Raw genomic sequence first — 71,312 nt, 5'->3', positions numbered from 1 at the left:
AAAAAAATTTTTAAAAACATTTACCTTGCATTTAAAGCTAAACAGATGCCTACTTTATGAGCTGGTAATTCCACTTCTAATTTACATTAAAAAAATGCATGCATATATCCTCCAAATGACACATTCAAGAATATCTATAGCAACTTTGTATAGCCTAAATGTCTATTACAGTAAAATGACTAATAAATTGTAGTGTTTTAAAAAAATAGAATACCACATAGCAAAAAAAAAAGAATGAATCACTACTATATGCTACAGCATGGATGAGTCTCACAGACATGTTCATTGAAAGAAGCCAGAAAAAAAAAAAAAGTCACACACACACATCATTCCATTTATATGAAGAGCATGGGGTAGGTATTGACTAAGAAGAATTATTGAAAGAGAATTTAGGGAATTGCACATATTTAATACGTTAATCTGTTACTGGTTATATACTTGCATATATATATTGAAAATTCAGCTAGCTGTACACTTAAGCTTTATTCACTTGATGTATATATGCTGTACTTCAATTTAAAAGTTTTAAGAAAACATATCCTCTGACTTAGCAATTATGTTTTCATCCTAAAGGAGAAAATCAGAGGCTGACAAAAAAATTTTACATCCAAGAACCATCACCACAGATTATTTATAGCAACCAAAAATCTGGAAATAATTCAATTCAATCATCAGGAAGTGGTTTAAATAATTAGACCTTCAAATAGTAGAAAGCTGTGCAGGCATGAAATAAGATGAATAGAAGAATAATTTAAAACATAGGGAGTTATTCCTAATCATTGTATAAAAGGCAGGTTAACCAAATGGTATTTAACGTTTAACACTCTATGTGTCATTAAATTATTAGCCATGACTTGACTCTTAAGACACTGGCTAAGGCTCTTAAGTTACCAGACTAACTTAGCTGTTCTCCTTGGGCATCTGCTGACCTGTTAGCCCTGTTCTTTAAGGGGTAACAGAACACTGCTGAGATGGGGTGGCAGACTTATCAGTCATCTGAAAGGCCATGGGGACAACCCTGTCTGATTGGGACTTTTGTTCTGAGCCAGGTCCCAGGATTCTTTTGCAGATGCATCAAATTCCTGCTGAAAGCGAGAGCCCCAAGCACATCCTGAGTGTCCCTGGGGGAAGCAGGGCCCAGGCTGCCCAGCACTCCCAGACCAGAAAGCACAGTGGGAAGTTAGGGAAGGGCTGAGTGGCTTTCTCAGGCAGGTTTTCTTCCCCCCACCCCCCTTCCCACATCCCCTCATCCCCACCCTGTGGAGGTGGAGGTGCCAGCACAGAGGCTGTGGTTTCATTGTCATTGTGCTTCCTCTTTCCCTTCTTCCTGCTCTCCTGGCTTTCCGTTTGTCTTCCCACTCTTTTTCTAAAATGTCCATTTCCAGGCTGCTTCTGTGCTTCCCTCTCCCTGCGCCAACCCGCCCCACCTCTCCTCCTTCCCTCCCCTTCGCTCTCTTCCTCTGCGTCTCTCTTGAGACAGGTCTAGTGGCCTGGTTGCCATCTGCTGCCTTTTTTTTTTATGAGGTTGAGATCAGATGGCATCTAATCGATCGTCATGGTCTCCATGGTTACCAGGGTGACAGGGCACTTGGGAGAGACACATTCTCCAGCGTGGGGCTGTCAAAGCATCCTGAGAGGGAGCGAAAACAAAACCTCTTCCATTGTAGACACACATGTACATCTTTTTCAGATGCAGAAACACACACTCTGTTTATGTCTCACACAGCTACCTGGTGGCTTGAGGCCAGGGATGCAGACATTTTTCTATCCAGAAAAAGGACAAAAGTAGAGATTTTATAAACCTGAGCATCTCTTTCCCTACTCCCAGCCCCATACACTCAGACCATCATCTTTTTTTCTTCCCCCTGTGGGCATCCGTTATCCTCCCAATAAACCACAGAGCAGTTCTGAAGCTGAGAACGGGCACCTATGTGCTTCAGGAAAGAAATGGCACCTCATGGAGCTAGCAGCTTCGCCCTTCCGTCAGGACCCGTGCTAACGTCAGTCGTGACTTGATTCTTTGGCCAAGAATACTTAGTGGTACAGGATCATTTTTCCCCGGAACAATAGTCCGATATGATGAAATGTAAACAAAGCCTCCGTGATGCAAACAAGTGCCGGACAGGACCGGTCTGTCATGCCTTAGCGCCCCAGGCTGGCCAGTCCAGGCCTGATTGTAGCAGAACGGATGGCAGTAACAGCCCGGGTCTGGCTGAAAGAGACACAAGAAAGGCCTTGGTAATGAGGATATATAACGAAGGGAGCAAAGGCTAGATTTCTGGAGAAACTCCGAGAAAAGGAAACAACCAATCAGAGTATCGTTGAATAACGTGAGAACTGCAAATGGAGTACCGTCCTTGATTTATTCACACACTTTTAGAGGCAGGGACAGGTGACTTGGAGCTACGGGGCTGTTCTCCCTCTTCACCTGGCAGTACTTTATGCTTCTTGACGCTTGCTAGAATTCTGTTCTTTTTACCTTTGTCAGAGAATACCAAACCTAGAATGATGGCACGGGGACAAGGCCTGGGGCTAATTAGTTTTCACTTCAAGATGTGTCACCCCACCCGGGGGGCATCGCTTCCCCTCCTCCTTCCTTCTCGAGTCCAGAGGGCCCTAGACCTCCCTCTCCTGTGCCTGGCTTAGTGAGACGCCGATGTATTCATCGGCAGTGCCTTTGGCTGTTAAGCAAATAGCACGGTGATATTTGAAAAAGAAATGATGCCGTCAATTGGAGGAGAGACTTTCATGTACAGGGAAAATAATTCCTCGTGCACAGGAGCCCTCTTATCACCTCTGACCTCTGCATGTGTGCTGATGCCTGCCTCTCCCTCCCCCTCTGCACGTCTCGTCCCCTCAACTCTGCTCCTAACTGGTGACCTCCATAAAATGGCCTGGGGAAGGGTTTTACTAAGTCCCACCTCTTCAGAGAACCCCCCCCCACCACCACCACCACCAGGCCCCATCGCCACAGACCTGAACTCCTAAGATCCTATTGGTCTACCCTTCCCGGTCAGGACTCGGTCTCACACTGCCTTACACCCCTGCTGATCTATTCACTACCAATCTCTGCTGCCTCTCCTTTCCATATTATGTTTCAGAGGGGAGACCCCGTCCCCTACTTTGGCTCGTCCCTTACTTTCCAGGCAGCCTGGAGACTGGCTGAAGAGGCTACAGGCCTGTTGTGCCTGCCATCAGTGGCTTTCCTTTGTAAGGCCTTGTTCTTAGTGGTCCTCGGCCTGCGTGGTTTTACTCTGCGTGGCCCAGGAAACTTCCCTTCCCTCCTGGTCTCTCCGCTCGCGTGTGCAAGTCTCAGAGAAGGTGGGTCCCCCCCCTGGAATGAAATGAGTCGTTTGCTCCCATCAGGACAACTGCCACAGCAGGTGTCAGCTCACGCCCGCCTCCGGTAAATTGAGTTTGTCAGTGCTCAGCCACACAGCCGAGTGAAGCCTTGTGTGAGGCGGGCTGTCTCTGGGGAGAGAGAAACTGGCATAAACCACATCCTAATGGGATCCAGAAACAAAGAAGCGTGAATGAAGTGTTAATTGCATTCATAAAGACATTAACAAAGGAATTAAAATGGCAGAAGCTTCCGTCCCCCGTCCCCCACTGAAGAGTCACAGAAAAAAATGTTACCCCCAAGAATGTTTTCACAATAATCATCAAAGTTTATTACATGCCCACTCTCAATAAATATTAACTTTTCGAAGTACAAACATTATTGTCCATTATCTCGCGTATGTGAACTGGCAGGCCGTTCAGCCTCTCCCTTCGCTGCCTCTGCTCGATGCAAGTTTCTGGAGTATCAAGAGGCATTTTCAATGCTGCTTCATTAACCACAAGGATGTCTGTTAACGGTCTGAACCTAATCAATCCCACAGTTCTTATTAGAGCAGAATACTCATTATCTGGACATTATTTTACTTTTTGAAGTAAAATTACAAGCCCGGGGATGGTTCGTTTTCCAGTCCTTCTTGAAGATTTCTGAGGTGATCTGAAACGTGGGCAACCCGGGGGCGCCCTCCAGAGCCGGCTCAAGGTCAGAGGCTGCACTTGACTGGCTAAAGGTCAGAGGGATCACATGGATGAAAGTTGCACCTGCTTAATGAAGGCAAGGCCTCGGATTTGGGGCCTTTTATGGTTCTTCTCCATTCACTCAATTTCACCTTCACTGACCACGCCACTAATCCAGCCAATGATTTTGCATATCCATGCAACTGGTGACTGGGAGACAAGATAAAAGTAAATGAGCCTCATTAGAAAACAGTGACAGGAAATCGCTGTCATAATGACATCGGAAGTAGAAAGTGTGTTCACTTAGAATGTCTCCTGATGCCCGCAGCAACTCCTTGAGCTCTGTGGAGCAGATATTCCTACCTTCATTCTGCAGGTAAGAAAACAGAAACTCATAGGAGTTAAAGTCCCAGGATTAGAATTCAGGTATTTCTTACCATCGCAGGAGCCTAACCCTCTGGGGATCTCATTTGATTCTCACACGAACCCCACCCCGGGAAGTAAGGCAGGCTGTGTAAACAAGCGGGTCTATTTGCTGGGAGCCATATTCATGGGACTGGAGGAGCAGGTGTCTTCCAGCCCACACCTAGTATATGGCTGAACTCCCTGTTTACCTAAACAACTGCCCTTTTCAGTCTCATCTACATCAACCATATCCGTGAAGGTGGCATCAACCCAATGGGTGGCATATTTCAACGTGACCCAGTGCTCGTTTGTTGTATGTGTCCGACTGATCCAGGGGTCGGTCAGAGGAAGGAGCTCAGAAGTGCCGCCTGTGCCTCGGGGAGCTCACTTTCCAGCCATTAGAAATAGACCCGTTGACTCTCTGGTCACTTCTAATGCTCTCACAGGTATTGGGGATATTTCCTCCCAAACATGACCTGTGCACTACCTTTTAGAATATCACTAGGTCTAAAATCAAAATGGGGGGATTACACATGGCTTTGCATTATTGTGCTCAGTCTCCTATATACACAGGGTGGGACAAAAGCAGACTTACAGCTGTTCGTGTGGAAAATAAGACATTAATTATTAATAATATAAAAGTAAACTGTGTTTTGTAAGCCTACCTTTTCCCCACCCTGTATATCACCACCCACACAAGAGCTGATTGTCTCTTTTTCTCATTAGAATACACCATCAACAGTATTTGACTCCTTAACATTTTCAAGTGATAGTAAACTTAGCTCCGTTCGAGGCTGGTCACCGACTTATTCAGGAGTCTGATCCAAACAGCACTTTGTATTACCTAGAGTTTATTAGTATTATTATTTGTATTATTATTTGCATTGCTTTATATTTATATAAATTTTTGTTATAGTTAGTGGGTCCCATTATACCTTATTTTGCTCCTAAGATGGAAGCCTAGTGCATTGCAACCTTACTTGTCTATGGTTAGCAGTGGGATGCAAAAATGTACAAGAAATAGGAGGAAGGAAACAGAGTGAGTGGTTGGTTAGTTACACTCTCAGTCTAGACTAGGGGTGTCGAACTCAATCACAGAAGGGGCCAAAATCTAAAATCCAGCCTAAATCACGGGCCGAATGGTTTACTGAACAGTCATAAACTGTCATTGTGATGGAAACGCAGCGGAGTGCAGTGATGACAGCGCGGTGCGGGCCACATTGCAAGGCCTGGCGGGACGGATTTGGCCCGCGGGCCTTGTGTTTGACACATGTGGTCTAGACAATTGAGGTTAAAGCCTTTTTCATTAATAGCAAAAGGGCTGAATATTTTTCCTTGGAATTTCCCTGGTCAAAATGCATCACTTTCAATTGGTTATAAATGTTGACTGACAACGTGGAGAAATCTTGAGCACCTAGTTAATGATCTAGTTTTTTAAAATGATTTTTTCAAATCTATTTGGGTATTGAGAACACACGGACAAAAATGCCACTTGGAAACTGGGGAAGGCAGGGATCGTTTCAGACATTTATGCTTCCTCTTTATGCCAAAATTAAGAGAATTAGTTCATGCTCCTAAGTCAAAATTGTGTCATTATCACAGAATGGTCATTTATTGGTTTCCATTCATGGAAATCCAAATGGACAACATAATTTTACAGGGTAGCACGCTCCATTATGGGAGCTATTAGCCAAATGTGGCTATTTAAATACAAAATAATTAACATTTAAAATTCAGTTCCACATTCTAAGTGCTCAATAGCTACCTGGGGTTAGTGGCTACTTTACTGGACAGTGCAGGTTCCTAGGACATTTTTGTCACCACAGAACGTTCTAGTGGACAGAGCTGTTCCAGAGCCAAAGGTTGATGTTCCAGAGGCCACAGAAATGCACGCTATATCCAGTCGCATAATTATTTGTCACACACTCCATGCAGTTTCAGTGACAGTGACTTGTGGGACCAGGCTGCTGGGCCTGGGCATCTAGGAGGGGTGGCCTGCAGCCTTCCTTCTCAGACTGTGAGCTGGCCCCACCGTCTCTGTGTGCCACGGGAGAGGATGAGCAAAGTCTCTGGAGAAAGGGCAGGTGCGAATGAGCCATTTCCATTTTCCACTCCTGCAGCTCCCCAAACCTCAAGTCAGACCTGCCGCCAAGCTGCGCTCACACAGAAGCCCAAATCAGAGCGCATTTTGGATTCGTTTTCTGGCCGGTATTTTTTTTCTTTTCTTTTCCAAAATCTACCTTGTGCCTGTGATTAAAGACTTCCTTTTTGCCATGAATTTAAATGCATTTGAACCTACCAGTGTTTTCCACCAGCCATGGTATTTGGCATAAGCACCGACCGAAAGAAATAAGGCTTCAGACAAGTAAAGATGATAACAGAAGACTGAACAATACAGGCCACAGCTCCTAGACTGGGCATCTTTAAGTGAGTGCCATTCATTGGCTCATCATCATTGCGGTCAGCAAGTAACCGTATCCACAGACTCGTGAAAGGTCTTCTAGGATGAAAAAGGCGGGGACAGTCTTCAGTGTTGGCAGCATCAGCCACTTCAAACTTATAAAAACATAAAAACAGCCCAGCCAGAGTGCCTCAGTGGTTGAGCCTTGACCTATGAGCTGGGAGGTCACAGTTTGATTCCCAGTCAGAGCGCATGCCCAGTTGTAAGCTCAATCCCCAGTGGGCAGCCAATCAATGATTCTCATCATTAATGTTTCTCTCTCTCTCTTTCTCTCTCCCTTCCTCTCTGAAATAATAAAAATTTCTTAAAAGCATCCTGTTTCTTAAAAAACACGTAAAAATATGCCGAAACCGGTTTCAGCCTGAAGGGTCCTGGGTTTGATTCCGGTCAAGGGCATGTACCTTGGTTGCGGGCACATCCCCAATAGGGGGTGTGCAAGAGGCAACTGATTGATGATTCTCTCTCATCAGTGTTTCTGACTCTCTATCCCTCTCTCTTCCTCTCTGTGAAAAATCAATAAAATATATATTTAAAAAAAAAACGTAAAAATAATAAATCACCAATCATATCCTTTTCATCTCTGTATCTCACTAGGACTGTCTCTGCTATTTTAGGAAAGAGATTGAGGCAGAATGTTTGCGCAAGATTGTTTAGTCACTTACAGCATGTTTTATTTTCTTAAGAGACTGTGAGTCCCTTGAAACTGCTGATAATACACATTTGCATTCCACAAGTATTTGGATACAGTAGGGAGTGCTCAGCACCTTGGTTCAGCCCCATCAATAAATATTTATCAAGCAGATGAATGAATGAATGAATGAATGAATGAATGAGGAGATCACCAGTAATGTTACAGTTGCCAGGATTCTTGGGTTCCTCAAAATAGAAATTGGGAGAAAACCCCAGGGAAATTTCCAGACTGATTTTATTAAGCTTATGCTCGAGCACATGGGAGTTGGCACAGAGGAAAGAAAAGCAGTGGCTCTCCCTGGCTGCTTTGACAAACGGGGGACAAAGCTGCCTAGCAGCTGAAAGGCGGACTTTTTTAAAAAGGTAGGCTTGCAGAATTTCCCAGTTCAGAATCATGATATTTCTTTTCCAGCTTCATTGCCTGGTAACTATGTTCATGCCTGTATCGGGGGGCAAGATGGCAGGTCCCTCATTAGTGCCACCCTACCAAGGTCATAGAGTGGTCAAATCTTAATCAACTGCACATGCTGGTCAGTAGTTTCAAGGAAGCAGACAGAAGGGAGACAAAATGGGTGGTCTCTGTGATTTTTGAGTAGGGAGTGGAAAGGTGGCGACATTCTTTTGGTCCGTTTATCTGGCAGTCCTTCCGGTCACCTGGTCTTAAGTTGCCTTCCTGGTCACTTGGTATTTTTCCATTCTAGGCCCAAGTCTCAGTGAGAAAGGATAGTAGGAAACCAGGAAAATTCCTTAGCTAGTGGAATGGGGAAACGGAGACAAATAGCCCATTCAAACTGACCTCATCCAGCACCCTGACTCACCTGCATCCCCCTCCTTGCACATCCAGTCCCTTAAGCATTAAGCTCTCAGGACAATGAGGTTCTGATCAGCATGAAATAATCTGATGAATAAAGCCTCAGATCTGTTGACCACAGAGACAGGATTTTGGTCAAACTAGAGACAACATCTCAGTTGTATTTCAGCTCCAGGCCCGGAAAAGCAGCAAAACCAGACAGAGCACCACCATGGCTGACATCAGGACCTGTTGCAATGACCAATGACTCCCTACCCTAGCACTATCCAATCATTAGAGACCACATCACTGACCCTATATGCTCATTTGGTGAATCAGCATATTAAAAGGACACACCTGGAAAGTTGGTGAATATTCTATTGAGATCCTTCCTGAGAGCTCCACTGAAAGTCCTGCCTTTAGAAAACAGATAAAAACCCTTAAGACAAAAGACCCAGCACATTCTCATTCTCTTTCTCTCCCCTCCCTTTCCTCTCCCCTCCCCTTTCTCTCTCTCCTTCTCCCTTCTGACACACACACACACCTTCTTTCTTCAGGCAAGTATCATTGCTTTCTCCTAAGCTCTAAGGGTCACCATGAGACCTGCAACCAGGGGAGCAGTGGGCAGTGTCAGCTTGTCCTGGACTAACTCCCTGAACCTGACTCTGAGGGCCCTTCTTTTGCCTCTGTAACTTGTTTCCTGAGTCCATGCAGCCCAGCTGGTTCATTTCTTCTGCCTCTGACTTTCTAAAAAGGCAAAGACAGCTCTCTGAGCAGCCACTCAGATCTTCTCTTCGAGCATATTTTCACTTTGTGTGCTAAACAAACTTCCTCTTGCACTAGAATTCTTGGCTCTGAATTCTTTGCTGAATTCAAGAACCGAGAGCCAACATCACTACTGATATCTACACTGTCCCAGTAGCTAATCTGTCTAGCTTGGTAACTTTGAGCGGATAGCTATAAAAGGGGGAGGGGGGGGGCGCATTGGGGGGGGGGGTGGCGAGCATTAGAGGTGCAGAAATTTGAGAAGAAACACAGATTGTGAGCGGATAGAAATTATGTCACTTCAAAGCTTTCTTTGAATTACCATAGGGATGTGATCGGAGAGAAAATAGTTTTTAAAGGGCAAGTGTGTGTCGATTGGAGGAGAGGTTCAGAGACATGCATCCACTCTATTGTCTCCTTTACAGAATGTCCTTTCTGACATTCTTCTTGGAAGTAGGGAACCTAAAGGTATTGTGCTATTTTGTATTGCATTGTTTAGTATTTTTGGCTGAATGGCATAATAATAAAGTTAGCTGACACTGAAAATGATTTCTGCAATTGAACCCAAGCTCCTATACACTTCTTTTTTTAAAAAAAAATCCTTATTATTGAAAGTATTACATATGTCTCCTTCCTCCTCCCTCTCCCCCATACACTTCATTGCAAACAAAATGGACCTCCATACTTCTAATCATCTCTGACAAGTCAGGTCCAACCCAGTCATCAGCATGCCCAACACACAAGTATGATAAAGGCCATAAAAATGGTTTTTTAAATGTGGGTAACCTCTTGGTGGTTTAACAATGCCAATGGCCCACTGAGATGTTGTGACGCAGCTTTCTCGCCCATGCGCCTTTAAACCATCATGGCTCCTGTCTGTCTCTGTTCCCGCTGTTTTCCGGGGCCTCTCTCGCTGAAAAGATTTCAATCAGAGCCTGGAAGGGCTTGCCTCAGGACTCTGGCGCAGCGCTTGCCAACGTGGGAATTGGTTTTAAACACTGCTGTTTTTCATCCAAAAAAAAGGCCCCCCTCCCTGCCCTTGCATTAGAAGAGATTATTCTCAGACAGGCATTTAGCTGATTTTTAATGTCAAAGAAACTTAATTTGCAAACTCGTTAGAAACTCTTTAGTAAAAGCTGCCTAGTAAAACAGATGATTAATATTGGTAAGCTCCTCATTTGCATGTTAATTAGTCTCTATACTCAACTAATTAAAACTGCACTGCCGGTTTTAGGACTTCCTTCTAGGCTGCTGGTCTTGTTTCTATGAACAGTGATACCCTACTTAACGACCTAGGCTGCTGGTCTTGTTTCTATGAACAGTGATACCCTACTTAACGACCGGTGTATGTTCTGAGAAATGCAGACAGAAGCCATTTCACCATTGTGCGAACGTCCCAGAGTGCCCTTATACACCCAGGGGGTACCGCCTCCTACACACCCGGGCTCTGTGGTCTCGCCTGTTGCTCCAGGCTACAAACCTGTGCAGCATGTTACTGTACCGAATACTGTAGGCAACTGTGACACAGTGGTATTTGTGTATCTAAACATATCTAACCACAGAAAAGGGACATCAAAATACAGTACCAAAAGCTAAACAATGGTGCATCTGTGTAGGGCATGTCCTTTAGCTCTTTCAGGACTTCCGAAGGACTAAGTAAGTTCCCTTTGTGTTTCAAGTAGCCAGAGCAGTTACTGTTTCCTGCACCAAACCCTGATGGATAGATTTCCTTCCAGGGTAATTATGTAGTTTATCCGGGACACTTTGTGTAAAAGTGACTGACACTTAGAGTGAGTACTTAGTAAATCCTAATTTTCCTCCCCTTACAATGTGTATATACAAAATCACCCAAATGTTTTGAAAAATTCTGATAACTTCTCTCACAGTTTTTAGTTGACATGTAAACACCATCTGGTTTTTTTTTTTAAAAAATATTTTCAATTGATTTTTAAAGAGAGAGGAAGAGATATTAATGTGAGAGCAGCATCGATTGGCTGCCTCCTGCATGCCCCCTACCAGGGATGGAGCCCACAACCCAGGCGTGTGCCCTGACTGGGAATCAAACTGGCAACCTTTCAGTGCTCAGGACAACACTCAACCAACCGAGCCACACGGGTCAGGGCTGTAAAAGCAGTCTTTAATCAAAACCTAGACTCACACCAATACATTACCATAGAAATAAATAACAAAATGCAAAATACAACCACTTCTTATTCATTTTTTAAACAAAGACTTATTGACCATGTATTAAGATTAAGCCCCTGATCCTACCTTTGGGTAAATCATTTTATCTTCCTGAGTCTCAGTTTCCTCATTTTAAAGATGAAAGAGTTGGATGACATAATTCCTAAAGTTTTTTCCTTCCTTGCTTCAAAGTTGTGTGCCCTTTATATCATCAAGCAATGCAATCACAAATTTGATTTATGCTGTGGACGAAAGGGGCCACATGCTAACCTGACAAGTGCAGGGAAGGCCTGCATGGCCCCTCTGCTGCCATTGGTCACTGCCACCCCCCATCCCTCCCTCTGCCTGCTGGCACACGCCAGCCAGCCCTGCCTCCCACCACTGTTTGTTCAGCCGTTTGGTCGATTTGCATATTACACTTTTATTACATAGGATTTTATAGATGCAGAACTGAAAGTTTATTAATCTTGAGTGTCTTAGCTTCAGCTTGTCATTGGTGAAGCCTGGCTGTGAGCTTAGGCTAGAACCTGGTGTGGTCGATAGCTTCCCACTTCCTAGGCCGATGGTACTGAGGGGGGACCTTGACTCTGCCTTAGTTTGTGGGGAAAGTCAATTGTTTGCCCACTTACAGCCATGTAAGTACTAACAACTACAGTTAGTGTTCCCCACAACCGATTCTGCCCATACATGCCCCGTGCCGCAATGACTGGCAACCACTGACATGGAGACCTGTGGGGCAAATAGAGGGATGAATGAAGTGGCCTGTGCGTCTAGAACAGTTGTGGTGTGGGACACACCCTTTCCGACCCTTTTTATCCTCCTCCCAGAGCTAAGGAGCTTCTGACCCCGTTTTATCAGGGTGGTGGGATGGGGAACCACTCCGTATTTCTGTGTGAAACGCAATTGTTAATGTTATGTAGATATGCGTTTAAAATGTATGTTTTCGGGGGGTAGAGTATGGCCATTTAAGAAATCGGAATCATTCTTACAAGTGAGCTGGATGCCTGCTGAATTAATGAGGAGAAAAATTGTGAATCTAAGCAATTAATTATTAAACACCTAACAGCCAAATATAGTACCTGTGGGCAGAAGGGGACCTCTCCTTTGAGGAGGTAAAAATTAATTGCAAAAACAGAGCTGCTGGGAAGTCACACTGGGAAGCATGGGGTGTGCGAAGCGGTGGTCCTTTCTGTTTGCTGCGCCACGTTAGAAGAAAGGTGGAGATCGAAGGGAAAAGGTATTTAAAAACTCTTGGGAAATTTGTTCAGTAAGTTCACATGAAAAAGAATAGGAGATCATGGGAGCCAGGGAGAAAGTAGGTAAGGGGGTGTTGGCACTGGGTTGCAGGGAGCTCTGAGTCCTGAAAGAGCACAGGTGTGTCACACAGTGGATGTTCCAAAATAATGAGGATAATCATCCAGGCCCTGGCCGAGTAGCTCAGTTGGTTAGAGGATTATTCCAATTTGCCAAGGTAGCTAGCAGGTTTGATCCCATCAGGGCAGATACAAGAATCAATGAATGCATAAATGTGTGGAACAACAAATTGAGGTTTCTCTCTCTCTCTCTCTCTCAAATCAATAAATCAAAATTGTTTTAAAAAGAAAATAACTACCTAATCAAAGAGTAGATGCATGATTTTTTCCCTCCAAGTTTGAGAAAAAAATAAAGTGTTATATTCATAAATATTACTGAAAATAGTACCTGTTACAGACTGAATGCTTATGTCCCTCCAAATTTGTATGTTGAAGCCCCAACCCCTGAGTGTGATGGGATTTGGAGAATGGCCTTTGGGAGGTCATTATGGCTAGATGAGGTTATGAGGGTGGGGCCCTGGTCTGATGGGATTAGTGCCTTATAAAAAGAGACACCAGAGAATGTACAGCACCAAGAGTGAACCCTACTCTCAACTCTGGCCTTTGGGGCATAATGATGCGCCAGTGTAGGCTCATCAGTTGTAACAAATGTACCTGCCATTCTGTGGGGGATGTTGATATTGGGGAGGCTATGCATTTGTGAGGGCAGCACGTAATCGGAGAATCTCTTTATCTTCTCAATTTTTCTGTAAATCTAAAACCACTCAAAAACATAAAAATAAAGTCTTTAAAAAGGAGAAGCAGGGGCAGTGGAGAATGGATTTTTGCAACAGCCCCAGCGGTTCCCAGGCCAGCAATGCTGGGAGTAGGACGGCCCGGACACCACTACTCACAGCGCAGCTAGCAAACGTGTGTTGAGGCATGAAGTTAGCACATGCCTTTAGCAAACACATCCAGTTAGCAAAGATGGTTCCTCGTAGACAGTTCCAGGGGTGCAATCGATCGTGGTGGTGGCTCTCACTCCCTCACCCTGGCCATTTGTTTGCTCCTGGTCATTTCTGGCTGGTTCTCCAGCTCTCCCAGGGAGTCAGCAAGCAGCCCAACATCTGTTCTGCATCATTTTCCTGCCTGTATCCGCAAGAACTGAGTGTTGTTGTTCGTACCTAAGCCGTCTGACCAAAACCTGGTTGTTAAATTGATTCATTGAGAATGAGTTTTTCTCTTTTTCCGTTGTTCTTGTTGGGGTTGAGGGCATCAAAAGATGGCCAGAGAGTAAATAGTAGAATGCAGAGCATTCTTCCCCAGTCTCCATTTTAATGGCCTCCTCTCTGTATAATACGCCCTGAAGGATATCCTGGGGAAAGGGGTCTAGCTGCTCACACATCCCATTGGTGGAGTGCTTAACATGAGCCAGGTGCCACGAGAAGTGCTCCAGTGCAGATCTAGCTCTCACGTCTTCCCCTGTGTGATGTGTGTCTCTGGATGAGGAAGCTGGTCTGAAGACCGGTCACACCTGGGGAAATGGCCTTTACCTATTCCATCAGAAATCAAAGTGGCAGGTTTTCCCCTACAAAATCTCCATCAGCCTGCTCAGCCGTGGTTGAAGCTAAGATTAAAGCATCTATCTTGGAGGCCATCCAAAGGATGTTGTTCTGGATGGACCATAGGACATTGATTACTTTTTAATGTGGAGTAAGGTCAGTGACACAAACTCGGAGGTTGCACTTACAGTGTGGCTCCAGGCAATGAGCTTCCCCGCCTGGCCCTGGGCTTGGTTGTGGAGTTGTCCACCCACATGCCGCCGCCTTCTTCTTCTTCTTCTTCTTCTTCTTCTTCTTCTTCTTCTTCTTCTTCTTCTTCTTCTTCTTCTTCCTTCTTCTTCTTCTTCTTCTTCTTCTTCTTCTTCTTCCTTTTTTTTAAAATATATTTTATTGATTTTTACAGAGAGAAGGGAGAGGGAATAGAGAGTTAGAAACATCAATGAGAGAAACATCAATCAATTGCCTCCTGCACATTCTCTTCTGGGGATATTCGTGCAACCAAGGTACATGCCCTTCACCGGAATCCAACCTGGGACCGTTGAGTCTGAAGGCCAAGGCTCTATCCATTGAGCCAAACTGATTAGGGCCACCCCCAAGCTTTCTAAGAGAAAGTCCCGCTTCAACCCAGTCCCTGTAGCTGAGCACACAGTTTCTATACTGACTGGACAGCTGATGAGTGACGGACAGCTTGCCCAAAGGCCACCAGTGTATAGACAGCCTGTGGCGTGTGTTGTAAAGGTGGGCCGTTCGGGTAGATCTTCGCGGAAGTAGGAATTGGGAACCTGAGAGTGTGAGCGGGATAGCAGTGCAGCTGAAGGTAGGGGAGGCTCTGATGTCAACCTGATTCGAAATCACACAAAAGCTAATGCTCCGAGGAGGTCAAGTTTATGCTCCATGAGACAGAGGACAAGGAAGAGCGAAGAGGTGCAGTGAGACACACACACACACACACACACACACACACACACACACACAGAAAGAGAGAGAGAGGGAGAGAGAGAGAGAGAGAGAGAGAGAGGAGAGAGAGAGAGAGAGGAGAGAGAGAGAGAGAGGAGAGAGAGAGAGAGAGAGAGAGAGAGAGAGAGAGAGAGAGAGAGAGAGAGAGAGAGAGAGAGAGAGAGAGAATGGAAGGGGAGAGCTGAGGAGAGAGAGGAGGGCAGCAAAGATGCCAAAAGAGAGACCCAGCCCTGGAATTTTGGGGGTTTTCCAGGAAACTGGTGGATTTCTGTTCCCTACAACCATGTGATCCTGTCTGAAACTTTCTTTCTCATCAACCTTTGAAAAGAAAACGTGTGAACTAACCTGTCACCATCTCTTTGGTTTTACCCCATTCTTCCTCTTGCGAACTAACTAATCCTAAGGCCGGAAGCAAGAGAACGTGGAAACGGAGGGGAGAGCTGGAGTGGACTGCTGAGCCTGGGGCCTTTGTAACCCTCTGCTCCCCTCTGTGGACAAAAGCAGAATTGAGGGTATTTTTCATGCTCTGAACTAAACACAGAAGCAAGATGCATTTCTTTTTTTCTCTCTTTCCATTTCATAACTACAAACGAGACACATCAATCCACTTCCTTATGAAATAATTTCCCCCCGGTTTAACAACCTGCTCCAGTTAGCTGTAAGGTGCTCTAAGCACACACGGCTGGATGCTCTCTGCTGCCGGAGAAGGGTCTCAGGCCCTCCCTGTTCCTATCCCCTCTTCTGTGCTCTGGTTTTGCTTTGCTCAGCACAGCACAGAGCACGAGTTAGCAAAGAAGGAACTGTGGTGTGGTCCTTATACCCCGGGACTTGACACACGCTTCTAGGCCTCAAATCTTGCTTGTGCCTCTTACAAATCTCAGTCACCTCGTCTGTAAGATGTAGGTAACATAATCAGTTTTTACTGAGGGACCAAGGAGGATATTATTTGTAAAGGGTCCAGTAAGTGTCTGCTAAATCAGCAGCTCCTCCTCCCTGAACAGCACTGCCAGCCTGGTGGAAATTTGTTTGAAACGAACTGAATTGTAATTGTTCGTTATAAAGTGTTTTGTTTTTTTTCCTGGCAAAACAATTCCATTTGCTAATTAATCTCTACCAGGCCACTGAATAGGCTAAGGTCAGAAAGAATTTCCCATGGTAAGTAACTTGTCTTTAGAAAAAAAGAAAATCAAGTACCATTTAAGCAGAGGTTAATTAACTGGCAATTTAGAGCCTGCAATTCAGCAACAACAAAAGGGATGGAGGGCTTGGCGGGAGTTTGCCAAAAGGCCCGGGCTTGATCCCAGCTCTGTGTCCTTTTAATTGTTTGACCTTTGGCAAGGCCCTCACTGGCCCCGAGCTGTGTTTGCAGAATGGGGACACTTTGCCCACGTGGACGCGCAGGGTGGTCCTGGGGATGAGGTAAGAAGCGCAGCACAGTGCAGGCCAGTGTGGCACTTCATGCCTAAACACATGTTTGAATTTAAATGTGAACATAGCTTTCACAGTGCTGACCTCTTCAGGCACAGTGGGTTCTACCAAGACCGACCATCGGATCTGGGGCAGGCAGTTGAGAGCTGTGCAAAGGGGGCAGGTGCTGAGAAACAAACCTGAAAGAGACAAGAGATATACAGGATGTCCCTCTAGAAATGTGTGCACACTTTAACAGCTGCATGTGATGTGTTTTAATAAACACTGCCTTTAGAATTATTCAATGTGTGTGTATACATTTTTTGGGGGACACCCTATATAAATTAGGAGAAGATAGAAACTTTTATGAAAATAAGGAAAACAACTCTAGAGTTTAGTTGTTTGGGATCTCAGTGCAGGTCAAACCTGAGTGAGTCCTCAGCCCAGAGCAATGACAGACACTCACGTGCTCAAAAGCCAGCTGGCAGTCAGACATGCACCACGCGTGTCTCTGACGGGTCCTGTCAGGACTGGATGCCTGCACGGCAGGGGGAAGGTACCCACAGGAGGGACCCACCAGACTGTCTCGCGTTATTTGAAAACGAACCTCAAGAGACTAGAGAAGAGGCTGCTTGAGGCCCCAGGTCCTCGCAGCAGGACCTTGAAGGCTTGAGTGGCCGGGCGGACACCCTCTCACTGACTATAGGGAAAGAATCATTCAGAGCCCAGGTAACGTGTGTTTCCATCCATTAGACAAGAAGCTGTCTCCCTGGAAGAGGAAAAGAAGGGGGCAATGGTCAGACCAAGGGCAGGTCTCAGGAAGAGATGGTACAGAAGGCAGGCAGCCCCGTGCCCCGGGAGACAGCTTCTGCTGCAGCCAGATGCCTGGGTTCAAGTCCATCCCTGCCCCGTTGGTGTCTGCACAAGCTCTCCTTCATCTGAATCTCTTCTGCATAAGATAAATACCATGTAGCATTGCCGTGAGGGTAACTGTGTGAATACACACCAGGTACTTAGAAGACATCCTGGCACACTGCAATCATTTGACCAAGGTTGGCATCCCTCACATAAATTTTACTGGCCTGTAGCTCCAGTAATGGATGATTGTGTTGCCCCACCTCCACTTACCAAAAACAGTGCTGTGCCCTGACTGGTGTGGCTCCATTGGTTGAGTGTTGTTCTGTGCACTATAAGGTCACCAGTTCAATTCCCGGTCAGGACACATGCTCAGGTTGTGGGTTCAATCCCTGGTCAGGATGCATGTGGGAAGCAACCCTGGATGTTTTTTCTCTCTCCCTCTCCCTTCCTCTCTCTCTCTGGAATCAATGGGGGGAAAAATGTTCTCTGGTGAGGAAAAAAAAAAAAGAAAGCATGTAAAATCTCTCAATAATTATTTATTTACTCGTTTTGAAATGATATTTTGGATATATGAGATTAAATAAGCTTTATCACTAAAATGAATTTCACTGTTCTTACTGCTGTTTTTAATGTGGCTACTAAAAAATTATGTGCCTTCAGGGAGTGGTCATGGAAATTCTTAAGCATAAGTACTTTGGTGGGGGTGTGGGAGAGAACAGGTAACTTAACTGGTTTTCAGGTAGAGAAAGGCCTAAAGGCAAATTCCATCTACAATAAGTTGATCATCTAGCACCAGTTCTGTTGAGTCAAAGCAGAAACACCCTCCAGTGAATTTCTTCTGGATCTGTTTAGATCAGAAACATTAAAATTTGTCGCTGAGCACTCTGCCAAACAGAAATATCTTCACGTTTTGTTTTCGACATCTCTAGAAAAACTTGAATCAGATAAATATTTCAGTTTAGTTTCACAGGAGGGGCTCTCAAAAGAGAGGCCAGATGTGAAACAAAACTAAAGTTGTTTTACAGCATACTTTCTTTGTCTTGTACAAACAAAGTTTGGGTCTGTGAAACATGAGAGACACTACAGAGTTGAGGTTTGGTTAGCACTGGAGATTGTGAGAGCTCTTAAGAAAAAAAGAGAAAAAAAACCCTTATTTTAGGGTGCCAAAAATAAACCAAACCAAAACCAAATAAACTTTTTTTTTTTTTTTTTTTTTATTTTTATTTTTTTTTTTTGAGGCAGTATGGTAGACATTCAAATTTGAAATGGACCCAGGATAGGCTAAGTAATGGCCCTCAGGGAAATCCACATCCTACTCCCTGGAGCCCCTAAATGCGACCTTCTATCAAGGAAGGGACTTTGCAGATGCAATTGAGTTAAGGATCCTAATCAGAAAGATTAGCCTCCATGCAGGCAGATTATCCTGTGTTAACCATGCAGGCCCTAAATACAATCCTAGTGTCTTTCAAAGAAGGAAGAAGGGGAGACCTGACTACAGAAGCAGAAAAGGCAATGGAGAGATGGGACACAAGCCAAGGGATGCCAGCAGCCACCAGAAGAGGCAGGGAACTGCGACTCCTTTCAGACTCGTGCCCTCTAGAGCTGTAACGGAGCAAACATCTCTGTGAAGTTGTTTCAGCCACTGCATCTGTGACAGTTTATTGTGGCAGCAAAAGAAAACCAAGACAGGATCCCAATGACATGCCAAATTTAACCAGAGGCAGTATTTCCCCCTTCAATCACATTAGTTTTTACAGGTTTAAGCATGGAAAATAGCAATCTCTAAGACAAAGGGCTTGAGAACACAAGCCAAAGGGTTACGTGCTGTAAATGGCATTTGCTCCCTCACCTTTCCTCTCCTTACCTTTTACCTCACTCTCTAGCCTTGGACTCTCCACCCCCTTGTCCTTCCGAGACCTTCCAATATCCCTCCACCTCTAGTTTAGCAACCCATCCAGATGTGACTTCAGATTTACCTCTATGTCTGACTTACCAAGCCTCCATAATGTTAACCAAAGCATTCCAATTTCCCTTGTCAAGCTATGTATGATATGATAGTTAAGAACTATAATGAGCAGCTCATGGCCTATTATAAACATTAATTCATTTACTCAGCAAATATTTGTTGAGTACCAACAATGCCCTAGGCACTGTTCTAGATCTGGCAAAATGCAATGAACAAGACAGCTGCCTTCATTTATAGATTTTTAGTAAAGGAGATAAACTAAAGCCAGTAAATAAATTACCATGTGTGATTAAATGTTATGAGAAGACAGAGCGTGCAGTGACAGGGAATAGCAGAGCTGGCCTCTCTTGGAAAGTGGCATTTGTGTTGCAAAAGAGCTCACCTTGTAAAGAGCAAGGTGGAGGTGAAGGGAGCATCCCACAGAGAAGGACAGCACTCAAAGGACCCAGGTGGGCAAGAGCTCGGTGTGCTCCAAGGATGGAAATGAAACCCATCCGGTTGAGCACAGTAGGAGGGGAGGGAGAGATGACACAGGATGAATTCAGAGAGACAGGCAGGGGGCAGATGGCCTAGGGATTCAAGGGTAAGGGCAGACTTCTCTATTCCCGTTTCTCCAGGTGGACAGCCTGAGGGGTCAGGAGTTGGAAAGCTGCTGGCTAAGAATATGCCTGTCATTGGAGCTTTACCAGGACAGTGCACTCCTTTAGGTTTGGTATCTGTATCTGGCTATCCTCCATCCTCCAGGGAGCACTTTACACCTAGGGAATGAGTTTTCTGGACTCCTTTCCTTCACCCAACATTTACTGCATGCCCTCTCTATGCCAGACAGTCCCATTGGGGGGTGGGGGAGGGAGGCTAGGAGAGACCCTGGCCATGCCCTTGTAGAGCACAGTGGTGGTGAAGTGCAATGACCTGGGGCAAATGAGAGTGGCTCCCAAGAGGACTCCGACTGAAATGGACAAGGGAAGGTGATTTCGAAGAGGAAGTGGCAATTGAGCAAGAACTGAAGGATGAGTAGGAGTTGGTCAGGTTGGTGTGTGCGTGGAGAGGGACTGAAGAGTGTAATCCAGGCAGAAGGCGTCCTGTGGAATTAGCTGGAGGTGAGAGAAGTCCAGGGCATAGAGAGCAAAATGAGAATGAAGAGGAGAGGCTGGAGGGGAACTAGCCAGATCGCACAGGGCCTTGGCGGGCCTGGTAAATGAATTTGGACTCTACGGGCAAAGACAAGCTGTTAATGGATTATAAACAGAGGAGTGATAGGACAAAATTTGCATTTCAAAAAGATCACTCATTTTTGGTGTGGAGTGGTTATTGGAGATAAATGTGAGAACATTTAGGGGTGATTCAGGCAACACATGATTGTGGCTTGGGGGAGGTGGTGGCAATAGAGATTCCCTTATTACAGAACCTACTTAATCTTTTCATTTGCCCTTTTTTCACAATTTAGGTTAAATATCATCTTTATCAATGATGTAGTTCATATACTGGGTATGATTTTTTTATTCCTCTACAAAGAAACAGAATATGCTCATATATATATGTGAATTTCAGTTTCAAGCCTCCATTCGTCTGGAAGTTAGAAAAGGATTTCAGTCACTTCAGGGGGGTCTCTCCCAAAAGTCTATGCTGAGATCTTGTACAAGGTAATATAGTGTGAGTAATCTGGACTTGATCTACCCCGGAATCTACTGATGCATTCTTGGTCCGTCTGACCTATTGTATGATTAGAGAGAGGTTCATCCAGGTTCCTGCTGCACCCTGTGTCCTACCTTAACACCCCCCAGGTTCCCTGATTCCTACCTAAACTGTTCTCCAAGGATACAGAAAATGTTCTGCATCTTCACAGCATCCTGGCTGCGGGCCACACTCTGTAGCATGTCCCGGGCCTCCCTTCCTCTCTAGAACCATGCTTGGAGTGCAGGACCAACCGAGATCTTGGAGACATTGAGAAGGAAAAATAATTGTGTGGGATGATTTAGATTCATCGGGAGTGAGGCTTCAAGAATGACTCCTAGATTTTTTTACATGAGAAACTGGATTGTGCCTGTCAATGAGACAGGAACCTTGGCAGAGGAGCAGGTGGGGGGCAGTGGGCTAGATTCATAAGGTCTCTTTAAATCTGATGTGTTCAAAGTATCCAAGCAGAGACATTTAGGAAGTGGCTGGTAATGGAGGAGTCTGAGCTTGGAAGAGCTCTGGGATTGAGTGGTACATGCACACACGTGGTATCTTTAGTGTAAATAGATGGTAGTGGGAGCAATGGGACAGCGTGAGATGCCCTAGAGTAGTAACTCATTAGTTAACAGAGCTGCAAAACCGTGACTTGTGAGCCGCATGTGGCTCTCGAGCCTCAGTTTGCTGACCACTGCCCTAGAGAAAGAGAGACTATTATAGAGTAAAATTAGAAGATGGCTGGGGAAAAAAGCTCAAGGAATATTCAAAGGGTGGAAGGAGAACCAGCAAAACAGCCATGAAAGTAAGAGGGAAATAAGGAGAATATCAACAGAAAGATATCGAAGAGAGTGTTTAAGAAGGTGGGGTGGTTAACAATGTTAAATGCCACCAACAGATCAAGGAAGATGAAAACAGAAAAGTCCCTTTGGACGGATAAGTCAATGGTGATTTCAGAAAGCAATCCCAGGATATAGAAGAGGCAAATGTGATGAGTCTACTGTGAACACCAGGAGCAGACTCAGGCTCTCGGAGCCATGCCTGGGCAGAAGACTCAATTAGTCCTCATTAAAGACTACGCCAAACCAACCTCAACAAAGGTTAAGAACAAGCTTCGAAGGTCAAAGTGGATGCACAAATAAATTAACCGCCTGAAAAAACAAAGCCCAACACTCTCCCATTAAGACAACAAAATCTGGTGCTCAATAATGAAAACTCGCCATTTCTAGCATTCGATAATAAATTATTGTATACTAGAGGCCCAAAGCATGAAATTCATGCAAGAATAGGCCTTCCTTCCCCCAGCTTCCCTCCAGCATCCAGGACCCGGGCTTCCCTCACAGCCCAGGTTTCCTCCCTTCCTCCAGAAGGTTATCTGGTCTAATTAGCATATTATGTTTTTATTATTATAGATGAGAAGCAGGAAGTTGGTACCTATAACCAAGAAAAAAAAAAATCATTCAACAGAAATAACCCAGAAATGAAGAGATACCAGAATTATCAGATTAGCAGACAAGGACTTCAAAAGTTATTATAAATATGCTCATGCATTTAAAGGAAAAAATGAATACAATGAGAAGTGGAAGATGTGAAAAAAGAAATGATAAGCAATCACAGTGTAAGTTCTCTCCCCCCGCCCCCCCGCCTAATCCCCAAAAAGCTATGTCCTGCAACCTCTTTTCTGTAAAAGATTGTTTCATGCAACTTTGTACATTTGTTTCCCTGAATGGAAGTATTTTAGAATTGTCTGGAGAACATTATACATTATGTATATATATAATCCTAATGTGACCTTGACAGGTGCTGTGGGTAGCAGGAGGAAGGCATGACTATGACAGAATTCCAGATGCCACATTGTTGGTAGAAATGTCTGCGGACAGAGCAGCAGGCTAAGGCTGAGGGATGACCAGGTTGAGAATGGGTTGGAATGTCATGTTCACTGCCTGTTGGCCCATCTGACTCTAAGGTCTAACAGTCTGAGCCTTATTGTGGCAGATCTCTCTTATTTGCTGGCCATGTTATCTTTCCCCCCTCTCCTTTTAATCATCCTTTAAGGGTTCTTTTTAAGGAACCCTTAAAACTATAAAAGCAATGTTAATTAAAAGAAAAGCATTAAAGTTCAGGCACGCATATGAAATATTTGTGAGTCTCTATCATAGCTATGTTGAGTCTCAGTCAAAGCAAGCAATGTAGGGTCTAGGAGAAGGCTTGGGTCTTCTCACCTAGCTCCGCATTCCCCTAGGGAAGTATAGGTCTCCCTTATGTTCAACCTACTTACACTGACTGGTCTCAAGACTGAATTTTCAAATTTGAAATCTCCCATATAATTAGCTTTTTAAGTTTGTTCATATGGTAAAGAACTTATGGGGCCCAGAGAATTTTAGTCCATACATTACCTTAGTTCCTAAAACACTACTACCAACTTTAAATGTTAACATTATAGATGATTGGACCTATTTTTATTTGGAATCGTTAACTGAAGACTCATTTATTCCTGCTCTGCCCCATGCCAGTAAGAGAATTGGACATCATCTTTTTAGCTATTCCCTGGATGAAGGAAAATAGAAATGTGGGTCTCAGTTGAGTGCCCCAAGCTGTCATGCTTGTATTTGGTGCCAGCTGGTCACCTGTTGGCAGGGACAGTAGAGAGCTCCATCCAGCTCCAAACAGAACATCGGGTCAGAACATCTACTCCCCGGGCAAGCCATTTACCAAATAGAAAACTTCTCTGCTTAAGAGATGTCTAGTTACCAGCTGTATTTTAATACCCAACAAATTAAAAACTAAATTAATGAAAAATCTTCCCATTATATGTTGTTTCAAGAGACACCCATCTCCTTGCAAGAGAACACATTTTTATCTCACAAAACCACACAGAGTTGGAAATAAACATGTTTTAAAAATAAAAACAAACACAGGACTCAAATATCTTTATTCTCATGTGTACAAATGCATTTTATGCCGTAGACATTTTGCTCTGAAAAATCTCTTCTCTCACTTGCCTTAGTGCTTCATTTTGTCCTCCATAAACATGTCTCCCGTGGGAGGGAGAGGGAAGAAAAGGAAAGCTGGTCATCAGGACATGGTGATGACAATGACAATCTGGAACACGGTCATTGAACAGACCAGGCTGAACATCCATTAGCAGCCCACACAGATCTTCCTCTCCATCATCATCTGAAATTAAAAGGGACCTCAAAAAAAAAAAAAAAAAACACCCACAAAAAAACAACAAAAAGGAACAAAACCACATAACCATTTACTGCTCTGTCTGCAAAAAGTGCTAGAACAGTAAACCAAAGAGACAAAACAGCCTTTAGTGGATCCTTAGAGCACTTCAGAAGGTGTAAATTGTAATTAGCCATATGCTACCCTCTTACAGACCAACAAGAAATGCGCCTGATGGGGCAGGCGCTCTGTGGCTGTTTTTCAGGTCAAAAGCAGAATGGCTGTTGAGTAAGGAACAATCCACAAAGGAAAGCTACACTAGTCCATTCTTCGGCCTCAAACACAACAGATGAGAACTCTTTCTTCATGGGTCTGTGCTTGTAGCTACTTGCTGAGTTATTACTTATCCAACTGGAGCCCTGGCTTGGGAAGCAGGGAGGAAGTGCCTCTTCAGCGAAAGCCCCACCCTAGAACTGACCTATTTATTCTGTTTACAAAGGAATCAGAGCACAAATGTGTTACAAAGAGAATGTTGTTTTATATTAGTATTTCCAGATTTAAAAAAAAAAAGGTTCAGAGGCAGGGCCTATACCTGAGAGTGGTTTCAGATTATAAGACCGACCAACCAACCAACCAATCAACTAAACAAAAAGCCCACACACTTCTGAGAACTTGGTTTTATGTGTTGTTCTGCCAACTGTGTGACTTTCAGTAAACATATCATTTCACCTCCTGTAGCCTTAATCTGTCATTTTTATAATGTGGGAGTTGGACTCAACGATTTTAAAAAAATGACATTAAGAATGTCTATGGGTAGAGGGCACCCTCTCCAGCACTCTCATTTTCCCTGAGATAAACCATTACCTATTATAGCTTTCATTAGATTGGCAAAAGGTCCTGTGATTAACAAAGGTTAAAGAAAGAATCTCAGCCGGGTGGGAGAGGACAATGGAACAGAATATCACAATCTTGTGCTGGAACAGAAAACTGACAGGAAGATTTGATTTGCTCCTTTGGCTGAGAATAAGACACTTTTCTCATGTAAATGAAGACTGAAGAAGACGAGTTTATATGGTTTAAAATGTAATATTTTTGGCTCAAATAGCTGTGTGCCAGTACCTTAGGGATTCATTTGGTTCTGAAAATCATGCACATTCTCTTTGTGAATTTCGTGCATTCATGTAACTTTCTACTAAGTGGTTTTCACTTTTGGGAGACAAGATTTGGCTACATTCTTCTTACAGCCGTTAAACACTGCCACTAGAGCCCTTAGGAGACTTAATGGATGATAAAGACTCCTTTATAATCTAATCTACTTGGTTCATGCTGTTCTGTGTTGACTTGGGGCTGATTTCATGATCAGATAACAGAGCAGCAAGCATGTAATTTCCATAGTCAACAACTCCTCTTCCTCCTAGGTCTCATATCACCTAACCCACCCAGTATTTTGGCCAAGCAGAAAGTTTTCTCTGGAATGCAAGCACCACCAGGGACTGGGAGAGGCCTTGCCTGTTTAATGCTGTTAAAACAATGCCCAGTAGAGCTAGCTGCTCAGCAAGCCTTCCTTGAATAAATTTTAATACTTAGGAGTTTTAGAATGGTTAAGGATCGGCGACTTCTCTTTCTGAGACTGAGTAGGTCAAGTGTAGCAAACTTGATTCTCTGAAATCGACTTTGGCTTCCTATTTTCTGAAAGCAACATGGATTGCTGGTTTAATTTATATAGCCTTTTGGAGCTAAGACTCTTGATATTCAGGTTACCATCATCTTTGTGAAATACTTAACCAACTAAAGAGGTTCAGGCAGTTCCAAAAGCATCCAGATTTTAATTATAGGGAGCATTGAGGCATTTCTCCTTCTACAGAGCACATTTTCATCCACCCCATCAAATCACAGCCTCAATGTATTGATCCCTGAGTATAGTAAATTCACCATATTGGCCTATATTATATAGTTGTACAGCTCTCCCATGTAAGAAACATCAGCAATAACAGCAACAACACTGACATTTTCATTCAAGTTGGCATTCAGGAATGAATTTGTTGAATTATATGAATGTCCTGTTATCTAAGCTCAGTGCCTCTTGGGACAACGTGTACATTTGGACTCTGAGCAAACAAAACACTCTACCATCTAAATTCAAACATACTTAATTTCCCCGATATTTCATATCTCCCCACTGTAAGTCCTGAATTTTAGACCTACTACAAAATTCTTTGATTTTATTGCTAAGGTTTGAGACATAGAAATGGCCTATTTCTCCTCTTTAAACTATATATATGATGAAATATTATATATATAATATATATATTTTAATATATATATTATATATATAATATTTCATCAACTTAAGGATGGTTTTTGAATGATGGGTGTTGGTTTGAGGGGCAAGATCACGGAGACATGTTCATCTCACTGCTAAGTCCATTTTCTTTTTGCTTCTCCTCCCTTTGTCTTCTTGCTCCTTCCTCCCAGAAATCTACCCTCAGAATCTGGCTTCCTGGTGATCTGATCATTCCCTTTGTGTTTGCTGTGTTTATATCAACTTAATGTTGGCAGTTATCTGCACTCTGACTCTCTTCGTTAAGGCATCTTGCTGTGACATACTAACGATATAGGGTCATCTCAGCATGAAGGTTCCTGCAGAAGGGGCAACATTCTTCAGATTCCTTAAAAGGACAGTAACTCCAGGTACATTTAGGCTGGTGTACAACACTCATTCCCATAGGATCTGATACAACGCTTAACATACACGAAGTCTATTATCTCTCACAGCAAGTTTCAGTAGACTTCTGGGACACCACATTACCTGTGAAGCAGAAGACAGGACCCAGTGGGTAGGTGTGCAGGTTTTATGATAAAACTATAATGATTGAGTGTGACTACTTCAGAGCTTCATGTAATTCACCAAGGTAAGCTAACCTTTTTTCCTCTCATAGCCCCCAAACTGTGTATTGGATAGACACCCTATTCTAAACATTGTGTTGTAATTTTTTACTATTTAAAACCCCCCAGATGTTTATTACTCTTGAGTTATAAAAGAGACCGGTGCTATAAAATTACGGTAGCAAAGACTTAAAAAAGAGAAAAAATGAGATAAGAATGGATAGATGAGGAAATATGCTCTCAAAATGGAGCTTTTTGCTGAGAGCCACAGATGCAATACCGTGAGCCCCAAGAGAGTGTTGGTTAGTCCAGCTCTTCCTTCAGCGCAAGCTCAGTAGCTCTGGCCATGACAGTAAATTGGCGCACGGAAATCCAGCTGGGCCTGGGTGCACTAAGAGGGAAGGGCATGATCTTAAAGGGATAGTGACCATTTAAAAAAGTGACACTTCGCCTAGACTCTAGAGAGGATCAGCCTGCAGACCGAAGGGTTCTATTCTGGTCAAGGGTACATGCCTGGGTTGTGGGCGTGCAGGAGGCAGCTGATAGGTGATTCTCCCTCATCATTGATGTTCCTATCTCTCTCCCTCTCCCTTCCTCTCTGAAATCAATAAAAATATATTTAAACAATAAAAATAAAACAACACCTCAAAAATTTTTTTAAAAAAAATTAAAGAGGAACACTCAGTCCCATTATTCCAGTCATAGGCCCTCTGATCTATACCACCAACGTATTCCACTTTCTGTGTCACCTATCAGTACTTCCATTTTCCCAGGCATTGAAGCCAGAAACCTAGGAGTCATTCTGCATTACTCTTTTGCCTCTGCAAAGTGCAGTCACTATCAATTTTTACCTTAAATTTGACTTTTATTTCTCTATCCCTGGTGTCACTGTTCTGGTTTAAGCCCTCATGCCCTCACTGGGTCTGAGGCCTGCCTGGGCCATTACAACAGTGTTGCAACTGATGCTGTCCGTATTTCCCACTGTGGTCAAATCATCTTTAAAAATCACACTCCTCCCGTTTATGGCATGTCACCTGTAGGAAACAGTTCAAACTCCTTAGCAACGCATACCTAGCCTCTAGCAACTATCAGACCTCATCCTGACGTGCTCCGGGCTGTACTTTCTTTTCTCCCAACAACCACCTCCTTTCTACTCGGGCCCACTTAAAATATATACTCTTCCAGGGAGTAAGATGAAATAATCCAATTTGTACTTAATACTTTATTTATCTGTAGATCATATATTAATTTATAATTTTTTCCCACTCCTACACATCACGATGTCAAAGAAAGTTTCCAAAGTTAAAAATGTGACTCTTACCAATATAGAATGAACCCACGTTTAGTTTTATTTTAATTAATGAAAGAATTAGTAGGATCATAAAGCTGATGATTCTAAGAGCATTTGAGGAACTGGTTATTTCAAGGAAAACAAAAAAACAAAAACCCAGAATGTTAAAATAAAATTGCTAGGTCAGATACAAAACGAGTTAATGTTTTATAGGGTGATGAAATAATAGAATGTCTTTTCTATTGAGCATAATCATTTATATCTCTACCAAACAAAAATCTACAAATTCACACACAACTGCACAGTGCCTGGACTCTAACTCATAGTAAAGAGCAAAGTCAAGCACAGGGAAATCCCCTACTGCATTGAAGGACATACAGGCCTCTTCCAAGTGCCCGATAATTTTTCTTAACAATAGACGTTTTATATTAAAACACTTCACACAAATAGTTTCCGTCGGTGTTTTCACACTACAACAGTCACTTCTTGAGCCACCTATCAAAGTTTTCCAGAATCCAGCATTTTCATGTCCCCTGAGTTTTATCAGATAAAGCACTCCTGGGGTCTTGTGTAAGCTCTTACGAGTGTGAAAAGAGGATATGTGAAATTACTGTGAACATTGTGTAACAATGCATAGTTATGTGGATGTTAAAAATGCAGGAGTGATGCTCTGGCTGGGTTGCTCAGTGGTTGGAGTGTCGTCTCGGTACACCATGACTTCAGGTTCAGTTCCAGGTCAGGGCACATACCTAGGTTGTGGGTTTGATCCGTTGTCAGGGCTAGTGTGGGAGGCAACTGATCAATGTTCCTCTTTCTCTCCTGCTCCCTTCTTCTCTCTAAAAGGAAAAAACCAAAACAAAACCACACACAAAAAAACTAAAGGCAATGAAAGTACTACATGATAAAACTGAGGAACAGCCGAAACCGGTTTGGCTCAGTGGATAGAGTGTAGGCCTACGGACTGAAAGGTCCCGGGTTCGATTCCGGTCAAGGGCATATACCTTGGTTGCGGGCACATCACCAGCGGGGGGTGTGCAGGAGGTAGCTGCTCGATGTTTCTCTCTCAGTGATGTCTCTAACTCTCTACCTCTCTCAATTCCTCTCTGTGTAAAATCAATAAAATATATTAAATAAAAACACAAGACTCTTCTTAAAAAATGGTATCTTCATACATTAAAAAAACCAAAAACAACTGAAACACAGCAAAGGAGCTAGAACGCCCCCTCCCCCTTCTCACATTAAACCGCTTTGTATTAACACAAAAGGCCGAGTGACGCTGAGCCGCCACCGGGTCGCCCAGCCTTTCTGGCCCCTCCGCGCCCCTGTGCGGGTGTGTGTGCGGGTGTGGGGGGCCTGGGGGAGCCCAGGCTGCGGCCCCCGTTTCTCCATCAGAAAGGATGCCGCTCGGGGAGCCACTTCCTCTTCCTCTCCGAGGCAGGCGGCACCAGCGGTTGCAGTTTCTGTCTCGGACACACACGCTCCGTAACAGGAAGCGCCGCGGGGACCGGCCCGGCTCTCCGCCGCCCGCCCCGCGCCCCCGCCCCGCGCTCCCCGGCGGCGCCGCGAGCTCCAGCCGGTGCCACCGGTGCGGTGCCAGGGGCGAGGGCGAGGGCCGCCATGGAGGTGGAGGAGGCCTTCCAGGTGGTGGGGGAGATGGGCATCTACCAGATGTACTTGTGCTTCCTGCTGGCCGTGCTGCTGCAGGTGAGTGCCCCTGTCCCCAGCCCCCGCCTCCGCCTCCGGGGGCCCCCTCTCCCCGCCCCACCTCCCCAACGCCGCCCGACTCAGAGGCTCTGCGGACCCCCCTCCCCAGCGTCACCCCGCCCTGGGTCCCCCAGCTGGCCAAGGTTGCCGCCGGCCTGACGCCCCAGACCCTGCGACGTTGGCGGTTCCCCAGGCCCATCCAGCCCTCAGAGAGAGAGAGACAGAGAGAGAGACAGAGAGAGAGAGAGAGAGAGAGAGAGAAGCGATCGGGGGTGGGGGTGGGGGTAGTTGGGAGGTAGGGGTGGGGCTACTACAGCAGACCAGCCTGTTACTAGGGATGAAAATGCTGTTGTTGCCTGTGACCCACTGTGAAGGCGAAAGCGAATTGTTGCTCTAACCTGTGGGCTGTCACCTTGGAGTGGAGACAGCCGAGCGCCCTGCCCTGGCCACCCACCCGGTCGGGGCAGGTCCTCCTCCTGCTCTGGGCGCCTGCCTGCTGCCTCGAACAGGATTCGAGCGGCTTCCTGTTCCCGAGGTTGTCAGTGCATATAGGTTTATTTTTCTTAAGTTCTTCTGGGTCATTCTACCCGGAGGCCAGTGCCGGTTGAGACTGAATCAGTCGTATAGTGTCATCTCCGTGTGTGATTATAAAATGGGACCACTTCTTCACTGTACAGAATTCCCAGAGAACACTTGCACACCCCAACCTCAAGCCTGGCTTCCCCACACTCAAGGTCGCTGCAAAGTTCATTTTTGCAGGCAAGAGTTACTGCGTTGCCTGCTTAAAGGGTCCGTTTGACATCCATTACCTCTTCCCATATTCTTAAAGACATCTTATTCACAAATTCTTGTATTATTAATAGTATTTACTACGAGTCAACCATTTTACCTACTCCTTCATTCAACACCTACCGTATTTTCCGGCGTATAAGATAACTTTTGAAACGAAAAAAAGTCAACCGAAAATCGGAGGTCATTCATTAAAAATTAATTAAAAAAGAACTGGTGTTGCCTCAGAAGTGGGGGGTAGTCTTACACAGCGAATATAGGCCTAAACCTATGTTTTAACTGTAAAAATTAGGGGGTCGTCTTATATGCCGGAAAATATGGTATCTGAGTGCCCACTGTGTGCTTGGCAGGGGCTACAATGGTGGACAAATCAAAGCCCCTGGCCTATGAAGCTTGTATTTAGTGGGGTGGGGTGAGGCAGGCAAACAGGTAAATAATTACAGTTAATATGTAATGCTAGAGATTCTGAGGGAAGTACAGTTCATCAGTTGCTTAAACCTTGCATAAGGCGACTGCTCAATCGGAAGAGGGGGTGGGGAGAGGTGAGGGTGGACTTATCGATTCTGTTTTCCATTCAAATGTTTGAAGGTTCAGTTGATTTCATCACCAGCTGGGAGGACTGTCCACATGGACTGGTAGATGACGTCAGTGCTCTCTCTAGCCAAGCCAGTTCTCAGTTGATAAATATGCAGTGTTTTGTTACGTTTGTTTTAGCTTTATGTGAACTTTTCCTACGAGGAAAACATATTTGTGCCGAATTAACAAAAGTGTGTTTAAAACATAGAGAATAGAATAGTCACCAGGATGCCTGATTTCATTTGTAATACTTTCCCCTTGAGAAAATTGTTTTCCTATTCTAACCAAGAACCCCAGGAACATGATCCCTCACTGAGAAATCCCGGCTCCCCGCTTCCCCATCCCTACACCCCACCTTCGGTGCCGTTAGCTTCTCACCTGCCGAGCCAGGTAGCCGGCAACCTGGAATCAGTTTGTGTTGCGTGGAGCGTGGCACCAAAAAGGCCACTGCTCGGGGTTCGGGACCGTTAAGTTACCCTCATTTTTCTTTAATGGTTGACTCAGTTGGTACCAAAGAGCTCTAAGCCCATGACCATGACTGTTCATTGGTCTCTAGGCCTGCCATGTGGTCAGTATTTGCCATAGAGAAACTAGGCCTTGGGTGTTGGGAATGAAGTGACCGAGTGTTTATTTTGTAGGTGTGGGCTGGGGAGGTGCCTGTCGCTGGGCCAGTGTCAACAGAGGAGAGGCCCCCGTGCAGGCAAAAGGGAACTCCTTCTTCACAGCCGTCACACGTGTGCGAGGACCCAACCGCCCCTTTAAGACAGGATCGCCCAAGTGTTCCCGGATGTGGGTGTGGAGGGCCACGAAGACCTCTGTCATGTCTGTTGTTGGAGAGGGTTGGGCTGCGGAGGGCCCGTCTGGGGGTGCCACACACAGTGGTGGTAGCACGATGCCATCATCATTCGGAGGGGGTTGCTTCCTCCAACAGAGGGAAAAGTCAGGAACCCTTTTCCGTTTACAAGGAGGAGGTTGATGTCTGCTTTCAAACCAAAGCACTTGTCGACCGTTGCCCAAGGAAGGTACTGAGCAAGGACTATCATTACTGCGGGGGTGGGAGAAGGTGGGGGAGGGGCTGCCCGGGAGCCCTGCCCATGGTGGATGGGCCACGGCAGAGGGAGGGGGCTCTGCACCTGAGATTTGGTGACGACCAGCCACAGCTGAGAAACACAAAACCGGGGACAGAGACCGCACAGATCCTGTTTCTGCCTTCCTTCCTAAATGGTTTGAACTCCCTTTACCTCAAACACATGCAAGTTCAAATGAGAGGACGGAACCACATTACAGAGCCAGCTCTAAAGGCCTTTAGGTGAACTGTCTTCTTGGATTACTGATATGTCACATGGCTCCTCAAGCAGGGAGCTCAGTACTCAGCTACCTTTCTCTGCTAGGAGACTGTCCCGCACACTCCTGCAAGCATGGGCTGTGGCATCTTCATAGTGGTCGACTTCAGACACATGAAGACTATCTGTAGATTTTATAGATTTCCCCTGCGTGTGATGAGATGCAAATGCCCTGTGATAGTGGTATGTTTTTTAAAGTCTTAAAAAAAATTTTTTTTAGAGAGAGAAACATTGATGTGAGAGAGAAACATCAATTGGCTGCCTCCTGCACACCCCCTACTGGGTATCGAACCCACGGCCCAGGCATGACGGGTGAGGGTGTGGCTCAATGGGTGAGTAAATTCCACCCCAGGCACCAAAATGTTTTGGTTCATTTGTCTTAAGAACAAGCAGTAGGGTTTACCGTTTTACAGTTAGGAAAGTTCTTACCCCCCAAATATACATGCCCTCCCTGGGGTTATTTGTGGCATTTAAATGTGAATAATCCTGTTGATTACTGTTCTGTTTCTGATGGTGATTCAGAGCTGATGTCATCATCACTGTGTGTGTGTGTGTGTGTGTGTGTGTGTGTGTTGGCCAGGCTGTCTGGAGGGGGTAGGCTGGAGCAGAGGTCTTTGTTCTCTGATCTCTTTAGACGGAAGTGGAAAGGACACTATTTCTTTGTTTTAAGCCAGAGACTCCAGCGCCCTTTCCCTCATGATCATTAATTGTAGGTTGTAGTATAATTTGCACAGGATTTAAAACATCCCTTAGCCATCGGGAACATGTAACCTGTAACAAGCATTCGTCTCACCGGCACAATTGTGATGCGAACCTCAGCTCGAGGCCTGGTACTCGTGTTCCCGAATTCATTATTCTCATGTCAGCCGTTAATAACCCCCCACTCGCAGCGCATGCACACCCTCCACGCCGTAAGTACCTTCTCATGGTGTTTTAGAAAGTGGGAGGACGGAACAGGCATTTCGCAGAAGATAAAACTGTAACAGTCACGTAAAGATGTTTATTTTACATTCAGTGGCCATATGGGGCAGGCATGTTAAAATGACTATGAAATACCATTTCACACTTATTAGATTAGCAAACATTAAATAGGCTCACGGTACAAGTGTGATGCAAACGAGCAGTAGAAACTACTGCCGTTTAGAGAACGATTTGGTCCCGTCTAATAAAATCAAAACCCAGCGCGGGACTCCTAGGTACACGCCCTGTACTGTCTCTGGAACGTGTGCATAAGGACACAGGTGGAGGATGTTGACTGCAGCATGGCTTGCAGCAATAAAAGATAGAAGCCCCCCGAATGGATCTCAAAAAGGATCTGGATAGTTAAAGCGTGGTATAAATTTGTTAGAACCTAACAATGAAAATGAATGAACCAGATCTGTATATAAAGCTACATGGATGGGTCTCTAAAACACAAAGTTAAATGGAAAAAAAACAAAAAAAACCCACAGCAAAATATATAAAGGTGACACATACTCATAGATGTTAAAAACATGTGGAACAATACTGTATTTGGTGAGTGAATGTGCATGAGCAACATGGAAATATGACCGTAAGAAGGAGCCACGCCCAGTTCATGAGATTGGCTGCCTCTTAGGAAGGGAGGGAGGGTTAGGGTTAGAGTAGGGGTGTCGAACTCAATCAGAGAAGGGGCCAAAATCTAAAATCCAGCCTAAATCGCGGGCCGAATGGTTTACTGAACAGTCATAAACTGTCATTGTGATGGAAACGCAGCGGAGTGCAGTGATGACAGCGCGGTGCGGGCCACATTGCAAGGCCTGGCGGGACGGATTTGGCCCGCGGGCCTTGTGTTTGACACATGTGGGTTAGAGTTAGGGTTCGGGTTAGGAGAGGAGAGGAGGGGAGGGAACCCGTGCAAGGAGATTTCCTCTTTATCCGTAATATTATGTTTTAAAAACCCCGAAGCAAGTGTGATACAATGTTAATGGTGGCGCTAGTTTCATGATTCGTAATTTCATTTTGCTTTTGTGTTACTTTTTAAAAAATGAACAGATGGTAAGGCGAAGGCCTGCATCCCTAGGAGAGAATGCTGCAGCTCTCTGTATGAGAAGGGTCCCTCTTTCATTGATGTCCCTTTAGCCAGTGACGGCAGCAAATGGTGGTCATTTCACACTTGGGAGGATGAGGCGAAGTGAGTTCCGCTCGGGCGCTAGAGAATGCTGTCACTTCTAACGTCGCCCACCTGCTTGCATGCGTCGCCATGTCCCACTCTCCCCAGAAGTTCACAGGCAGACTGCCTTTTGCCGAGGCGGCACGGAGGTGGGTAGCTGATGGATCCAACCTGGCCACCGTGAGCAGGTGATGAAGTCCGTGCCGTACACATAAGCGAAGGCCTTTGTGTATTGCAGTCATGGAGACCAGCTCTCATGCCCCGGGGGGTTCTCACCACCACCGGGGGCTCAGCCATGAGAAGCTTCAGTAAGTTTCGCTCCAGTGTGACCGTCTACCAGGGCCCTCTGCTAGTCTGAGCAAGTTTTATGCGGCTGCTACACTCTGCTTTAGTTCCCTCTGCCCTTAGGCAGTGGCTCGGAGCTTGGACTATAATCTGGGGATGTTTGCTGGGCGTGCCTTCTGCTAGTTTAGGTGAGCGGGGCACCATAGGTCAAAGAAGACACCTCCCTGCCCTTGCTCTTAGGATGTCCTCAGGAAGCTATTGTTGTCTGTAGACAGACACTGCCCCCTGGCGTAAAGCGGGTAAAGCTGCAAATCTCTGAGACACTGGGATTTCCGTGGGAGGGGGGTGGATGGAGGTACAGCCAGAGCTAAATTCTTTTAAATTCAAAAACTATGTAGTATTAGTAACTCACCCTAAAAATATTTATGGCATACTCACTTTGTGCTGGGTAAGGGACATGTGGTTTTGCCCTAGTGATAAGTTCCACTCATATAACGCTTTTGGTTGAGTCGCTTAGATAACTGAGGATCAAGTGCCTGGAAGACTAACAATAGTGACAAGAATAAAATCACCTTTGATTTTTTTCAGTTTCTTTTATTCTCTGAAAAAAGCTCTGGCCCCAAAGTTAGGCGGCTCCCAGGCCCATCCTGGCTTTGCTGTTAGTGTTGTCAATGACCTTGAATGATTCACTAATTGCTGTGCAGCTCATTGTTCCGCAACATAAACATCCTACCTTCCATGACTTCATTGACGAGATATTGTAATGAGATCATCATGGGAGACGTTTTTGGTTTCCTGAGTGTTAGGAAAGCTTGGAATGCCATTAAGTATAAAATTACTTTGAAAACCTTCACTTTTTGAAACTTTTAAAACTTCAGCCCCCTAGTGCGTTTTAGTCACTCTTCCCGGAATAATTAGACAGGGAGAGGGAAGAAGCCCAGCCATCTGTGGCTCCTGCTCGCCTTCCCTGGAGGTAGCACTTGAGAAGATAATGATTTATTTGAGGTGTTGTTAGTCCCACTCCGAAGGAGAATGGATGGCGGTTTCTCCTTGTGCCTAAGGCCCATCTGCTGATGGGTGCGACTCATTAGACAGGAACACGTGGGCATGCGTGTGCCTGGGAGTCACAGAGCAGAGTAAGGGAAGAGTTATACTGTGTGGTGGTGGTAGTGGTGGTGGTGGGGTGAACTCTGTGACACTGTCACAGTGGAGGAAGGGGAAAGCCATCTGCATTCCGTGTGTGGGTGGAACATCCCGTGACTAGATGAGTGCTGCCCGTTTGACTTCAGATGACCGCAGGACCCGTGCAGGTGCTCTGGGGCAGAGAACCCAACAGTGGTCTTTCTGCAGTTCATGCACCACCTGTTCCTCACGGGGCCCCTCCCATGGTGTTTAGCACAGTGTCAGAGGGAGAGTGAAGTATCGCCATGAGAGGGAAACATCCGTTGGTTGCCTCCCATGTTCACCTGCAACCCGGTGATATGCCCTGACTGGGAATCAATGGCATTTCACCAACTGAGCCACACCGGCCAGGGCTAATTTTTTAAAAGAATATATATATATATATTATTGATTTCTTACAGAGAGGAAGGAAGAGGGATAGAAAACTAGAAACATCAATGAGAGAAAAACATCGACCAGCTGCCTCCTGCACACCCCGCCCCACCAGGGATGTCCCCGCAACCAACGTACATGCCCTTGACCAGAATCGTACCTGGGACCCTTTAGTCTGCAGGCCGACGCTCTATCCACTGAGTCAAACCAGTTTCGGCAGGGCTAATTTTTTTAAAATTAAAAAAACCGTGTATTATTAGTAAGTCGCCCCCCAGATATTTATGGAATGCTCACTTAGTGCTGGAAGGGGGCATGTGATCTTGCCTACGTGATATGGTCTCACATCCTCCTGGTGGCATGAAGCCATGGCCCTGTGTGCTCAGTTGGGGTGTGTGTGCACACACGTGTGCATGGAGTGGGCAGCGGAATCCTTGTGAAGGGTGGTGGAGGGTAGACACCTATGTGCAGGTTAAACAATGGTTAAGACCAAAGGTTATATAAGGGTTTATCTATCCCTGGAATTTTGAATTTCTTTAAATTGTATTATTAGTTTTTATATTATATTTTAAAATACAACCTAGTCAGGTACATATTCTGCTTACCTGCTTTAACAAAGCACTCTGGCTTGTGTGTGGTGTGTGTGTGTGTGTACACTGTTTTTGGAGACATGGAACTGTGCCACAAAAAGTCTTCATGTTTAGATCGTGAATTCAAGGCCACGACCCTCCTGGCCACTGGTGACTGCTATCTGGGCCGAGGCTCCAGTGCGGAGGAGGAGAGCGGGCATGCTAGTCCTTAGACCAGCAGGCGCTGTTTTCCCTGCTCCCCTGGGTGACCACGGGGTGCAGCTGCTCAGCACGTAGGAGGGAATCCTTGGAAAAGCGGCAGGTGCCTGACCAGCGTGGCAGCTGATGGCTTCGTCAGTAGTCCATCACGAAGCTCCCTCTTAGCACTTTCCTCCTTTGTTCCTCCGATGTCTGGCTTCTGTGGCTCGTAAACACACAAAAGCGAGAAGCAGATGTCCCGGCTCTGAGCTCGTGGATTGCGTTGCCCGCGTAGCTGGTCTTGTGTGTTTGCTCCCCCAGCTCTACGTGGCCACGGAGGCCATCCTCATCGCGCTCGTGGGGGCCACGCCCTCCTACCGCTGGGACCTGGCCGAGCTCCTGCCCAACCAGAGCCACAGCGGCCAGCGGGCCGGGGAGGACCGGGCGCTGGGGGACTGGCTCCTGAGGGCCAACGGCAGCGAGCTGCGCAAGCACGTGCACTTCAGCGGCAGCTTCACCTCCATCGCCTCCGAGGTAAGCCCGGGAGCGGGCGCAGGGGCACAGACACCGGCCCTGGTGATCACCAAGTCCAAACGGAACCACTTCTTTGTCTGGTTGGTTTAAATTTCAGCCACATCTTCAGATAACTTGCTAGTACGTTTGAGAGTTAAAGGAGGCTATTCTATGAAAGCATATTCTTTTTCCTTCCTTCTCCCAGTGGGAGATGCTTAGTAAGATACAAACTCCAGAAGAGCTGCACTTTGATGATAGTGTCCTTTGTGAAGTAAGACTCCCATGTTCCTTTATCATTGACACAGAAATTAACGAAGTAGCGAGAAACGGAATGACCCACCGTCGACGCCGGCGGTTCATGTTGAAGTCCAGTCCCATGTGCAGGCCACGTGGGGCACCTTGACCGTACAGCCTCAAGTACAAACGGGCCACCTCGGTGGACAGGAAGCCTTATGCTCAGGGGTGCTTTGCTAGCCAAGGAGGTTCTTACAAGGACAGCCTCTTCGGAGCCAGCGGAGGGAATCAAGCTGAGCTGGCAGCTGGGTGGAGAGAAACCCTGGGATCAGAGGGCAGGGCCCTGCTCAGCTGGAAAGCACCCGTACTGGCTGTTAAAATGCTAAAATACCGTGTCCTGTGCCTGCTCCCCACAGCTCTCCATTTGCTCACCGCCATGGAAGTTCCCCTTCCCCCTCCCATTCTAAAAAAAAAAAAAATATATATATATATATATATATTAGTTTTTATCATGGTTGTGTATTGAATTTTGTCCCATACATCAATTTAGATTTGTGATGTGATGATCATGTGATTTTTCTTCCTTAGCTTCTAACATGGTGGATTATAGTAATTGATTTTCAAATATAGAACCAGCCTTGAATCTCTGGGTAACATATTTTTATATATTGCTGAATTCTATTTGCTATTATTTTGCTAAGGATTTTGGCTTCTATATTCATGATGGATATTGGACTGTAGTTTTCTTTTCTTGTACTACCTTTGTCTGGTTTTTGTATCAGGGTAATACTAATTTCATAAGAAGCGTTTCTATTTTCTGGAAGAGACTGTGTAGAATTGGTGTCAGTGTTTTAAGCAGTTGGTAGAACTCTCCAGTGAGATCATTTTGACCTATAGGTTTCTTCTTGTAGAGTTTTAAAATTATGAATTCAGTTTTTTTTAATAATTAGAGGGCTACATATTTAAATGCTCTGTTTTGTATTGTGAGTTGTGGCAGTTGGGCTTGTCAAGGAATTGGTTCATTTCATCTAAATTGTCAAATTTCTATGTGTAGAGTTGTTCACACACACACACACACATGCACACAAAGGAGTATTGCTTAGCCATAAAAATAATGAAATCTTGCCATTTGTGGCAACATAGATGGACCTAAAGAGTATTGTGCTAAGTGAAATAAGTCAGGCAAAGACAGAGACCGTATGATTCCACTTATATTTGCAATGTAAAGCACAAAACAAATGAACAAATAAAACAGAAACAGACTCCTAGGTACAGAGAACAGACTGGTGGTTACCAGAGAGGAGGGGGCTGGGAGGATGGGTCAAAAGGGGAAGGGACACAGAGGGACCAGCTTCCAGTTATGAAGTAAATAAGTCATGGGGAGACCATGTGCGGCCTGGGGAATACAGTCAATCATTCCACAGTAACTGCAGAGAGAGGCGCTCACGAGACTTACGGTGATGATCACATCATAAGGCATAGAGATGTCGAATCACTGTACTGTCCACCTGGACTAACATAATATTTTGTGCCAACTCTACTGTAATAAAAGAAAAATAATAGTAAAAGTACAACTTAGAAAAAATCTTGTCAAGCCCAAATAAATGTACAGGTTTCCTGAAATAGCAAAAGAATAGCCAAGGAGAAGAGAATAAAATGAACGCTGACTCTGTGCTGCTCAGGGGCCGCTGGGTGTTCAGCTCCCAGCAGCTGCTGCCCACGTGCTAACAGCACTGCCCCGTCCCCACAGACCCTAGGAGAGGCGCGTCTGCCTTACGTGTCAGCGCAGAATCCCACGTCCCGCAGTCATTTTACTTTATTCCAACGTCCAGGTGAGGTGCCCGCCCTCCGTGCGCCATCCTCACCCACGTGAGTGAGTGGCGCATGTGTCCACACACCCTATCTCTGCCTTGCACGCCGGAGCACTGATTGGGTGGCATTGCAAGTCCTGGTGTGGTTCCAAGAGGCGCGGTGGGTGGCTCCCTAGTGTCCTGCCACCGCCCCTAAATATGCCGGAGCTGGCGGAGAAACCACTGCAGAGGGAGGAGTAACGAGAACATGATCTGCGGGCAGCCCCAGTCACCTTCGCTGCAGTGCAGTCGCACACCCAGCCCTCCCTCCGCCCACTCTCTTAGCCTTCATTCCGCTCTGATGCCCTCTCTGGTGTTCTAGTGGCTCCTCAAAACCCCCAAGGTGGCAATGTTAAAGCCGGGACCCCAACTTGTCATTAAGTTGGTAAATATCCTTAATGTACAATCTGTGGTATATAGATAATATATTCTGCTTCCTGAACTTAATTTGGCATAAAATTGGAGTTAAAAAAGCAAGCATAAAGTCTTGTGGAAACTTTTAAACATAATTATCCAGATAGAGCCTGCAGAACTCTGTAGTTGGAGATGGTGCTAAGAATACTCATTTTATATTTATTTACTTATTATTTATTTATTTTATTTGTTATTGTTGACACTATTATGGATATTCTTCATCCTCCCCATCCCCGCTTTGCCCATGTCCACCCAGCCCCCACCCTCCACCCTCCCCTGGCCCTCACCACACGGCCGTCTGTGGCCATGGGCTGTGCATATATGTTCTGTGGCTGCTCTCTTCACCCTCTTTCATCCAGTCCCCCACCCCCCTCCCCTCTGACATCTGTCAGTCTGTTCCCTGGATCCCTGCCTCTGGTTCTGTTTTGTTTGTCAACTTATTGAAAACTCTCACCTGCCTCTTATTACATTCAAGTCAGGCCTTGCAGAAGTTATTTGTGGAGGGTTAGGGGAAGGGTGAATTATACAATAATAGGTTATGTAGATATGATTAACTTGGTATTAATGCAAAAAACAAACAAAAACAAAAACAAAAAAAACCAACACCCTCTCATTTTAAAATGAGCTAATAGCCATGGGGGTGAATTGATGTAGCAAATTGCTGTCTGCCATATTCACATTATTCCCCGAGCTCTGACTCATTGAGAAAGGACCAAATATCACGGAGACATGCAATTATCATGCTTAATTAATGTTTGCAACCAAAAAGAGTAAGGCTGGAATCTTCAATATCATTGTAGATGTAACAACTGAAATTGATTGATTATTATCTCGAGATTAATATATTTTCCCAAGTCATACCCTGAGGTCAAAAGACAGAATAGCAAAACTATTGAAAAATGGACTGCAATAATTGCTTTAGGGGCTAATTTTTTTAATGTCTTGCTTTCTTACGCCTGTGCTTCTGTCTGTTCTAGACCTCACACTTCACCCATTAAGTGGTAATTCCGAGTGACAACTGTATTGCGTGAAGCAAGTTAGCTAATCACCATGAAATTGTTCCTGAAACACTCTGTCCCAGTTCTTCTTAATCACAGAAGACCTCGGAGCCCCTGATTTTCTCCTGAAGTGAGATTTTTCCTGCCCCAAACTGGAAATATTTGGGGCACTAACACAGGACAGTAGGGGAGTGGAGTGGAGTTAGAATTATTATCAAGATACTTCCAAATATTTCCCAGAACAGCCCCCAGCTCCCCAGCGGTACCGGGCGCCTGGTCCTGCAGCTCGGCGTGGGGAAGCTGCCGTGTGTTCCAGCCCCACAGCCTCGATATGCTGACAAGCTGGGAGTGCGGTGGCACTCATAAAATGACCTGCCTCCCATCTTGTCATCCAAGAGGCCTTAGATGACAAGACACTTCATCTTTAAGCACTTTATAGCCTTGTTTGCCCACCTGGCATCTGGCTCTTAACCATCCTGGACCAGTTCCGGGGCTAAGACTCATAATTCTCTAGAATGCACTTTTAACTATAAGAACTTTTCACTTTTCTTTCTTCTTTGGGCCACTTCTGGACTTTGGCCTTGCCGTGTGAATACCTTTTTACTGCTTATTTCTAGCAAAGCCACCAGACTCTTTCTGAGTATGTTCTCCAGTCTTCTTATTTTACTTAGCATGATGTCCTCCAGGGTCATGCATGTAGTAGCTTGCCAGAATTTTATTCCTTTTTAAGGCTGTATCATACTCCACCGTGTGAACTCACCACCTTCTGTTTAACTGTCCAGAGCCCTTTAGGTCGGTTCCACTTTTGCCCACTGTGAATAGTGCTGCTACAGACATTAGCGTACAAAGTCTGTGTGAATCCCTGCTTTCAGTTCTTTAGCGTATATACTGGAGAAATGGAATTAGTGGATCATACGGCAATTCTGTGTTTAACTGTTTGAGAAAAGAATTCAAGAGATTTTAAATCCATGAATCTGTTAGAGGAAAGGGATGTTTAGCTGTTGCCTCTTACATGTCATGTAGTGTGTTAGTTGTCAGAGAAATGCAGGGCTTAGCATGAAGGACATGGTCAGCACTAGCTCCCCCACTCCATGTGGTGGGTGTGGATGAGCACTGTGGGAGCACATCGGAATAGTAATGACTTCCAGCATTTCTCCAGACAAGATCTCCTTGCATGTGGGCCAAGATGGATGCTCCCCTGAGTTCTGGCTCGCCGTGGCTAGGTTCGAGTGGACAAGTTTTGTTGTCCGTTTGTTTTTTTAGTAGCTAACTGAGTCCACCCATCTTTTCGGCGACCTACATGTCTCTGTTCTTCCTTTCTCCAGTGGTTTCTGATCGCCGACAGATCGTACAAAGTCAGCGCGGCCAGCTCCTTCTTCTTCAGCGGCGTGTTTGTGGGTGTGATCTCCTTCGGGCAGCTCTCCGACCGCTTCGGGAGGAAAAAGGTCTACCTCATAGGTAAGCCACCGGAGTGTTCCTGAACTGAATGAGGACACATTTCCCGGAGGTTCCGGGGAATTCCATGTGGACGCGGAACTGCCTTTTTATTGCACTGGCAAGAGGCCGAACAGCAGCCAGCGTGGATTCTGGCCAAGGTTTTCAGGTGGCCAGCTTAGGTGGCAAAGGCCAGGTATTGGCACTGAAAGCTTTTCAGAGATGATGGTGCTGTCACCCCCAAATTCTAATTTATGCCATGTTCCTAAAAGAGAGCAAAGATTGAGGCAGTCTCCTAGGTCCATTTCCTTCTATCTTGTGTTGTTGATTCATTTTGAATGGGCTCCACAGAACGCAGCGTAGCTCTCTTGACAAGCTGAGTATGAGCTAGGGCAGTGGTCGGCAAACTCATTAGTCAACAGAACCAAATAGCAACAGTACGACGATTGAAATTCCTTTTGAGAGCTGAAAACCAACTTCTGCGCATGAGCCACGAAGTTTTAGTTGCATTGTACATGCACGCCCACACGTGGTATTTTGTGGAAGAGCCACACTCAAGGGGCCAAAGAGCTGCATGTGGTTCGCGCGAGCTGCAGTTTGCCAACTACTGAGCTAGGGTATATATTTGAGAGAGGAAGGAAGAGGGAAGAGAGATAGAAACATCAAATATGAGAGAGAATCATTGATTAGCTACCTTCTGCATGCCCCACACTGGGGATTGAGCCTGCAACCTGGGCATATGCCCTTGATTGGAATCAAACCTGGAACCCTTCTGTCCACAGGCCAGCGCTCTATCCACTGAGCCAAACCGACTAGGGCTGAAATAGAATTTTTAAAAAATTACTAGCATTTTTGATAGACAGAAATCGACCTGTGACAAAGAAAGAAAATCTCAGTTTTTGTTTATGGTTTGTAAGAGAAACCTTTTTTAAAACAAACCGTCAGAAAAGCATCGGTTTACTTACGTTTGCAAACTAAGGAATGGAATTGTTTGCTTCCACCAGGTGCTGTTTCCTGTGCGTCACTGAATGCTGTTTCTCTCTTTCTAGGTCTGGCGCTGGACATCTTATTTGCTATTGCCAATGGGTTTTCGCCCTCCTACACATTCTTCGTGATCACCCGCTTCCTGGTGGGCGTGATGAATGGCGGGATGTCACTGGTGGCCTTTGTCCTGCTGAACGAATGTGTGGGCGCCGCCTACTGGGCACTCGCAGGTACTGCTGGGGCCTACAGGGGATGTGGAGGTGGTGAGCTGCTTCGGGAACCAGTTTAACCCTAGAGTCTAAGGATGCACTTGGACTTGAAATGCTCTGTCCAACCGCTAGATTTGCATTCCTGAGTTTGTGCTGTCTGGTCGTGAATGAGTCACTTGAATTGCACTGTAGAAAGTCTGCCTCTCAGACGGCAGGCGGCGAGCTTGTCCCCGCCCTCACAGAGTGCCTCCAGATGATTGGGAGAGAGGGATGTCCCTGAAGGGCATTCACTGCCCTCACACTGCCAGATCATTCGGATTCTTCCTTTCCCGTTTCATGGTAGAATTAGAACGAGCATGAGAGAGCTCCCTGAAAGCCCGTCCACTGACCCGCACCCAGGACCGCAGGATTCTGACAGCACCGGGAGCTCTTGAGATCCGGGCCGTCCCCAGGGTTCTGTCCTTGGTCCTCAGGTCCCAGCTGGTTTCTCTCCAGCAGCCGGGCACGCCACTGGGGCTGCCGATAGGCTGCTGACCGGCCAGAGGGTGGGGAAAACCTGAATGCTCAGCAATAGGGGATTGATTAGAGGTGGCCTAATGGTTCACAGTAAAAATATAACTTGAAAAATTACGCTTGATTATAAAATAATGTTTGCAGTATGTCTAAAATGCTAAGTAAAGTATTTACAAGAAAGTTTAAGAATAAACCTAAAACATCCTTTTTGCCTCTGAGATGTTTTTCCATTGATTTTTAGAGAGAGAGTGGAAGGAAGGGGAGAGACAGAGAGAAACATTGTTGTGAGAGAGATACATTGATTATTTGCCTCCCGCATGGCCGCGACCAGGGCCGGGGGTTGAGTCTGCAACCGAGTTCGTGCTCTTGACTGGAATTGAACCTGGGACTCTTCGGTCCCCAGGCTGATACTCTATCCACTGAGCTAAACCAGCCAGGGCTGGAGCTTATGTTTTCATAAGGAGAGGCAGAATAGATTGGAGGTCATTTCAGAAAATCGTAAGTCCGGTGAGGAAAGGGTCTCATCCTATGGCCTCCTCTTCCTGCCTACACTGTCGTCAGTGGATGCTGGCCCTCGGAACCGATCCGAGTGGCAGAGGCCTCATTTGTGGGAACCAGGTGCTCTCGGATGCGCCGTAATGAGCCTGTAATAGCTATTGATTATCTTGGTTTCCAGGGAAATCACACTTGCCCATGCCCCTGCCTATCAGGCCACATGTTCCAAACACTGAGCCTCGGCTCTCCCTTTGGTTCCCCTTTGCCTCACCAGGCTCCGTATACTTGTCGTTATTTTTAGTTACAGCTTGATAATCTACGAACAGAATAAGGCGTTTGTGTTACAGGATTTTTGTAGAGATTTTTGTAACAGACTCAACAAAACCCATTGCTTTGGAATGCCCACAGAAGCCCACCTTTCCTTAGGAGGGCGATAGGAGAGAGGAACGTAGGCAATGCAGTCTCCCCAGTCAGACTGACCGGGTTCAGGTCCCGGCCCTGCCACCCGGGCCTGCCACCCGCAGCACCCAACCGTCCAGCTCTGTCCTCACTCCATAGATGGCTAATTATGGTCTATGCGGTCTAGGACAACATATGCAAAAGGCTTACTGCTCATTAAACCCTAGCTGTTATATAAACAGTAGCTACTTCTGGTATGTTAGCGATAACAGGTATAGAAAGTATGACAGAGGAATAGACTTTGCAAGTATATTGTACAAGCCGGTGGGATTAATACCCACCTCAGCATTTATTTTAAAAAATACGGTTCCTTAACAATACTGTGGTTGGTTTTTTCCCTATTAGTGTGCTGACAATAATCCAGGCTTCATGGCGCTTATATTCTACTTGGGAGCGATAGACAAGAAAATAAATATGAAGTGTCATATATGATGGTGATGAATTAAGTTGGGGTGGGCAAGAGGGAGGACTGACAGGTAGGTTGTGATTTTAGATAAGGATTCCAGGGGCAGCATCTGTGACGAAATGAAGTCCCGGTATTGCATGACCTAAACACCTCCTGGTCATATAGCAAACAATGTTTCCAATCCTCGGCCGCGGGTCAGGTACGTGTCAGTCCAACAGGCACAGCCTTCAAATCCGTCTTGACCGCGTGGGGTGTGTATTTTTCATCCATCCTTCCCCCTTTTTCACCCGGGTGCTGGCCTCCCTTCCGGTTTATCGTCTGAGGCTCGATGTTTGTGCGGGTTTCTCTTTCCCGCTGACATCTCAGGAGGAAGGGACTGGCTCTGGTTCGGGTTGGGAATGGTCTGCAGGCGGGGCCTCTCCAGTCACAGGTCTCTCTCTTCCCCGAACCAGGGTCCCTCGGCGGCCTCTTCTTCGCAGTCGGCATCGCCCAGTGCGCCCTGCTGGGCTACCTCATCCGCTCCTGGAGGAGCCTGGCGGTGCTGGTGAACCTGCAGGGAACGGCGCTCTTTCTCTTATCTTTGTAAGTAGTTCTCGCGCGAGGAGCTTAAGCAGAAGGAATGCCTTCCGAGGGCCAGTGAGCAGGAATTTGCCTGAACTGACTCAGGTGAAGAACTCAATTCTGCAAGCGCTCCCATGCGTGGCAGCTTCTGGGAAGAGAGGTGCTTAAATTAATTCAGAATGCAGGTATCCCTGTTTAAAGTAACCTCTCCGAAAACTGCATTTTAGCCTTCAGATGATGACAGCGGGTCCAATTTCTTTTTAACCTGATGCCTCATCAGGTTAAAACTTATAAAGATCTTCCGGCTGGATCACAGCGTGGGCTGGGTGTGCGACAGAGGAGGATTTTTAAAAAATCTATTTTTTATATAAAAGACCTATTCATAATAACATATAATGTCAACGATTCACCTTACAGATGAGTGTCATTTCGGCACCTTTGTGTGGGGATGCGGGAAAATTCTCAGCTGTACGAGGAACCCTCAGCTACGGTGCATGGGCTGAGCAGAGTAAAAGGACGTATCCTGGTCAGGGCAGGGTTTACGAATGACTCACCCACAGTGCTGGCTTGGTGCTCTCTACCTCAGCTGCTTCCCCAGAAGGGTTCCGGGCCTTCTGAAAGGGCTTCTCTAGAGGTGTCAGACTCTCACTATAATCATCAAGATCTTGGGGATAAATGCAATGTTCAGGCCATGGAACCAGCTTGCTTCTGTGGGACAGTGAGGGATAGCGGTGGTAGAATTCTCACCCAGCTAGATCTTTAACTTAGCAGCTCTTTATTCAGGTTCAAAAGCAAGTACGGAAAGGAATAGAGTAGAAATAGTTGACCTCTATTTCAAGCTGCACATTTACTAAAGTCTTAGGCAGGCAGCGTACACAGCACCCCACTGCGCCCAGGGTCAGGTGATCTGACGGATGATCGGCACACCTGACGTCCTACAGAACAATGTTTCACTTGATCATTTACTTGTGTGTAAGCAGTAAGAATCGCATGGTGATGAGGACGGAGGTGGAGGGCTTTTTCAGGATGTTGTAGAAGCCCCAGGCCCTGCTTTTGTTGACAGTTCAGCGTTGTACACGAATATTCCCTCCCGAGTGGCAGAGCTCCTGGGAAAGACCCTGCCTTTTTGTTTCCATGGTCTTTCCTCCCTGCACCTGCTACCCTGCCAAAGACACAGGGGAGACCGAGCGGGCGACTTCACAGCTGCCCAGGCTAAGGGGAGACCTGATCTATTAATGGAAACGTAGATTGGTGATTTATACAGGTTTCATTTTAGGCCAATCAGGTCCAATTAGATCCAAAGGTACTTGATGTTGTGTGCAGTAAACAAGGCTTTGTGCTCTGGCCATAGTTTTGTCTTTGAAAAGTCCTCTATGGGTGCATGCAGAGCTGGGAGGAGGAGACGTATGTGCCTGGCTGGTGTGGCTCAGTCGTTGAGATTCGACTTATGATCGGGTCATGGTTCGATTCCCGGTCAGGACACATGCTGAGGTTGCGGGTCCCAGTGTGGGGCGTGCCTGGGGGCAGCCAATCAGTGATTCTCTCTCAGCATTGATGTATCATCTCTCTCTCCTTTTCTCTCTAAAATTATATATATATATTTTTATATATATGTAATGTCTGGGTCTTGGAAGATATCAGTGGCGGTATAAATGTCCAGTACGTTGTGCTGTAGTAGAAAGGAACTGCTGTTGTGTAACTGGAAGTTAATCAGGAAGTCACTTTTGTTTTATAAGATCTTGGGGGATTCAGGAAATATTCTCAGCTGCTTTGAATACTTTGAAGCAGTAAATGCTCCAAAGTAACTGCACAGTGATAAAGCCTGTTTAATTTTTATGTGTGACCGTCACATAATGTCCGCCTTCATGATCACGTATCACTACCTTTAAGACACTTTGTCCGAATTTATTTTTTTCTGATGAGATAATAAAGATTTTTATCTTCTTTATGGGGCTTTTCGAGAACTCAAAACGCCTGCTATCTCCACAGTGTTATTCTGACAACACCTGGCTGTGATTGAGGCCCACCGCTCTGACCCTTGCTTCATGAAGCATTGGTATATTTAGTGCTATGGTCTGACCTCGCCATTCACATTAAATTGTCTTAAAGGTAACTGCATGCCGTTTACCGGTCTCACTGCTATTTTGGAAGCGTGGTCTCCATTTCCATTCATAGATCAGATCGCCTCTTAGCCTGGGCAGCTGTGAAGTCGCCTGCTCGGTCTTCCCTGTGTCTGTGGCAGTGACAGCTTTAGGCCTGCAGTGGAATCCGTGGTGGTGAGGGAACCGAGCACAGCCTAGGGGGATTGCCTCGGCCTGTGCACTTGTGCCGGTACGAATATACAGCCTTTAATGACGTCTCTTTCAGATTCATTCCTGAATCACCTCGTTGGTTATACTCCCAGGGTCGACTGAGCGAGGCAGAAGAGGCTCTGTACCTCATCGCCAAGAGGAACCGCAAGCTCAAGTGCACGTTCTCACTCACTCATCCGGCCAACAGGAGCTGCAGGGGGTCGGGGAGTTTCCTGGACCTGTTCCGGCACCGGGTCCTCCTGGGGCACACTCTGACCCTGATGTTCATCTGGTAACTATAGCCAAGTGGGGTGGGGGGTGAGGGTGTGGGGGTGAGGGAGTGTGGGATGTGGACATCCAGCTCCCGTTGAGAAAGAAGGTCGGTTGGTAATTTGGTCGTTCAGGGTGACATTTATTTTTCCTCTTTTGTCAGCACGAAGCTGTTTTCACAAAACGAGGCCCCTCCCTGAATGCCTGGCATTGGCTTCTGTTTCACACCCTCCCACTCAAGGAGGAAAGGATGGTGCCTGAAAGCAGGTTTACCGGACTTGATGGCAGAAACACATTTTTGCTCCTGAGATATTTTATGCAAATAATTGTCACCCGGCCAGAAAACAAACAAAACAAAACACCGGACTCTGCTCAGTGTGGCTGCATCGGTTGGAGCTTCACCGAAAGAAAGGAGGCGGTTTGATTTCCGGTCAGGGCACGTACCTTGGTTGCAGGTCCGATCCCCAGTCAGGGCAGTTGCAGGAGGCAGCCAACCAATGTTTCTGTCTCTCTTCTCTCCCCCTCTCTGAAATCAAATTTTTAAAGAAGGAAAGCAAGCACATGTAGCAGAAACGGAAGTATGTCTATATAGGCTTTGGTGTTGGCACCGAGCGGTGGGATGGCACATTGTGCTTGGGCTGCACCCTGTGTGGCATCGCCACTTGGCACTGGTGGCCCATCACTGTTTCCTGGGCCAGGGGGAGCCTGGGAGTGTGGCGTGCGGGACTCACACCCCCGTGCAGATCAGTGAATGAGTGGGTCGCCTCTCTGAAGCTGATATTCCAGTTGGGTTGATTCCAGCCCGCCGCTCAGTGTGCTCTCAGCATCAGCGTGCATTTCAGTGAGGGGCCCAGGGCAGCTCCGTTGAAAGAAGCTGCAGTGGGTAGTGCGTGTGGTTTGTGGGTGTTTGATGGTGCCCATTCTGCTGGTGCCATAGATGTTGTCTGGTCCAGCACTGGGTTTCAGCACCAGGTTTCCTGGCCCAGAGGACTGTGTGCTGCGGTTTGTACGTGTTCACCACGAAGGCTTCCGTGGACACCCACATCGTCCTGTGGGGATAAAGGAGAATCATTTTATAGGAACGCGATCTAGTGTCCAAAGCGAAGAGGAATGGGAGGACTGGGAATAAGAAGCTGTGGCGATATTTTTTTATCCCAGGATTCTCTTTACTGACCTAGCGCTGGCCGCCGCCTGTGTGTGGTCAGGGCTGGGTCACACCGATCCCCCCTCCCTCCTCCGGGTGCCCATGGCCTGGCACAGGTGCTTGGCACGTTGCACAAAGGACAGGAGCATGGAGGCGTGGAGATGAAGGGGACCATCAACAGCATAGCAGACCACGCAGCTGCTGTCTGAGGTCCTCCCTGTTGTAACTGCTCACAGAGCAGGGCAGATGCCGTGAGCTTCACACGCTCTCCCTGTGTGGGTCCCACACACAGACCCGCCCTCGGCCTCGAAGGAGCCCCTGCTTCTTGGGGAGTGCTTACGTCTGTCTTCAATGTTTTATTTTTTTCAAGACATAGTAACTTTGAGCTAGAACATAAATAGGTGAAAAAACACACAGACTGGACTCAGAGCCAGGGGACCACGTCCCTACTTATATCATGTCTCACACAACCGGAGGGACTGCTCGCAAGTGAGATTCTCTCCCCTGGGCGCAGAATTGTAAAATCCACAATAACAGAGACCTGTCCTTGCACACACCGGTTCTCTCGGAAGGTGCTAGAAAGCTCTGGACCCTTTCGGTGGTCCCCGCCATTAAAGATAGCCTCCTGTGATGACTCCCTGTGTTAGCATCTGTTTCTGGGCTTATCTCCCTCCGTGGTGCCTTTTTAAACGGTCGTTGGGCGCCCTGGATATACTGTTGGCCTGAGCGTTCTAGATTTTGTTTGGGGCCCGTCACGAGGATTGCAGTGATTTTAATCACTGTCCGCCCTCAGCCCAGTGACCGGCTCTGCAGTCTAGGAAACAAGCAAGCGAGCCCGCCTTGGGGCTGAGGCCTCCTCTCCACTCTGTCACCCCCAGCTGGTTATTCAGTTCCTCCGGTGCCCGGAGCTGGCTTTGCTCACTCACGCCCTGGCTGCTACCATCGCCGTTCGGTTTAAATGGACGTGTGCTTCCCTGGCTGGGAGTCCTTCCGGGCACGTCTGCTTTCTATGCAGCGAGACACACACGGGCACCTGCAGCCCATTAGGAGTAGCATCCTGGAAGGGCAGGGCCTCCACGGCAGGGAGGAAGGATTTTAAAATATTTCGGCAAACTGCACAGGCGGGTGCAGGTAGGACCTCAGGTGAGCAGCTCCCGTGCTGTGTGCTCAGGCTGGCTTTGAAAGGTTCCCTGCATGCCCACGTCTTCCAGCTCCCGTGCTTTGTCCGGGCGGGGTGCTAGGGGACAAGGGAAACGGACAGCTCGGCGGCACCTGCATCCTTACCTGTGATGTTCTGGCTGCCACACTGCTCGTGGCCATTAGTACATGCGTGACAGCTCTGCCCAGTAAGAAGCCCAGGAGGTAGCTGCTACTCGGGCTCCCTGGTCAGAGAGGCATGTCCTGCTGCAGGTCCCTTCTCCCTCCTCCCTCCTCCCTCCTCTCTCCTCTCTCCCTCACCCCTCCCTCCTTCCCCCTCCTCCTTCCTTCTCCTCGTTACTGTCGCCCAGGGCTCTCGGGCCACTCGGCGTGTTGGCAGGGATGGACAGGAAGCTTTCCCTTTCTCTGTGATCTCATATGAGCTTCAGCTCATTAGACTTTGTCTAGGGAAGGCCAGGGGGAGCCCGTGGGAACTTCTCCGTCATCGGCACTTGTCAGAGCGCATTGCGACACCATAACACCTGGCGGCCTTGCACGGCCCAGCGTTTCGCTGTGGCGGAGGCGTGGGCGGTACACAGAGCGTGTGCACGTGTCCTGCAGCCTCGTTTCAGGGGGTATTCTCTTTGTCCTGCTCTATTTTGCTTTAAAAATGCAGTTTCCTAGACACAGACGTTGCCATGATTCCCTTCCCTGTGGCTGAGGAAGCCCTGGCCCGCTGCTTCAGGATGGAGCCTTGGCTTAGCGCCTGGCTCTGGTTCCTGGGAAGGGGACAGCGCCTGCTGCCTCGGAGGTGTTTCAGCAATAACACCGAGGAGGTATTTCAGAGAGAGAGGGAGAGGAGAAGAGAGAGGTAGAAACATCAGTGATGAGAGAGGATCATTGATCGGCTGCTTCCTGCACGCCCCACATGGGCATTTGCCCTTGTCCCAGATCGAACCTGGGGCCCTTCAGTCCAAAGGCGGACACTTTATCCACTGAGCCAAACCGGCCAGGGCAGCAAGACACCTTTGCAAAGGGCCGTTCCCCAGTGGGTCATCTGCGTCCACCATCCCTGGTCGTTTCTCTCCTGTTCTGCATCTGCAGCACGTGCCCCTGCTGAGTGCCGGGAGGGGCGAGGGCCTGGCAGGGGTTGGGTGCCAGTCATTTCTGGACCTCAAGTGACACTGGCGATCCAGTCACTTCTCAGCCCACGTCCTCAACACCACTCTCTGTCAGCTTTCTCCTGGGACTTCTTTTCTAGACATTTTGATAACCTCACAGCAATTGCCCAAGGCAAGAATTCTCTAACTTGTATTAGATAAAGCAAGACTGCAGTCCCTGTCTGCCATTCGGTGCAGAAATGCTGGTGAAAAGCCATGCCTTTGCTTCGACCCGCATCTGCACAAGTGGTTTCCAAGGCCCTTTATTCTGCGTCTTTTCCAGCTCGGAAACGTAGATGAGGACGGAAATGTGAGTGGGAGAGTCAGACCCACCGCTTGCGGCAGATCGCAGCACCCTGAGCCGCGCTGGGATCCGCGGCAGGTTCCCATGAGCGCTCCCTCTGTCCCCTCTCTCCTCCTGCAGGTTCGTGTGCAGCCTGGTGTACTACGGCCTGACACTGAGTGCGGGCGACCTGGGCGGGAACCTCTACGCCAACCTGGCCCTGTCTGGCCTCATAGAGATCCCCTCCTACCCGCTCTGCATCTACCTGATTAACCACAGATGGTGAGTGTGCGATTGAAGTGTACCCCCCCCCCCCCACACACACACTCATATGTGTAAATCCCTAAATATAACTACCTCTGCCAACATATAATAGCTGTTAATTTTACCACAGTGATTAGAATTCTCTTCTGACTGAACAGTCAGGATTCATGTTTTGTACAGGATCTCTAGTCCTTCATGTTTACGAGTGCTTATGGGGGCTTGCCATCCAGGGTTAAAAAGGCGTCATATCCCGACGGCTTTGGAGTCGTCTCTGTGTGACTTGGTTGTCCCAGCAGTGGGGTTGGTGGCTCCCTGTAGATGGAAACGGAACCCCACCGGCCCCATCGCTGATGTTTAATTTAGTTCCGGACAAGGAACTGGAGGAACGGAAAGGTGTTCCCCACCTCGTAAGGCCCGCGTGACTCGGTCGAGGGGAAGAAAAGATGAGCGTGTACTGTGAGACAGGGTGTTGAGCAGGAAGGCTGGGGAAGAGGCAGATGAGGGGTCATGGCCTCAGGAGAAACGGGCATTGCTCTCTGTCATCCAGGTTTGGTCGGAGGCGGACGTTGGCGGCGTTTCTGTGCCTGGGAGGACTGGCTTGTCTCATCGTAATGCTTCTTCCAGAAAAGAAAGGTAGGCTTTCCGGGTTCCTGCTGACGGGCTCTGAGCAGCACGTTTACTACAATGAATCTCCATCTAGCCGGGAGAGTACCATATGCCAGGCTTCATTCCTGTGATTGCATGTTACCGAGCAATTGTGTGGGGTATAATGGGCCAGACTCTTCCCTCGCCTGAACTGCTCTCTGGATGAATGATGTGCTTCGAGGTGCACTACTAATTCTTTCAGGCGATTAAGCTACCATCTGGGGTGTCTGGGCCACAGCACCATGCTGTTCGGGCTGCAGATTTGAGGAGGAGGGGGACCTCTTAGTTCTATACGGAAAGGAGCTCCGTCCAGGGCCTCATGTCACAGCCATTCCAGCCCATCAGGAGCGGGGCCTCAGAGTCACCGGGGCAGGTCAGAGGTGGCATTGGCACCTCTCTGTATCACCACAATACACCCAATCATAAGAATAGCAGCAAAAAGCAGAACACGCACTGTTGGTGACGCTGGGCATTGCCTGAGTCTCATATGAAGTCTGCGTAAAGCATTTTTGGGAAACAGGTACTTTATATTCTGAGAGCTTTGCTATGCAAACAGCTTCAGAAAGGTCCCTCCAGGCATCTTTATCTCCCTTACCGGGGCCCGTGTAGGAATTGTGTAGCCAGTGCTGTTCTCACCTGGGTTCTCAACTGGCACACCTGAGCCATGCTCCCTAAGTCCAGGAAAAAGCAAGGATGTCCATTTTACCACTTGTATGGAGTGTGGTACTGAAGTTACCAGCAAATACAGAAAGGGGGTACAGAGAAATGAGGAGGGATCCAAATTGGAAAGAAAGAAGTAAAATTCTTCATTCACAATTGTCTCCCTTGAAAATCTTAAGACTACACCCCCCCTCCCCCCAAATCTAGAATTAATAAGTGAATATAGCAAAGTCATGTGACACACAGTGGTATTTCTAGATATTAGCGACAATCAATTTAAAATTGAAACAAAACAATGCCATTTATAATAAAATAAAATACACAATATTTAGGAATACATTTTATAAAATATGTGTAAGACTTATAGCAAACTATAAAATGTAAAACATTGAAAAGATATAAAGACTAAATAATTGAACTGGTGGTAATAATAAAATAAATGAAGAGATTACTATGATCAAGAATCAGAAAATATTGTTTAACATACCCATTCTTTCCTGGCCAGCGTGGCTAGTGGTTGAGTGTCAACCTATGAACCAGGAGGTCACAGTTCAATTCTGGCCAGGGCACAAGCCCAGGTTGCAGGCTCGATCCCTGATGCAGGAGGCAACCAATCAATGATTCTCTCATCTGTCTGTCTCTTCCTTCCTCTCTGAAATCAATAACAATATATTTTTTAAAATATCCATTTTCCCCAAATCAATCCATTTTCATCACAATTCCAATAAAATTCCAGCAGGCTTCGTTTCGTTGATTGATAATGACAAGTTGACACCTAAAATTTTATGGAAATCCAAAGGAGCTAGAATCCCCAAAGTAAAGTTAGAGGACTTACCCTACCTGATTAAAAAAATTACAACTAGTTACATTAATCAAAGACTGTATGATACTGGCATGGGATTGGTTGTATAAATAACAGAACAGCATTGAGTATGAAATAGATCCTCATATATGGCCAGTTGATTTTTATTTATTTATTTATTTATTTATTTATTTTTTGAGAATGAGGTTGAGATTTTATTCACCTTTAGAAAATATCTAGTTATACATAGAGAAAATACACATGGTTAGTTGATTTTTAACAAAGATAAGTCAATTCATTGAAGAAAAGGTAATCTTTCAGCACGTGGTGGCAGGCCGATGGGAGTGCTCTGTGGGCAGGTGGCTGAGCGAGGCTGCCCAGATGCGCCACAGCTGGAAGTGTCCAGAGCCTCAGGGGGAGGGGCACTTCGTCCAGCCTTGGATCTCGTGAATGTTTAGATGATAAGCTGTCTGCGACGTCCATTTTCAGTATGGCAGCCCCCGGCCTGTGGTGAAAGGGCAGTGTGTCTCCACACAGGATGCCCTCTGGTGTGTGGGTTGAAAACAGACCTGGAACCATTGGCAATCAGGCACCTGTGTACATTCCTGTTTGCTTCCGTGCCACCCAATACCTTTTCCTGACTCGCTCCATTTTCTGGAAAATAATTGAAGATTTAATCCGCCCGCTCTATTGGTTTCATTGAAGTTGGCAGCTAACAAGAGTCCAGATACAGAACTTGGGGTAGATGGGCAGAGGAAGGAATCTTTTTCCAGAAGCACCGCGAGGCTTATCATAATAGAGCCGGTACTTCATGGCAGACATCTTCTTCCAGAGAGCCTGGCAGGCGGAGCAGCCCAGATGGCCGGGCTGGCAGTGCTGGGCCGCGGTGTGCAGGCGCCATCTTTAAAGCAAATGAAGATTTATTTCCTTGTCAAGCAGCCGAGGTGAAACATATTGTAGAATGGAGTGCATGGCAGGCTTCCTCCTCACACAGGTTTTTTCTCTGAATTAGTCCCTCTCATGAGGATTTTATAGTGCATGGCAAGTAATATTTTTAAAACTGCACTCTATTGTAGGCAAATGCTAGTTGAACAATATCTACAAAATACCTCTTAAAATTAAAAAAATAAGTTAAAATTAAAAAATGAGCATGAGAGATTTTTCTATGCAGTAGGATATACTTTTTTCTTTCACATGCTAAGTAGATGTATTTGCAGCCTGGCCTGTTTGGCTCAGTGGATAGAGCATCAGCCTGTGGACTGAAGGGTCCCGTGTCGATTCCAGTCAAGGGCATATACCTCAGGTGCAGGCTCCATCCTTCGCCCATGCAGGAGGCAACCAATTGATGTTTCTCTCTCTCTCTGTCTCTACCTCTCTCTTTCACTCTCTCTAAAAGTCAATGGAAAAATAGACCTTCGCATGAGGATTAATAACAACAAAAGAAGTATTTGCTACATTCTGTTAAATACTGAAATACGGAAGGAACTGCCTTTTAAGGGCCACTCCAGGAAAAGTTTACAAGAGAAGAAATCACCTCTACAGGATAAGATTTCTTTTATCAAAATAAAACTTTATCAAAACAATAATCCATGGTCCTTCCACCGAGTCATTCAACAAACATGGAGTGAGCATCACTGAGCATCTTACTATGGGAGATACTGCGAGCAAACTAGACCCCGCCTTCGCCTGTGCCAATTTGAAATACATTGGGGGCAGCCCAGGTGGAAGAGCCAGCGCCTGCAAGAGAGCCTGGAGCGTGCCATTTGAGTGGATTGGTAAACGGGCAGTGAAGGTCAAAGGAAGGAGAGGACATTGTGTATTTGAGATATTTAAGGGAACAGAGGTTTGTGTGAGCCATGCACGCAGAATCAGGGAAGGGGCCAGGCGCGTTCTGTCGGTCAGAAATGTCAAGGAGATGCGAGGCAGTTACCTTGGCGATCAGGACATCGCTCTTGACCTTTGAGAGCAAGCGTTTCAGGGGAGGATGGCATTGGGAGCCTGGTGGTGGTGAGTGATGGGCAGCTGCCTCTGAGGAAGTGGAGGGTGGTCACTCTCTGGAGACGTTTGACGGTGAAGGGGGAAAGCACAGCAGAGACGATGAGCATCTGCTCTTCTCTCAGGAGAAATTGGTTTTTTGAAGGCAGGAGCTGGTGAGTTGAAGAGGAGAGGTTAATTATGTTTGAAAGGGAACAATCCTATATTTTTAATACCGCACTCAATTGTCAGCAAATGCTAGTTGAACCCTATATACAAAATACCCCTTAAAATGAAAAAAAAATTTTTTATATATATATATATATATATATATATATATATATATATATATATATATATAAATTATGGAGCATGAGAGGTTTTCTATGCAATACTTTATATAATAAAGAACTAATATGCTAATTAGACTGGACAGCGGAACAACCTTTCTGAACCACCAATAGGCAGGGCCTCAAGGTAGCCTGGACTGTGGGGCCGAGCCCTGAATTTCGTGCATCAGGCCTCTCGTTAGATTATAAAGTCCCAGAGGGGATATTGCTAATAAAGGAAAGAACCACAGGAAAATTGATTGTATTTTCGATAGAGAAGTGAACTGGCATAAAATGTATTTCTTCATGTTATGTGAAAACGGGACATTAAGAAACTCAAATATCATTGATTAATAACTCAAGTAAGTTGGGGAGGAGAAAGGATTGAAAGTGGTTCTATATTTAATTCTCTTTTTTTCACGAATATTAAGGTCTCATATCTCTGGTAGTGATTTAATGGGATTATTCCTTATTTTTGCATGGGACACCAAGGAAGGCCAATGGAAGAGGTGTTTTCCTGGCCCTCAGCCCTCACCCCTGCTCATCTTCTCTGTCAGCCTGAACTCTCACTGCCAGTGCTTGTTCTGACCACTGTTTTATTTATTTTTTATTTTTTTAAAAAATATTTTTATTGATTTCAGAGAGGAAGGGAGAGGGATAGAGAGACAGAGAAACATCAATGATGTGAGAGAATCATTGATCGGCTGCCTCCTGCACGCCCCACACTGGGGATCAAGCCTACAACCCGGGCCTGTGCCCTGACCAGGAATCAAATCATGACCTCTGGGTTCATAGGTCAATGCTCTACCACTGAGCCACACCGGCCAAGCCTGACCACCATTTTACAGCACTGATTGTTGAACAAGGTTGGGGATAAAGGAGACGCAGTTAGCATCTGTGGTCCATGAACCCGACAATTCCCTGAGGCTTACTTTCCCCCAATAGGGGAGTTTTCGGGGAGCCTGTCCTTCAGGAGGGAGCGGGTTTGGTCAGAGTGACCTCAGCATGTGAGAGCGTGGACAGCAGGTGGGAAACACCTGCACGCGTGTGTGAGTGAGCGCTCACCTCTGAATGCGGGTTCGTGACAATCCCTCCTGGCTGTTCAAGATCCACGTTAATGCCCCCCCCCCCTCCTTCAGAACGAGATGTGTCGTTTTTAAAGCCTAGTTCCACCAGCGACCTCACGTGTGTCACCCTCTGCTCCTCAGACACGGGCGTGTTCGCCGTGGTGAACAGCCGGTCCTTGTCTCTGCTGGGGAAGCTGACCATCAGCGCCGCCTTCAACGTTGTGTACATCTACACCTCCGAGCTCTACCCCACGGTCATCAGGTACGTCTCCCACAGCCTCTATCCCCCCCCCCCCCCTCACACACACACCCTCCATCACACACACAGCCTCCCACAGCCTCCGTCCCACACACACAGCCTCCGTCCCCCACACACACAACCTCCATCCCCCCCACACACAGCCTCCGTCCCACACACACAGCCTCTGTCCCCCACACACAGCCTCCGTCCCCCACACACAGCCTCCGTCCCCCCCCCACACACACACAGCCTCCATCCCCCACACACAGCCTCCACCCCCCCCCCCACACACAGCCTCCGTCCCCCACACACAGCCTCCGTCCCCCACACACAGCCTCCGTCCCACACAAACACACAGCCTCCGTCCCACACACACACACACACACACACACACACACACACACAGCCTCCGTCCCCCACACACAGCCTCCGTCCCACACAAACACACAGCCTCCGTCCCACACACACACACACACACACACACAGCCTCTGTCCCACACACACAGCCTCTGTCCCACACACATAGCCTCCCACAGCACCAATCCCACACACACAGCCTCCCACAGCCTCCATCCCCCCACACACAGCCTCCATCCCCCACACACAGCCTCCCACAGCACCAATCCCACACACACAGCCTCCATCCCACACACACAGCCTCCCACAGCCTCCATCCCATACACATAGCCTCCATCCCATACACACAGCCTCCATCCCCCACACACAGCACCAGTCCCACACACACAGCCTCCATCCCACACACACAGTCTCCGTCCCACACACACACACACACACACACACACAGCCTCCATCACACACACACACACACACAGCCTCCATACCACACACACAGCCTCCATCACACACACACACACACACACACACACACACACAGTCTCCGTCACACACACACACACACACACACACACACACAGCCTCCATCACACACACACACACACACACACAGCCTCCATACCACACACACAGCCTCCATCACACACACACACACACACACACACAGCCTCCATCACACACACACACACACACACAGCCTCCATCACACACACACACACACACACACACAGCCTCCATCACACACACACACACACACACAGCCTCCATACCACACACACAGCCTCCATCACACACACACACACACACACACACACACACACACAGCCTCCATCACACACACACACACACACACACAGCCTCTGTCCCCCCCACACAGCCTCCATCTCACACACACACACACACACACACACACACCCTCCATCTCACACACACACACACACACACACACACACACACACAGCCTCCATCACACACACACACACACACACACACACACAGCCTCCGTCCCACACACACACACACACACACACACACACACACACACACCAGGGCCTTCACACTGTCCCCTAGAACTCACTGACTTTGTCCCTTTCTTCTGCCTTTCAGGAACGTCGGGCTTGGCACCTGCTCCATGTTCTCCCGCGTCGGTGGGATCATCGCTCCCTTCGTCCCCTCTCTGGTTGGTTGGCTCCTCGTCGCCTGTTTCTCCGGATCCTCTGCTTTGGAAAAGCCTGTGCTTTAGAGTGGAACGCGGTCATGGACTGCCGCCATCTAAGATCAGTCCGACGCTCCGGGAGCGTGTGCCTTTGAGAGGCCGGGTCTGCGGGGCGGTGGACTCCTAGGAAGCGGCAGTGACGGACAGTTGTCCACAGAACGTCCACAACCGCCGCCCCAAGCCTGTCCCCAGCCAGTCTAGGCGGGAGTCCTGGTCAGACCCTCAGAGAGGCCCGGTCTCCGCAGGCTCCGAGCCCCTCCTGGCAGGACGGATTCGGGCTGCCATTCAGTCTAACTCTAACCTTTTAGCGGCAGGGGCTGCAGGGCGAATGGACTCCTACCCAGGATGCTTTCATCCCCCCACCCCACCCCAGCTCTGATTTTCCGCTCATCCTTCCTCGCCGGACACTCAGCAAAAGCCACCGTGTCCCTTCTTGTCCCCATTCACAAGCTAGTCCATCAGTGAGCACATATGAGGCGTCTGCCATGTGCGGGCTCCGTGCTCAGCTCCCTCCGTATGTCGCCTCCTGGCGGGCAGCCTGTGACCCTGTATGAAGGGTGAGGGAGCAGCAGGAAGAGGTTACATGCCTCCCCCAAGGCACACCTCTTGGAAAAGAAACTCGGAAGAGAAAAAGGCCCAGCAGTGTGTCTGTTAATACTTTTGGCCGTTTTCTAAGTATCAGAGCAAAGAGTTAGACTGAAATGACAGCCCGAATCCTTCCTGCTAGGACGGGCTCAGGCTCCGCTCAGAGCTCCACGCAGAGCACGGCCTGCTCTGACTGACCCCAGTGCTGTTCCTCCGTCACCCCTCCTGTGCCTGAGGGAGCAGCAGCCCCAGGGCCATTCCCTGCGGGGGAGACTTGTTTGTTGCTATTCCTTTGGGGAGACTTGGGCGGGGCAGGAAGCGGGCAGGTCATCTCCAGGGAAACTAATTCGGACTTTTTGTTTGTTTCCATTCCACTCCCTGCCTCATAGAAATATGTGCAGTGGTCTTTACCGTTCATTGTCTTTGGAGCCACGGGCCTGACCTCGGGCCTGCTGAGTCTATTATTGCCCGAAACCCTTAACGCCCCGTTGCTAGAGACCGTTTCCGACCTCCAGGTGTACTCCTACCGGAGGCTGGGGGAGGAAGCTCTGATTTTGCAGACCTTGGACGTCCCACAGGTATGGCCATGTCGTAAGCATTCCGAACCACCACTTAGATGATGATAGTTTTTTTTTTAACATATATTTTTATTCATTTCAGAGAGGAAGGGATAGGGATAGAGAGTCAGCAACATCAGTGATGAGAGAGAATCTTAGATTGGCTGCCTCCTGCACGCCCCCTTTTGGGGATCAAGCCCACAACCTGGGCCTGTGCCCTGACCAGGAATCCAACTGTGACCTCCTGGTTCATAGGTTGACACTCAACCACTGAGCCACACGGGCTGGACCGATGGTAATTTTTCTTTTGGCGGGGGAGGGGGAAGAGTGTCTGGTTAGATGAGACAGAACTGAGCAAAACCGCTGGAAACAAAGGTGGGGTGTGATAGCAGCTGCTTTTCAGAGAAATAAAGACCACTCGATGGTTCGTTAGCTTTCCTAGGACACCTTGGACTAGCTCTTAGGAGGACACAGAAAGACGCATCAGTCAGACACTCCATAGTAATGTTCATTTGGAAACGTCATGACTTCCTTTCACACCGCTCTCCCTCCTGTTGCAGTCCGTGGACGAGGGCGGTGTTCCGGGCAGTGAGAGTGAAGAGGAAGAGTTTTATGATGCGGACGAAGGGACTCACATGATCAAGTGAGAGGCCCCAGGCTCCTCCTCCGGAGCAGGAGGTCATCTGTGCCTCCGGCGAAGGCAGGTTCTGCCGGGAACTAACGAGAGCTGGGCTCGCACACAGGCCGAAGGTGCTCGGCTTCGGGACTGACTGCTTGCAGGCACAGAGCGAGCTGGAGAAGAGATTTCATGAGCCAGGCCATCCGTGCATTGAGGAAATAGATGTCACTGTGTCCAGAATCCGGGGTTAGCTCAGAATCACGACCTCTGGCCAGACGCTCCAATCCACAGCCCGAGTGGCCAACCCACTGGTTTCTAGAAGTCCGATGGAGTTGCTGTTGCCTCATCAGGACTTAAAGGCGGATGTGTGAAAAGTTTTCCTCAATGTTATAGTGACAGAAGATAAACACCCTTAAGATTTCATTGGTTAGGTCCTTACGATGCATCTTTATACCCTATCTGACCTCTCCCCTGTCGGTCGCTCCTCGCCGGGAATCTGTGAGGCGCGCTGGTCTGCGTGGAAGAAAGCCCAGCATCTGTGTGGCCCGAGGCCCCCTCCCGAAATCTGCGTCCTCGGCTTGGTTTGCAGCCTCCTGGTGGGCTTGAGCTCCCGTGTCTTTAGTTCCACAGATGATCCTCCAGGAAAAGCCAGCTGTACCAACGCAATGTTCTCCGCCAGAGGTGTGCCTGCAATTCTCTGTGAGCCCCCTCAACACTCCGATGGTGGCATTTCTTCCGTTCCCACCGCGTGCTCCTCTAGGAAAATTCCATCTCAGATTTGAATGCCAGCAGTGGCTTCAGAATCACGCTCAGCATGTGACGGGGTTTTATCAGGGAACGGGCACTTACCAAAAATGGCATGTGGAGCACTTGGATGTTGGAGGGGACTGGGGGTAAAGGGGTGGGGGGAAAGGCGCCATTTTTATAAGGAAGAAGAGAGAGTGACCTGCCACAAATTTTAAATTTGCTTTGTTTCCAGTGTCCGGCATGCAAAGAGGGACTGAGACAGCCCTGAAGAACTTGAATCTTTCTAGTCCGAGGTCCGCCCCTCCCCATGTGGTCAAGTGGAAGGCCCGGTCATTGCATAGGAAAACTTGGTGTTTCACCAACTTTCAAGAAAATCAGAGTCATACTGAGTTTCCTAAAATCATGCACTATGAGATCTGTGTACCCATGAAACCTGAATGTGACCTCACTCAAATGGGACTATTCACCCGGAGTCAGTGGGTGTGGGCAGCAGTGCTGTAAACCACTTTCCCACCCAGGAAAAGCTGTGTGTGCAGAATTGCCATTTGTACTAATCGCTCAGAGAGAAAGCTGCATTGGAAGTAAAGAGGTGATGTCGCTGCGGCCGCTTCTGGGAACTCGGAGGCATCATCTCATCGGTTCCAGGACTCTCCGGGCCTTCTGGTCGACCTCTTGGTTCGCACGGTCTCAGCCTGCCCTCTGTATTGGCTGAAGTGTTCTCATGTTCCTTATGCCCCGATGATGTACTGCGCTCTTCTAAGTGGGGCCACCTCAGCCACGTTTATATCCCTGCTACGCCCAGAACAGGGGCCTGGGTGCCGGAAGGACTAGTAAGAGTCACTGTCCGCCTTCAGGGAAGTTATGGGACTCCCCCCGTGTGTAAAGCCCGGGCAGATGCGACCCAAACCCCCAGACGGGGAGTCCTGCTCGTGTTTCTCTGGAAACAAAGGCCCTGCCCCCCACCTGAGAGGAAGAGAGGAGGAATGTGCAAGGACACTTAGGAGCTCTTCCGATGGTCGGGCATTCAAAATAAAACAACAAACTAAGTCACTTGTGGTTTGCGGTCATTTGGAACTTTCTTTGCATCGTAAGAGTAACATCATAGAGAAGTTGGAAACCAGAATTTAAAGACTGTCTTACTCACAGACTCAGTACCCAGCGACAGCCAGTGTTGGCTTGGCTCTATGTGAAGACCAGTTAGGACTCTGTCTCTGGGTTGGCACTGAGGTTCCCTCTGCCTTTGGCTAAACAGAGGAGCAGTCCATCAGCTCTGTCCCCGGGGGTCCTCTTTGCCCAGCTCTGGGAGCAAGCAGAAGGGGTTTGAATTCCCATATATTACAATTTCTAAAGCTATAGTATTGGCACAGCAATAGAAAGGTAATCAGTAGGACATAATAGAGGCCCCAAAATAAGACCAAGCTATAAAACGGTTGGTTGTTGTTGAGAGAGACACATTGATTGGTTTCCTCCCATATACCCCAACCGGGTCAGGGATTAAACCTGCAACCCATATACATTTCCTTGACAGGGAATCAAACACCCATGCCCCTTCAGGGCAAGGGCCGATGTTCTAACCACTGAGGACACTGGCCAGGGCTTAAACAATTTTTTTTTTTTTTTTTTTAAAGATGGTATGACAGAGGTAAACAGGAAACATTCAGCACTGGGAGGCACTTGAACGTAGGTGAACACCCGTCACATCAGACAGGGGTTGGTTAGTTTTTTAGCCAAATTCGGTCTATTCTGCTAATTTAGGAAAGACTTACTATTAGAACATTGGTTGAGGTTATACATTAGGATAAAAGCCTTTTACATTTAATTTTTAAGTTACATTTATTGGGTTGACATTGGTGATAGTAGGGTTATTAAATCATTGACGCTAACCCATTCTTGCTGGTGATAGTGCAACAGGTTCATTGGCTTCCTAGAGCCATTTTAATTACTCTAAACGCATTTCACCACAGATAGGAATTGGCTCTCCTGTTTGCTGTTGCAGGTGGTACATGTCCATTTAATCGTGTAGCAGGATCAAGCTGTGCGTGTCTGAATGTAAAGGAAGCAGGTGCACGCTGAAACCAGTTTGGTGCAGTGGCTAGAGTGTTGGCCTGTGGACTGAAAGGTCCCAGGTTCGATTCCAGTCAAGGGCATATACCTTGTTGCAGGCACATCCCCAGCAGGGGATGTGCAAGAGGCAGATGACCAATGATTCTCATCGATGTTTCTAACTCTCTGTCCCTCTCTCTTCCTCTCTGTAAAAAAATCAATAAAAATATATTAAAATAATAAGAAGAAGCAGGTGCAGAACACGTGGCCCGCTGCCCACAGCCGGAGTGTGATCTGACAAGCAGCTTTCCTTCTCCACGCTAGTCCTTTCTTTGTTTACTTTTCTGACAATTTTACTAAACGCGTTAGGGTAACATTGGTTAATAAGATTAGGTAGATTTCAAGGGCATACTCCTATTATACCTCATCTGTATATTGTATTGTGTGTTCATCACTCAACGTCAAGTCTCCTGTCACCATATATTTGACCCTCTTTTCCTCCCTCCACCCCCCTTTTCTTCTGCTCACTACCATACTGTTGTCTGTGTCTATGGGTTTTTTTGTTTGTTGCTTTCTGTTTTATATCTCACATAGGAGTAAAATCATATTGCTCTCAACTTTTTCCATCGGACTTATTTTGCTTAGCAGGATATTCTCAAGGTCAGTGGTACTGAAGGAATACAACATCTCACTGATGATCCTTTCTTGAGGAAACAGATTGCCTGTCATCAGCAAATATGTTAACGCCTCACACCTATTAGCTTGATAGTACAAAACGAAAAACAATGACCTCCAATGATGTATGTCTATCATATGCTTGCTTCTAGTGCAACATAGTTGGATTGGAAAACTTAATTCTGAAATTTATAGGGAAGAAGAGCAGAGAGCAGTTCGTTTTGAGTAATACTCTTCCCGTTTCTTATTGAATTAATTTTTCCATTATAGTTTCCTCTGATGGGATACTATAACCGAGGGAGAAGAGGAGGATGAAGATCATTCGCTTTTACAAGAAGAGGGCAGCAGAACACTGAGGTTAGGAAGCCACAATCACACTGACTTTTCCATAAAGGCTCCCAAGGACCTTCTTAATTTACATGGTAATTGAGGGTTGTATTAGTTTCCTACTGATGCTGTAACAAATGACCACAGACTTCAGACCACACAAACTCATTCTGTTCTAGTCCTGGAGGTGAGATGGCAAATGACTCTTTCGGGGGAAAAATGATGATGTCAACAGAGCTGGTTTCTGCTGGATTCTCCGGGGGAAATCCATTCCTTGTCTCTTGCAGCTCCTAAAGGTTACAGCATTCCTTGGTCCTGGCCTCATCCTCCCAGTCTTTGCTTCTGTGGCTTAGCCTTCTACTCACTCTGGTCTTTTGCCTCCCCCGTAAGGAAGGGCCCACTGAGGTAACTCAGGCCTATCGCTTCATTTGAAGATCTGTATCTTTTGCCATAAAAGGTAACTTTCAAGGGTTTTGGGGAGTAGAATGGAGATCTCTTTGGGGGCCATTATTTAGTCTAGGGGTGTCGAACTCAATCAGAGAAGGGGCCAAAATCTAAAATCCAGCCTAAATCGAGGGCCGAATGGTTTACTGAACAGTCACAAACTGTCATTGTGATGGAAACGCAGCGGAGTGCAGTGATGACAGCGCGGTGCGGGCCACATTGCAAGGCCTGGCGGGACGGATTTGGCCCGCGGGCCTTGTGTTTGACATATGTGATTTAGTCTATCCCAGGTGTCTTTTTAAAAAATTAAATTTATTGGAGTGACATTGGTTTAAAAGGTCATATAGGCTTCAGGTGTGGATTTCTGTGTTACAAGATCTGTATATCACACTGTGTGCCCACCCCCCAAAGTCAATCATCCTCCAGCACCATATTGGGCCCCTCCCACCCCCTCCCTACCCACCCCTTTCCCTCTGACAACTGCCACCTGCTGTTTGATATTACAGGTATCTTATGTGTATCAGCAAGAGATCCTAACTAGGTGGAACCTGTTGGAGTCTTCAGTGCATAATTATAAGTTTTATAAAATAACCTCATCATTGTCAGGAGAAGCCAGCCCCAGACCATGGGTAACAGCCTCAAATCTGCATCTATTATTGATCTTATTGATTCCTGCTTACTGTTGGAAAGGATGAATTTTAACCCTACTAAGCCTTCATTTCTGAGTTTTATTTTTGCTTTATCTTCACAATTTCCAGCAGTTTTTAAAAAATGAAAATCAGTGATGTTATTACCTCTACCTTTGCTATGTGCTCTAAAGCATCCTCAAGTTTCCATTGTAGTACTTATTGTGATTTAATACATCTTGATATCTCCCCTGGTAGGTCATAAGCTCTGTGAAAACTGGGTACATGTCTTCCTTCATTCCTACCGCATGGACCTAGTGTGTCATAGGCATTCAAATGTTTTTGAAGGAACACATAAGTCTAACCATTTTTCCATATGAGCGTTATTGCTACCTCACATTGAAAAGCAAACAAAGACTGTATCGTATTCATCTTAGTAATTCTAAGAACTAACACAATATCTAGAACACTGTAGGCATTTATTAACTTTTTAAATGAATGCATGCCCAGGCACAAGTCAGTCAAGATTAACTTAACTGGTCTATCAGGTAATGTACTCAAAAGGGACACTCCCCCAAAATCCATTTGAGAGGGAGGCCTATGGATTACTCAGCTTCAGGAAAGCTCCTTATAGATAACTAGAACCCTTCATTCCAACATAACCTTTTTATTCCTTAATCTCAACATTTTGTGCAAAGTTAGAGTTAAAATTAGAACACATTTAAGAGAGAAAGGATCCCTTTTAGCAAGGTCTCAGGTTTCTACCTTGAAAATGGAAGTAAGCAGAGAAGGATTGATTATTAAATTGCCCATGCACTTCTAGACATGACTAAAATACCATTCATCCTACTGGGTGTAGAATAAATGAATTTGGTGGTTTTTTTAACTAAGACCTCTCCCTGCCCCCACTGAGAGGCAGTTTACCCTATGAAGGTATTGTTGAGAGGAAATTTTGGCACAAGCATCAATGTTATAACGTTCAGTTCTCTTAAAATAATTCATCAGGGAAACAACACGGAAAGAGTTTGGAAATGCTGTCAATTGGACTCCAGGCACTTGAGGGATCAGCATGTTAAAAAAAAAAAAAAAATCAGCCTTGTTTTATGGCTCAATGGATAGAGCGTCAGCTTGCAGACTGAAGGGTCCTGGGTTTGATTCCAGTCAAGGGCCTATACCTTGGTTGGAGGCTCTATCCCTGTCTCTCGTTGGAGGCATGTGTGGGAGACAACCTCTCGGTGTATCTTTCTTCGATGTTCTCTCTGTCTCGCCTCCCTCCCTTCTACTCTTTTCATATCAATGAAAAAATGTCCTCGGGTGAGGATTAACAAAAAAGAAAAAGAAAAACATTAGGTATTGGATCAATGTCTCGATTTTCCTGTTTGCTGGGTAAGCTGAAAAACTGACTCTCCTATGTTGACTAAAACGTAGGTCACCTTTGACTTACCAGAGAAATGCTTTGTCGGAGGAATGACTGAAAGTAATGCCTCTGGGGTAAGTTAGACAGTGATGGTAGTTGAATTTATTTCTCCCTCCTGACACATCTCAGAAGAAGCCCTTTATTACTGAGTAGGTTCCCAAACATCTTCAAGCAGAAACGTGACAAAGCAGCATAGTTCTCTTAGTGAAAGAATTTATGATCTTCCCAACCCGGTCCATCACGGGAGGGGATAGGCTGGGAAAGGGTCCAGTCCAGCTGACTGGAGAACAGTGACTGTGTAACAGGTTAAGACCTGGGGCAATAACAGAGAATTAGGAGAGAGGGGGCGGGGATTATTTGTCAAAGAGCAAAATCCATGTTGTCTTTCTCTTGTGCAACTAAGTATTTGAGTTAAGGAATAGAATCATTGGCAAGTTGAGCTGACAAAGGTGTCATAAAGTGACATCCTGGGAGAAATGGAGTGGCCACCTAGATTTTGTCCAGCTGTCAATTTCCTTTCGAGCATTTCAAACCACCCCACGCAACTTCAAGTTTATTGTAGGAAGACGTGCACAAAACATCAAAACATTTCCTTAAGTCTTTCTCAGTTATGAGATTGTTTCAGGGGAGGAGAGATCACATTTATTTATTCATCAAATACTTGGATTACCTGCTATTGCTGTGTCATACTCGAGGTGCTGGGTTAAAGAGAAAACGTGTACTGAGTGTTGTTTTAAACATTTTATACTCCGTGGCACATCCAGTCCTCAGAAGAAAACTGAAATGTTTACTTTCGATTCTATTTTATGAGTGAGAAACTGAGGCCCTAATTAATTTTCCCAAGTCAAGTAACTAATCATTGGCAAAGCCTCAATTGTCTGACTTCAGATGTCACTTCTTAAGTGACTGTGGTATACTGCTACGATTCTTGAAGGATTCTTGCATTTCAGCCAGGTCTGCTTTTTCTGTGGGTTGTTTTGATGATAATGATGTTGATGGCGATGGTAACTGCCACGCATGCATTGAGTGTCATGCACCGTGTCCCCATGTTAGACACATTCATTCTTTGGTTATGTCATACAGCTCTCACAAGTCTTATTAGATAAATAATCTCCTATGCCAAGACCCTCATTCTCATCTCATTCTCCCTCTGATCTGCCTCCTGTGAAGGAGACTTAATTCAGGAGAAGAGGGATCACTTCTCTTTCAAAGACGGTTAGAAGTGGTCCCAACTTCTCCCTGGCTTTCAGGACAAGGACAGGAAGTTGAGAGGAGGGGACTCTGGTGGGAACCCTGAAGAAGCCAAGCTCAGATGTTCGGATGAGGCGCCCCCTGGGGGCAGACCATTGTAAGATCGTAAAGTAATGATCCTCTGTTTTACAACCACTGATGTTATGTTCTTCACAGTGAAATCCATCGAAATTTAATTTTTGTCAGTAACTAACATGGGTGGAGAAGCTTGTCAAAACTCCTCGTTTTGGGGCCAAATCCAGTTATACAATCTCATAGAGAAGATGAGAAAAAAAATCTTTGGAGTGCCCATTAGGCTCCCTTTCTTTCTTTTTCTTCTTTTTTTAAAGTATGTTTTACTAATTTTAGAGAAAGAGGAAGGGGAAAGGTATAGAGAGAAACATTGATGAGAAACTTCATCAATCACCCACCTTTTGCACATCCACTGCTGGGGGTTGAGCTGGCAACCTGGGCATGTGCCCTGACTGGGAATTGAGACCATGACCTCTTGATTCCTGGGTTGATGCTCAACCACTGAACCACACTGGCCAGGCAGATTAACTGTATTTTTTTAAGCCCAGAGCAGCAACTACCACCATGTCTCATGTGTGCATAGGCATGCACACACACACACACACACACACACACACACCTGTCATTAAATTTTTTTATTTAATGCTTAATAACTTTTAGCCCTGGAATAGTTTAGAAGTCATTATAAATATCCTCTTAAGTCTTCACAATATCTCATAAATATAGTTTTGGAACCAGGGAGACTTATTTCTCATTCTCATTCTCCTCTTTAGCATGAAATGTTAACCTATTTTTATTTTAAGTCTAAGTCTGTTGTGCTGATTTCCAAGTAATATATATGTACAAGTCCAACTGCCACGTGGGACAGCTTCAATAAGTCGAAACAATTAGGAACTACCAAAGATTTTAGAACAAGGAGTTAATCCACTCATTAACATTATTTTTGAAGTGAATTCTCAGGGTGCCATGTATTTCCAAAACTGAGATTGATATGACATGTTTCAAGAAAACATGTTTTCACCTGATCCTCTTCATTTGCTAACTAATGAAGAAGTTACTGGAGAAATATGACTTTCATGAGACCATTTCCCTCCTCTTTATTGTCCTGGAAGATTTGCCATTTCCCATAGAAAAATGCCTGAGAGCTGACTTCGCCTTTCCCCTCCCACTTTTCTGAAGTGCCGGGTGAGGGAGGGGGCAGGAGCCTCTGGCGGGAGGAGTGGCAGGATTATACAAAAGTTCTTCCTCTAACTCTGGGCAGCAGTTTTCTCTCCTTGGAACCAGAGTGGGGTGGTAAGTGTGGGACCCAGGGACTTGGGGAGGGTGTGTGTTTCCATGTAGAGCCCTACAGGGCAGTGGGGAGAGGGAGCTGGGAGCGCTGCCTGCAGCTCTCTGGGCCTTGGGGAGAGAAGGTGGCTGCTTTCTGGCCGCAGTTATGCTCAGTTTCAGTGTTTTCAGCATTTCAGTCATGGAATCCAAGGGAGCCTTGGGTGAATGAGCAGGAAGCAGACTCAGTCACACGGCACACACACCATCCTGATGCTGGTGGACGGCTCATTGCTTTGCGGCACAAACGTATCAGCAGACTC

General features: G+C 46.6%; 1 protein-coding gene and 1 long non-coding RNA gene across 6 annotated transcripts; one reads left to right on the top strand and one right to left on the bottom strand.

Moving 5' to 3' along the window:
• Positions 1–26,708: 26,708 nt before the first annotated feature.
• On the bottom strand, positions 26,709–29,150 carry LOC123652991. 2 transcript variants are annotated; one of them, XR_006742596.1, is made up of 2 exons: positions 28,729–29,150; positions 26,709–26,999 (listed from the first exon to the last, which is right to left on the bottom strand). It is a non-coding gene; the product is annotated as an uncharacterized LOC123652991 (long non-coding RNA). The 2 variants fall into 2 exon arrangements; XR_006742595.1 differs by lacking the exon at positions 28,729–29,150 and adding an exon at positions 27,357–27,631.
• Positions 29,151–29,895: 745 nt separating this feature from the next.
• SLC22A15 (solute carrier family 22 member 15) lies at positions 29,896–63,984 on the top strand. Of its 4 annotated transcripts, XM_036452666.2 has the most exons (12): positions 29,898–30,071; positions 37,835–38,047; positions 42,848–42,980; positions 44,006–44,170; positions 46,475–46,604; positions 48,951–49,166; positions 53,010–53,150; positions 53,680–53,765; positions 58,751–58,871; positions 60,312–60,384; positions 61,395–61,583; positions 62,123–63,984. In XM_036452666.2, the coding sequence occupies exons 1-12, from the start codon at positions 29,985–29,987 to the stop codon at positions 62,207–62,209; spliced, it is 1,641 nt and encodes a 546-aa protein (XP_036308559.1). In that variant the 5' UTR covers positions 29,898–29,984; the 3' UTR covers positions 62,210–63,984. The 4 variants fall into 4 exon arrangements, with proteins under 4 accessions (XP_036308565.1, XP_036308564.1, XP_036308566.1 ...); XM_036452672.2 differs by lacking the exon at positions 37,835–38,047 and having other exon boundaries at positions 29,896–30,071; XM_036452671.2 differs by lacking the exon at positions 44,006–44,170 and having other exon boundaries at positions 29,896–30,071.
• The last annotated feature ends 7,328 nt before the right edge of the window (positions 63,985–71,312 follow it).

This window comes from Pipistrellus kuhlii, unplaced genomic scaffold (genome assembly GCF_014108245.1).
Source record: "Pipistrellus kuhlii isolate mPipKuh1 unplaced genomic scaffold, mPipKuh1.p scaffold_m20_p_24, whole genome shotgun sequence".
Classification (NCBI taxonomy): domain Eukaryota; kingdom Metazoa; phylum Chordata; class Mammalia; order Chiroptera; family Vespertilionidae; genus Pipistrellus; species Pipistrellus kuhlii.
Note: the sequence above shows the minus strand (reverse complement) of the source record. Positions and strands in the feature narration are given on the sequence as shown.

What these genes read in the sequence shown, in the direction of transcription:
- SLC22A15 (XM_036452666.2), top strand. Translation starts at nt 29,985, where the DNA reads ATGGAGGTGGAGGAGGCCTTCCAGGTGGTGGGGGAGATGGGCATCTAC. An exon ending in TCACCTCCATCGCCTCCGAG is followed by an intron (nt 38,048 to 42,847) that starts GTAAGCCCGGGA and finishes TCCTTTCTCCAG; the next exon opens with TGGTTTCTGATCGCCGACAG. An exon ending in CTCTACCCCACGGTCATCAG is followed by an intron (nt 58,872 to 60,311) that starts GTACGTCTCCCA and finishes TCTGCCTTTCAG; the next exon opens with GAACGTCGGGCTTGGCACCT.